A 72,089-nucleotide genomic window follows, 5' to 3' on the forward strand; every position below is an offset into this window, starting at 1 on the left:
GACCGGGAGTGTCGTTGCTCATAAAACCATGTTTGTTTGTTTTGTTTGTTCGTTTTGTTCAAGGTAAAAAAAATGTTGGCATTTTTTACGATCTAAGCTAGCGACGCTAGCTAGGTCCTAAACACCATGTTAAGAACGGCTTTCGGAATATACACCTTCCAACCTCGAAAGTCCTTCTTAACATGGAAGTGTTTATTTCGAAAGCCGTTCTTAACATGGGGAGGTTGTGCGTATTTATACTACGCTGGGTTAAGTCCTAAAAGAATTCTAAAATGTTTTTTGTTTTTTTTTTTAATTGTTAGGACCGTCGATCATCATCAAATTTTCTCATAAAATGTTTAATTTATAAGTTATGGTAAAATTCTTGCAAAACATTTCCCAGACATTCTTTTGTTTTAAATTGATTACTTATTAATTATTAACATTCGGTAGGCTATTGTTTGTTCTGAGTAATTTATTTATAAAATTTACATGAAATAAATCTTGATCAAAACGAATATGAACAATGAAACAACCTCTTCAATTTTCATCAAAGAACGAGAGAGTAGAGGATGTTAAATTCGGTCTTAAAACTTTGTGAAATAGAAAAATATGGTAAAGATATATGAAATATGGTAAAGAAAAAAAAAGGATTGAATCAAATGCGAGATTATTCTATAAGACAATGTAAATAGGTTCACAATCAGATGTGAAAATGACAACGAAATGTAACGTTCGTTCTTTTCTTTAATCATATGACACATGATTTGGAGAGAGAGCGGGAGGGGGAAAGATAATCTCCGCACTGAGGTGTAGATCTATCATAAGTACTGAATATAAATAAATTTTGATTTTTTTTTCTGCATGTTTTTATTTAAAAAATTATAAATGAATTTATAAAAATTAATAAGCATCTGGAAACAAAGTAAATTGAATATTCATTGTTGTTTTTCTTCTTCTGTCATATATGCGTATTATTTCCAAAACTTATTGATCCTGGTGGAGGAGAGGTGGAGTCTGCTTTGCAGTCTCCTTTGCGTCGTTGAGATGACCTGAGGTGAAAAGTCCTCCTTGCCGATATTATTATTATGTGAATGTAGACAAATTGTCAAACATTTATAGCAGTATTCTGTTCTTAATTGCTCGTTCTCAGAACCCTTTTATAAAGCGGCTATAGAACTCTTTTAAATGGAGTGTCCGCATCTTGAAGAAAGTGCAAAAATCACAGCTCCCTCAGTAAAATCGGAAAATCTTCCCCAGCAGTTTACTTGTTCAGGTAAAGTGTTAATGGCCAATGTGGACGATCTTTTTTCGTCGAAAGATCCCACGATGATGAGCTCACTAAGAATCCCCCTTTTATAAATACATTCTCTTAATTTTATAGTCTAGCTTTAATAGTGGGTGGAAATATATTTATTGCAACATAGATAATGTTATAAAATTGAAGAGAAAACATCCACCTAAAACAATTGCAGTGTTATTTTCTTTAAGGTTAATTTTTCATATTCGACGCAAATTAAACGCTTAGATGACTTTAAAAGTTACGAATCGAAAAAAAAATGACAAGTAGTTGAGAGGAGGAGGAGGACTAATATATATATATATATATATATATATATATATATATATATATATATATTAATATGATCCATTTTGGAAATAGAGGATCTATTTTAATACGATTTGGGATTTATTTATAAAATTCTGTATCAAATTTCCTTGATTGAAGTAACACATAAATGTCAGAGGCCGCCGTAGTTATCTCCTTTTTTTTCTGGATGACAAAGGCGATTCTGCTGTTTTGACAAAATTAGAAAACGGTGCAACTGTGAATTTTCCTTCTTTTCTTTGTTCCGCTTTTTTTAAAAGGACATAATTGTCGTCAATAATTGTGATTACCGTTTATATACAATAAATAATATTTAAGTTTTTTTAATTATACAAATTGATTCAGTTGTGTGACAAAGGTTTAGATTTTGAATATTATCCAAACCAAAACTACATAAACTACCATTTTCGGACATTTTTAGGTTGAAGTTTGTTTTCAAAAACGGCTAAAAATAATTCATGTTGAAGATTTGTTTCATGTTTTATTGACAACATTGAGAATTGCTTTTATTTTATTTATTACTTTTTATTTTTTACTTTTTATATATTTATGGAAATTTTTTTAAACGAATTTTTCTCGAAATAATACATTTTAATTACGACCATTACAGGTTTACTTTCCTAAATTAATTTTTAATTAAATTAATTTTTCTTGAGCATTTAAAAATTTCTACTAAATTTAAAATTTTAAAGACTTAAATATTTGTAATATCTCCGTTGAAAATGAACTCTATCAAAATTATAGGAATTAAAATTTTTTTTTCTTCTTTACTGTTTTACTTTATTTCTCTTAAAGCAATTCTATTATTTTCCCAATTGAAGTGCTTGAAAACCGTTTTAAACCGGATAATCATTTTTAATTATCTAAATTTATTTCTTTTTAAACTTTTAATTTCTTGTTTTCAATCTATTATTGTTTTCAATTCTTGGGAAATCATTGAGCATTAATTTTTTAGATCATAAAACATTTTTTTTAAAATAAACATTTTTTTAAAATTATTTGTTTATTCTTTAGACGGGTCTCGGGTTCTGTTTCAATATTAATCTAACGTAAAATGGTCCCTCACACTTGATTCTTTGACCGGTCCTTTATCCGCAATATTATTTCTTTAAAAATTGAACAGTAAGTTTTTCAGCGATTGTTAATTTCCAACGGAGAAAAAGAAAGGATTAGTCAATAAATAACTTACCAAGGGCAAGAAAAGTTATTTTTTTACTTAGTTGTCTATATTGTTTTTGCTTTTATTTACAATTTTTTGGGTGTGTAAATCCAACGTATTCGAGATGGCGTCAGACTTTACTCAAAGTGAAACATCGATGTTGTAGAATAATTTAAAAATTGAAAAGTAAACAAAATACGGCAAATAAAAATATACAGATCGCCGACTTCATAATTTATTTTTTTAAATTTAATTTAATACAGCTAATGTAATTTTCAACCGATCTGAGATCAGTTGGAAATTACATTAGCTGTATTTTTGTGTAATTTTCGATTTTTGAAACTTCGAAGTTTCACTTCGAATAAAATCTGATGCCATCTCGAATACGTTGGGTTTACAAAATTCAAAAGATAGCCATAAAATCTAAATAAAAATTTTATATTACTACAACACAATAAAATTGGCAGGTAAGTAGAAAAGTTACTTTTCTTGCCTTTGGTAACAGTTATTTGTTGACTAAGCCTGTTTTTTTTTTTTTTTCTTTCTTTCTTTTTTTCAGAAAATATTGGTGTTCTTACTCTTCTCTCGCAGATCAGTTGAAATATGCAGCTAGTTGACTTGGGTTCAGTTTTGGATGAAATAGTTTGCTTCATTTGATTCTATTACAACTTAGCTTGTCTTTCAATTGTAGATCTGCCCCTTTTCTTTCTGAAATTTTTCTCTGCTCTTGAGGAAAAATTGACTCTGAAACTTTTTAATCTTTCTTTCTCATCAAATCTTCCTTGGAGTTCATATCTTGAATTCATTGGCCTTTTGGCTTCTTGTAAAATCGGTTCTCTATCACTTTAAACACTTTCTCACATCTAAGGCTATTCTCTATCTCTACAAATCTTATCAGACCATGTATAGAGTATTGTTGTTATATTTGGGCAGGTGAATCGCTGTCCTATTTGAAGGTTCTTGATAAGATGCAGAAAGGTATCAGTAATTTGATTCCCCCCACTGTTTTTTCTCTGCAACCTCTCTCTCTCTCTCTCGCTCTCTCTCTCTCTCTCTCTCTCTTACAGACATGATGTTGCTAGTCTCAGTCTTTTCTATAAATACTATTGTCTGATTTATTCTCTGTTATTCTTGTTCCAGTTTGTTTAACTTGTTGAGCTAGTGGTCTCCATTAATTCATTGTTTTGATATCTCGGAATATTACAGTTTTCTATTCCAAGAACCACAGATTTGTGGAACTCTTTTCCTGCTCTGTTTTCCTCCTACATATAGCTTTGTTATTTTCAAAACTCATGTCAATAGGCATCTCCTGTCTTTTTGATAATTATCTTTCATTCTTATTAGCTTCTGATATTCTTGTCTGGAGCGATTTTCATGAAAAAAAAAATCCTGCCCTCAAAAGTGTTAGATCACATGATTTTATTTTAACCAGTGTAAATGGAACACGCAACCCCGCCTCTGAAATTACTGTGCGCTTTTATCGATTCGTTTTTATTGTGTGTTTCGAAAGAGATTCTAAAAAGGCGGGGGGGGGGGGGGAATCACAAGTTTTAACTGAAACAATTCAATTTAAATCGTATAAATATAACTTTTCTTAATTTACTTTGTAAAAAGCAATTTAAACATTTATTTTAGAATAATATATATTTCGTTAAATAATTTATTTTGTAACAAACAATTTAAAAATTTATTTTGAAATAATATATGATTAGTTGAATATAATTTTGTGCTTCTGTACAATACGAACAAAGAAAAAAAATGTTGGTTCATATAGTGTACAAGTATTTATAACTTAATTTACTTGACAAAATTGTGACATGTATGATAATTATTAAATGTATCGCTTTTTATGTGATCATACTGTTGCCACATAAATTAATCCAAAGGGAATGGCAGCATAGCATCTTAAAGCCAGATGCCTCAACATTTCTATCCCATTTGAATGAATTCCTATGGTGATAATCCAGATCAATTTGTTTTCAAGTCAAGTATTCGATATTGATCCAATACACCAGCACCATTTTTGTCTATTTTCCCAACTGTATTTTCATTAAAATAATTTATGCCAGTTGTAGTAATGATTACTCTAAAATGTTTATTCAGTTTGAAATGAATTAAAGTGTTGAGAAAAACTGAGAACTTGTAACTTTTCTGTATTATTATTATTATTAAAACTTATACCTGTTTCTTTTTATTGTTTTGATGGGAAAAAAATTTGTTTTCAAGCCAAGCCTCATGCCATTTAAACTAAACCTTTAAGATCTGCTGAAGCAACTGCCAAAAGTAATATTCAGTTAATATAGTGTTGCTGATTTCCGTTTTTATAATAAAAAATATTTAGATGATACATTAAACTGAAACGCAAAAAACTGTAAATGATGCATCTCACATGTTGTTCATCAAACAATTCTTAGACATAACGTGTGACATGTGACACGGCTCAATTTATTGTGGTGTTACTCAATCTTGTTTTTTTTTTTACTCGCGTTCACCCCTAACAAGGCATATCGACACTTAGATGGAAGTGGCTACTAGATTAACAAGATGTTGGTTTACATTACATTTAAACTTATGCATATCAGTACTCCAGGGTAGCAGGGAGGGAATTCTAAAGTCTAGCTGTTTGAGGAAAGAAACTATTAAAATAGAAAGCTTTCTGGCATTTAGGGATCTCAACAGTGAAGGGATTAAATTTTGTTGCTAAGCTGGTTTGTCAGGGATATGTACATCGAAGGGGCACAATTGCAATGACGTCATCAGATGACATTCTATTAAACTACTTGTAAAACAGGCTCCGGGATGTAACATTGCGGTGATGGGACAATGGTTGGAGCTTAGTTGACAAAGTGAGGTTTATTATTAGATTGGAGACCCTTTTTTTTTGGGGGGGGGGGGCTATTCAAGAGGGAGATACTAGTCATAGATGCACCAGCCCAGATGTGGCAACAATACTCCATGCATGGATGAATGGTAGCCTTGTAGAGGTACAGGATACTTTCTGGTATGAGTAGTCTTCTAGCTCGATAGAGGGAACCCGCATTCTTTGCAGCAGCCTTCGCAATGTCCTCAATATATGTGTTCCTGTACATATTGCCCGTAAATGTTAGGCCAAGGAGTTTATAGGAAGAATTCTCAGGTAGAGTGTTATTTGTCATGGATATTGGTGGTTGGAGAGGTGTCTTGTAATTGTTAAAAGAGAGCAGCTTAGTTTTAATAGCATTAAATGTCACCATCCATTTGTGGCCCCATTCCACTATGATCTGGAGGTCATTTTCTAAGAATTTTGCCATTGCCTTAGATTAATGTACATCCATTCTTCCTTCATGCATTTTATAGAGCATTGTATCATCAGCAAATATACACATCTTAGACACACTGAGGGAGGTCGTTTATGAATATCAGGAATAATAGTGGTCCAAGAATAGAAAACTCCTGAGGCACTCCCACCTGTTATGCTGCTTGGATGTATGCCCATCAATGACAACCTGGGTGGTCCTATTGTCTAAAAAGGATCTAATTATATTTAGTATACGTTATAAAGTTATACTGTTTAATTTTTATTAGCAGCCCTTCATGCCACTTTGTAAAAGTGCATGGTTCAGAGATGACTGTTAAAATATCTGCAGAAGAACGACATTACCTAAATCCATACTGTTTGTCAGAGAGATTTGCTTTTGCAAGGTGGTGGACTAGTACTTGATTAATTAAGGTCTCAAAGATTTTAATGAAGAGGTTGAGGAGACTGATAGGGTAATAATTGAGAGGGTTAGTTCTTTCACCAGAATTCTTGTACAGTGGTACCACAGAGGCCATCTTACAGCTATTAGGGAAGCAAGATTCAGCAAGGCATTTATTGTAGAGCTTGGAAAGTATGGGGGCTAGCTCAGCTGAGCATTTCTTAATTAGTATAGCAGGGATGAAATCAGGCCCACACACGTTAGAGGTGTCTAAGTTTTTTATGATATTGCAGACATGAGAAGGGGTAATTTTTACTTCATCTAGTGTGGCTTCAGTCCACATAGGGAAATTTGGGAGGGAGTTGTTTCTTGGTTCTAAGGTGGAGTTGGAGGCAAATCGCTGAGTAAGCAGTTCCACCTCCTCGGTTGCCAAGCATGTGACCTTCTGGTTGTTAGATAGTGAGGGAATTACTGATTACCCTTTATTTATTATAGATTTTCTAGAAATCACGAGTTCCTATCTTTTGCGATTCTATGTGTTCTATGATTATTTCAGCATATCTTCTTTTGGCTGTCGCTAATTCTCTCTTACAATGATTTCTAGCATCTATGAATTTTTGCCTATTTGTATTTGACTTATGATGTACAAACCGGCAGAATACATGTTGTCTTTATGCAATGGCAACTGCACAATCTGTAGTGAACTATGGAGGTGAGTGAGGCTTGCTATAATATTTCCGTGCGAGGACATGTGCTTCAATGCCCATTTTTCACCATTCAGTTTTCTCATTGGTACACTGTTCAGCAGGAAGAGAGAAGATATCAGTCCATGGGGCATCTTGGATGTGTTCTCTGATGGTTTCCCAGTCAGCCCTGTTATAGTACCTTGTTGTTTTGAGCAATGGTTCCTCACTTTGAGGTTGGGATTTAAGCGTGATGTCAATTGATACCACTAGTTGGTTTGCGTTTTCAAGTGGACTGTGATCATTAGTGACACAATTCTCAGGTACTGTGGTGAGGAATAAGTCTAGAAGTGAAACCTGCTGGGGTTCATGATCTGGAAAGCAGGTTGGAAACATTACTGTCTGTGTGAAGGAATGGACTATAGAGAAGCTATAAGTAGAGCAACCTGAGAAACCAATTTTTATGGTGGATATTAAAGTCACCAAACACATGTATTTGGGCGTTACTATCTAAGGAAAGTGCTGCATCTATACTATCTGAGACATGATCGATTAGGGTACAGTCCTGACTTAAAGAACAGTAGAGAAAATATAAGTAACTAACACAGTGATGAAAGACTAATTGAAAGCACATAAAAGCCTGATTATCTTATTCAAGATATTGCTAAAGAGTTAAAGGGAGGGTGCTACGAATATAGACTCCAAGCCCGTGCATATATCTATCCAAGTCCTTACGACAGAGAGACAGGTATCCTGTCTTATTAAAGTAGTTAGAGGGGATTGAGGAGTGTAAGTTTGTTTGTAAGAGGTATGACTCTACATCATCTAGATTACTTTTAAACCCATGAATATTTGTGAAAACGAGCCTCAAGGGAGGAGGTAAATTGGTTTTGTTTGGGTGGTTGTCTGGTTTGATTGTGATAATTGTTTGGGTTGTCATTCTATTATGTTTTTTTTAATTTCAGGTTAGGGAAGAGTGTTGAGCAAAGTGAGCCAGTTTTGAAGCCAAGTATACTCACACACACTGGTCAATTAGCTGAGTACTGCCTAGAAAGTTGTGGTCTCGTGAAAGCCCACCAGAGATAGCAGCAGGGTCTTTTTCCACGTGCTACATGGTACTACAATTATCTCGATTATTATACAACTGATGATAGAGTAGCTGCTCTAATTGCTACCAAAGAGCTAAGGATTCTGTACAGTCAGTCGGAAACAGTAGCCAGACAAACTATCAATCAAGTACCCTCAACCTTTCAGACAGGGCCGCCCCAAACCAGCTGAGTGAGCACAAGTGGCATGCAAGCAAATCCAATTTTCTCAGTTTGTGAAAGAAAGAAATTGAGAATAGGGAATAAAGGAACGGAATTCAATGTCTTAGTCAGGAAACAAGGCCAAGCACAGGGTGGCTCTGGTGAGTCCCTGGTATTGTACGTCTGCACCTAACTAATAGACAAAGAAGGAGTGTGAAAGCCGAGGATAGGTAGAGCCAATCTACTCTTTAAGTAATTTAGGTTTGCAAACCAGGGAATTTGTTCAAGCCACCATCTCTAGGAAGGTTGTCGACCATGACTGAGGAGGCCTCCGTCTCCGAGTTTTAATATGAGAGTTTCCTTCTCCTAGATTGATGACTTAGCAAGATCTACAGGTCCATCACACTGACAGGAGTAACCGTGTGCCTGTTTTATACCCCATGTATTTCTGTGCCTCCGCATAGATGAAAATATTAAGTATCTTACTTTAAAGTTTTGCTCTATTCTAAATAAATAAATGTAGGATTAGAGATAGATTCCCTTCTAACATTAAGAAAAAAAACATGTATCTATTAAGTATTGTGAGAGAACCAATCTGTTTTAGTAATTAATTTGTTTGGAAGGTAAATCTGGGAGATAATTTTTGTACATCTACAAAAATTAAAATTTGATTAACTAAATGAAGTATTTCCTTGGCTTGTCTTTGTAGTATGTAAAACGGAAAAAAGCCCATGGATTTGTTTATGCTGTGGCGTTGTAAATTGTAGTCGGTAAGTTATAAAATAATTTTTATATTTTCGTTTAGTTCTTTAAGATTTGTTGATGTAAATGTTTAAAATATAAATTTAAGGAAAAAGTGAAAATTCAATGAATTTTACTTAATGCAGATCAAATTTAATGCAAATCCGATAAATTTGAATTTTCAAATGGGATGTTGTGCCCATGCTTTCTGAAACTTCTTTAAAATGCTTCAAAGAAACTCAAATTTACAGAATATTAATTGATGTGTAATATTTTATTGCTATAATTTCAAAAAATCAAAAGTATCTGAATTTTCACAAAAGAGTAAATTAAACTAAATATAACTCACATTACATACCTTTGTATCTAGCAGTTATGTTTGCAAATTAATTGTGATCTGTTAATTAGTTTAGGAGTGAATCCTATGCATAAAAATATCTAAACATATACACATACCTAACTTTATATATATACCTTATACCTTTACCAGGTCTACAAATGGGGAGCTGATTTTGCTTCCCAAATTAGAGATGGTATCCCAAAATGCCCTTATTTTTTAAGTAGCCTTCCTTGGTTCCACTCCTTATAAAAAGCTGTTTTACCTATACCTTCATTAACCTTCTAGAAATTTATTGTTTTGTTTATTTTTAAAATTGCTTAAAAATGTTTGTTTTATTTTTCTTAATTTCATACTATTGTGACTGTTCTGAATTGCAAATTTTTTTTAATTCATCAAACTTTTTTTTTCTCAGCTATGTAAATGGCCATGCAAAAAAACATCAAGAAGAAAAACCCACTCACACTGTCTGCTTAGACTGTGACAGTTATGCTGCTTTTTGGTATATCCTTTTCTTTATATCATTCTTCTTAAATAAAAGTGTAACAAAAACTATGCAAAGAAGGGTGTAAATTAATTGTAGTAAATGTACACCATAGGGAGGAGGAGGAGGAGAGAAAGAGCTTCTTTTTTTTTTTAATTTCAAAGGGTTTGTCTGTATGCAACACATTATCTTCAGAAATGACTTTCTGTAAAGAAACCTACAGTTTTTAAGGTTCAAACTTGGTACCGTGTACATTGAGTAAGGATATGCATACTTTAGCTAAATTATATAAAAAATTACCTTTTTTATTGACATTGTTTTTCTTTGTTAATTTCTCCTACTTTTTGTCCAAAACATAGTAGAAATATGCAGATCAATATTGATAAGGACAATAGTGGAAAGAAAAACATTTAAATGATAACTCTACATACCAAAGGTACAGACAAAAAAATTTCCTCTGCTTCTATGTTGGTTGTTTATATCTAAACTTAATTCATACTTATTTACACCTCTTTTTACCGGACATAGATTTGTACAATTTTTGTGTAATGATTGATAATATTTGCTAATAATATAGATCTTTTCTGGGAGTTGTTGAGCTGATGATAAGATCTGAATACTTATTCCTCTGATAAGTAGTTAGAACTCTTGGAAGAAAGATAACGGTTTTAATTTCACATATATTACATCTAAAAGATCCCATAAAACATTTTGAAATGGTATATTTTTTCTTCATTACAGATGCTTACCATTTCCATTCTCACTTATTGGAAAAACAAGTTTACATTTATCAAACACTTTCTGGCTTTGGTTATTCTAAACCAATATTTCATTAGAAACTTGGCATTGGCAAAATTACGAATGTTTTATGTTCCTGGTGTCACAGATGGTTCAGCCATGTACAACCTCTTACATCAACTTCATAATGTGCCTGGATATCCTGAGCACTAAGAAACATGGTAGACTGAGGAAGATGGTTTGAAAAGCAATTTAAGTGTATGCAACCTAGTGGATATTAACCCTTTGGACTGGATTCCATGAAGAGAAGATGTGAGACATTACTCTGCCTGGAACCCAGAACACTCACAACTCTTTGAATACTGAAACCAAATAAAGAAAAAGATAACATAACCGCAGATTTTTTCCTTATCTGGCAACATTCAATTAGGCACAAAGATTCTAAGTGTCTCAACCCACGGTTTACATGAGCCTTCTCTAATCTGTCACATGAGTAAACTTAACTAATCAGAAAGATTTACCTTTGTATATGAAGACTCTTGGAGGTCAAACCGTGTCAGTAATACTTCAGTAACCTTATACTTTTGGCAAATCAATGTGGTCCAAAATTTTTGTTTCCTATTCAAATAAAGGAACACTCACCAAAGCGCAACTTGTTTATATATTACACGTCATTGTACTAGATTATTTTGTGGCACAAAAATGGTCTTTTTACAGACCTTATATGTGGTAGTGTCAACGAAAGTGAATAACCTGAATTCATTGCATGTGCAAATTGTATTGCTGTATTATTTGCCCCTTTTTTGATACTTTCATACCATCATGTACACTATATTCTAAAATTAATGTGTAACAGTTTTTTTTTCTCATTTTTATAACATGTGTTTCTCATCACATATTTTGATTTTCTTTGGTTTTTCAGACAGAAATTTCATTTTAATATTTTCCTTTCCAGTTATGTCTGTGATGAATTTGTCATCAATGATACTAAAAGTGGACACCTTGACAAGTTACGCAAACATCTTCAATCATTAAACAGGTAGAGTTTTACAACTTCTTCTTTTCAGATTGGAGCTAGTGTCATCTGCTTCCAAACGACCTGACTATTTGCTTAGGTAAATGACTGAAAATTATGCTATTCTATAAAAACACTTTATTAAAAAAAAAGCATACATATATCATGTTTACTTTAATCAAATTTTTATGACTCTTAATAATTACATGTTTGTATTTTAATTTAATGATTTATTCCAATACTGAAAATATTAAACTTTTATATTAAAAAATAATTTAAAATGAATTATAGTATGGATAGCAACTAAATTATCATTTAATCTTTTCTAATAGTCTAGTATTCTCGATAATTCAGATTTGTTTTACATTTTTTGTTTTTTAGCAGTTTTCACTTCAACAAATATGCAAATATTTTTCTCTCCAATTCTTAATATTTTTTTTTTGAAGCCCTCAAACTCAGTTATGTGAAAAATCCAAAAGAAGTCCTCAAAGTGATTCAATAGAAAATAAAAGGAAGAAAATGAAATTAGTGAGTAAAAATAAGGATTCATTTTTATGAAATTGTTTTAGTTACTTTGCTTTTTACTAATTATGAATATTTAAAAATTGCCATTTCATTGATTAGAATAAGTCACAAATTTGATGCTCAACTTTTTCTGTTGAAATAGCATTTCAATAGGAACCTTGTAATTTATTCAAGTGGTACATAACTAATGTAGTGGACTTTAAAATCACCCAATTGCAAATCTGGCTGGTTTTCTTCAATTATATTTTGATACACCTTACGAATATTTTGACCCATAATTTCTATTAGCAAGGGGTAAATAGAAATTTGTGTTCAATGAATCATATACAATAAATGTTACGTTTCAACGTTAAATAACCATTAAAGAATTGTTGATATACAGCTAAATAAACAAAATATTATGAGTTTAATCCATGTATAATTAAATATTATAATGATTACAAAATAATTTTAAAATCATAAATCCACATAAAAAATGGTAGATCACTGTTTTTATGAAATATTCAGTAATTAATAGATATTCAATTGGCAAAATAGATACTTGAATGCAATGTGGATGCAACATATTGTTCATCTGTATATCTTTGAAAATATCCTCCTCCTTTCAAGCAATGAATGGAATAATAGGTTAATCTAGATTCTCAAGATTTGCTTTCTGTGAAAATTCCAATGAGACTGACCTTATCATTACAATGCAGTTACATACTATATGGATAGGCTCGTCATTGTGGTTGAGTTGAGCCTGCTTTTTCTAATGACTTGGCTGCATCACAAGTTAATACATTCTAGCTTGGACTATTCGTTGCATCCTCAGTAACAACGTCGATGACCTATTCCCACTTCCACTGTTGGATTTTATAAATTGTTAGTTCAAAGATCTTTTATCGGTTTGACCTCACAGTGGCTAGCCAGGTTTTCAGCCAGATTCTGTTTCTTTTCCATAAAAGGGTCAATGGTGTCTCTTACACAGATTCCAAATGGACAATGCTTTTACCTTGCATGAACAGTAACACGTTTTTCAATAACATTTATTGTCATGTAAAGTTTTCATGTTAGTTTTATTTTGATGTTACTAATGTATGATGTTAACTTGTGATATTTTAAAAGTTGGACCTAAATAGCATTTAAGCTAACATATCAGACTTTAATTTTGATTAGCCAATTTTTATTTGTTATAGTTGTACCATGTTGTTGACATTATAATAATACAGTTTATCTTAAAAAGATGTACTTCCATTATATAATATGGAAGCATTTATTTCAATTATGACTGACAAATCAAAATCACTTTGTTTTTATTTTTGAAGAATATGAAAAGAATTGTCTTTCTTATTTCTGTAAAAGTTTTTAAATTTTACAAATAAATAAAAATTATAAACTAAAATGGTTTCCCTGCATTCCTGACAGAGTAGATACAAAATGATAATAAATGAGTGTTTATTTAAGCAGAAATTATTTTCTTTGGTTTTATACCATGATACAAATAATTTTCATATTCATGACTTTTTAAAATCCTTTTTTTACACATTATTTCATAAGGAAGAGTGCAATGTAATTATTTCTTTTGTCTTGTATATAACAATAAGTGAAGGAGTAATAAATTATAAAGTAAAATTTTAGTTTTTCTTAATTTTGTTACTATTGCAAATGTGAAATTTACTTTTTTTATTCTATTCTTAAAAAAGGTTCATTAAGTGTGTGTGTGTGTGTGTGTGTGTAATATATATATATATATGGATTTTAAAAATATCTTTATTTATTTTTAAGGAAAAAAATCTGAATCCAAGGTCAGGATTACGGAATTTAGGCAATACATGTTTTATGAATGCAGTATTACAGTCGCTCAGGTATTTTTATTTTGCTTTTTCCTCTTCATTTTAAGATTATAAATGAATGTTGATACGTACCAAATTTTTATACTAAAGTTGATTTAATCAACATTTGTTTATCTTGCCAGATAAAATAAGTATATTCTTGGATGAGAAAACCTATTATATGTTTAATAAAACAATAAAAAAATATACATTAAAAACTGAAATAAATATAATTAATATTAACATTGGCATCTAACATAATTTCATTATAAAAAAAAGAGAATATCATCACTAATAGTAATGCTATTTAATCTGCAGCTGGAGAAGGAAAGAGACATCACCACTCACTGTAAAAATACTGCATGCATATATATATATATATATGTATATATATATATATATATATATATATATATATTACTACTAGTGATGATATTCTTTTTTTATAATGAATGTTAATATTAATTATATTTATATACTAGCTGTACCCTGCCACGCGTTGCTGTGGCTCAAATTGGCGCAATGGAAAAAGTTCTAAAATGAGAAAAAGCATGTTTCTTATAGGTTTAAATTTCCATTTTGCATGGGTACACAGTTTTTGTTGTTCCATTTTCTTAGCTGATATAGAGATTTTCCGGTTTGGTGACTCTTGAATATGTAACATAAATTGTCCATGTGAAAAAACAGTCAGTGTGTAACTGTAAGACCCACAATTGTAAAGATTGTTCCCTGTGCTTTGTTGATGGTTATTGCAAATGACAATAAAATTGGAAAGTGCAATTTGCTAAAGTGTAATGATGTATCCGGTGGAATCATAGGAATGCATGGAATGAAGATATATTCATCTGTGAAAGGTCCTGTTTCTATGATATTGTTTGTTATTTTTTTTTTTTACTGCAAGCTATGTGCCATTGCAAAGCTTGGATTGGTTTATATTTCACAACATGATAATTAGTACACCAAATTTCAGTTACAATACATGCGGTGGCATCCCTGGCAAATATAACTGTTGGATAATTAACCACTTTATCTGCTTTCACAACAGTGTCGATGGATTTGTATTTGACTATAGCGTTAAGTTCATGGGCATCTTTGTATTGACCTGCAAGAATAGCTCATTCACTCAGTCAAATGGAATTCTTATATTCTGAATATCTGCAAAAACCTTTTAAACTAACTATTCTTTTGATGAAATAAAATTACAGAAATTACAGAAGTTAAAAGTCAAAGAATTTTGCCCTTAACTCTGATCAGCTGGCACTTTTTCGCACCCAATTTCCCACAAGTGATGCAAAAGTTTTTGTGCGGATCGAACAGTCTGCAACTGTACATGCATATTTTGAGTTAAGTTTAATGTCTTCATATGGAACAAAAAAGTAGAGTATTTGAGGCAAGCATTTATTTCATCTGCTGGTGTTGATTGAAGAATAACAGGTAACATTTGTCTGAAATCTCCTGCAAGCAATATTACTGCATTCCCAAATGGTCTGACATTGCCACACAAATCTTGCAAGGATCGACCAAGAGCCTCAAGTGATTTTTTGCGTACCATTGTGCATTCATCCTAAACAATAAGTTTGCATTTCTGCAATATTTTTCCCCATATTGGATGTTTTGGAGATGTCGAAGATGAGATTTTTGAAAAGTTGAATGTTTTAAAGTAGAATAAATAATTCTTCTACTTGGCAGCAAGGTCGCAGGTATTCCTCATGCAGCAAGGGCTAAGGCTATGTCATTTTGTTACCAAATGGCTGCCAAAATCAATTTAATTAGAAAGGTTTTACCAGTTACTTCTGGTGCTGTTCAAGGTAGCAGTAATTTCCAAATAACTTCTATTCTCACAGTCAGTAAATTAGGTGACTAAAATAGGATTTATCCATGTTTTGACAATGCCTTATTCACTGTAATTAATTTAGGAGACTAAAATAGGATGAGGGATTAGAGATGGACAGATAGAGAGGAAGATATATAGATAGAAAAGAGACAGTGAGAGGAAAATAGAGAAAGAGAAGGAGATAGAGAGATAAAGGGATTGATAGATAAACAGAGAGAGAGGTGGAGTGTTAGAAACAGAGAGGGATGAAACAGAGGAAAGGAGAGAGATAGAGGGAGTTAGAGAGAGAAAGGGGCTCAAAGAGAGATGGAGAGGGTGATATAGAGAGAAAGATAGATTGAGAGAGGGAAAGAGAGAGATATTGAGAGAGGGGGAGAGAAACAGAAGGTGAACTACACTTCATCGTTTTTTTCCTCGTTCAGTAGAGAAGAAATCTTTCGAGACTGAGGCAATTTTAATGTTTTGTTATTATCCAGAGTACCCCTTTTTTTTTGGGGGGGGGGGGCTAGATTTTCCTCGCATTAGAAACCGACCGGGTTATCTGTACTTTCACTTAACAAATTAATAAAAGAAAAACATATTGTAAAATTTGAATTTAACAGGAAAATACTATTTTAAAAAATAGCACGGTAACATAAGTGCATAAGTGCCACTTTAGGTACTCCTTGGGCGTTGAGTTTCATGGCGACCAGCATAATTATCTAATGGTCGCTCCCTTAGCCCCCCCCCCTCCCAGTCAAGGCTAATGCATGCGCATGTAACATTTTTTTATTTACTGACGTTGGCTTAGTAACTAAACGATTTATTGATAATTTTGTAACCCTTAAACGCATGCCGGAAGATTTAAATTGGTTCATTATTGTTGTAATGAAAAAAAAAAGTTTCATTCAACACAAAACCAAAAACACATATTAATGATAAATGATTTATTATTCTATTCATTGAAATTTACTAATTTTTAAATTAAAAATTAAAAAAAAAAGTTAATAAAAAAATAGTTGCTTATGTGCGCATAAACAACTTGTTTTTTTTTTAGATTAGGTCCACCTTATAATCACCCCCCCCTCCCCAACCTCCTCATCTTAAGAACAGCTTCCGGAATAAACACCACTTTTGGAGGGGGGGGGCTATTTGCAAAATTTAACTGATATTTGTTGTCAGCATACCCACCCGAAAATACTATTAAAAAAAAAGGAGGGGTTCAGTGCCCGTGGCAGAGAAGTAGATTTATTTATCAATAAAAGTTGCGGAGAAGTAAATTTATTTATCAATAAAAGTCGTCATTTAAAAAAGAAAATTGTGGAGGTGGACCTAAATGTTTTGTTTTCGCACTATTCAACAATTTGTTCATCTGCGCATGTAAATTAAAAAATATTTGTAAAAGTGAGAAGTTATTAGTAAATGATTTAGTTTTTTTTTTAAATTTATTTTTTTTTTTTACATTAGATCCACCTCCACAAATGTTAAGAACGGCTTTCAGAATAAACACCCCCAACCTCTCCATGTTAACAACAGATTTCGGAATAAACACCATTGGGGGGGGATATTTAAAAAAAAAGTCGATAAAAGTCGTCATTTAAAAAGAAATTTAAAATCAAATGTTTGTAAAAAGTGAGAAATTATTAATAAATGTTTAGTAACATTTTTCGGTGCTAATGCAGAGAGTGATCTGCTGCGCTATTTTTTAAATCGTGTTTTTTTTTTTAATCAATTGCAAGGTTAAAGTACAGAATAGGTACAAAACACCCTCCCCCATGTTAAGAATGGCTTTTTAAATAATAACGTTATTATTTCAGCATGGATCACTCTCTGCATGAGTACCCATTTTTCTTTTAATATTCATAAAAAGTAAAACTTTTTTCAAAATAAATAAATAAATAAATAAATGTTTGTAAATGTGACATATAATCGTTTAGTTACGGCAACGTCAGTAAATAAAATATGTTACGCGCGGGGTGAGGTGGGAGACTAAGGGAGCGACTATTATTTTTTTCTACTGGTCGCCATGGAACTCAACGCCCAAGGAGTACCAAAATTTAATTTTTTTGTCAAATAAATAAATTTCAAGCAATTTTTGCAATAAATAATAGATAGCAACTTCGTTAATTTTACGACTCGCCCCAGCATATTATAAACACCCTAACTTCCCCATGTTAAGAACGGCTTTCGAGGTTTATGGAAGGGCGTTTTTTTTTTTGTTTTTTTTTAACATGGGGGGGTTAGGGTGTTTATAATACGCTGAGGCATGTCGTAAAAATGAAACAGTTTAGAAAAAGTTAAAACAAACTTTTTTATGTAAACAATGCCGTGAAAATAAACTAAACAATTAAAACGTAATGTTTCATAAGTACATAAATGAATTTAAAGTTTTAAAATATGGGATTATTATTATTTTTTTGTGTGTGTGGGCTAATGCAGAGAGTGATCCGCGCTATTTTTTTAAAATCGTTTTCCACGTTTAATTAAAGTTTTATGATATGTTTTTATTCAATTGTAAGGTTAAAGTACAGAATAGGTACAAAACACCCTCCCTTCCCCATGTTAAGAATGGCTTTTTAAATAATAACATTATTTCAGCACGGATCACTCTCTGCATGAGTAAGTTTTTTTGTTTTTTTTTTACTTATCGAGTTAACAGAAAATGAAATCTTTCGTCAATTCGTGGCTGTGAAATGAACCGGAAGTTCAGTTTTATCAACAGAACAGATTCGCAGTAAAAAAAATATATTTATTTTATTTAATATTTTAATTTTAATAAATCGCGAGGTAAATTTATTTCAATAACATAAAAACATACCTCGACTCTAAAGATGGGTTGTCTGAAAATTTCAAATAAATTGGTAACTTAGAAATAGGGTTTTATTTGTTTAGAACGAACCAACTTTACATTTTTATATATATAGATATATATATAGATATATATATATATATATATATATATATATATATATATATATATATATATATATATATATATATATATAAATATATTCACTTAAAAAGGGATGAATGGTAGTTGGCAAAAATAGTGTGATGCCATAAAGGATGAGTAGTAGTTGGCAAAAGCTATGAATATATTAGCAGCAACAAACATAAGTGTGATTGTTCCTATTAACTTACCTCCCTACAAGGGCAGAGTTAGACAACAAGGTTGGTTTTTAATCTGGAGAAAATCCAGCTTCCTTAAAGGGGCATTCTGGATAGGAACAAAAATGAAAATTGTCTCAATCTAAAAGGTTTTCTCCTTGACTGATCAAATTCAGAAAAGTTGGTGTAGTATCAGAACAGATACTACACTTTGCTCCTATTTATATAGTTTATTGATTGTAAATTTTACAATTTAAAGTTTAAACAATCAAAGTAAAAATTAACAAACAAAAAACTTGGGCATGAAGCCCTATAAGAAATTTGGAGGAGGAGAAAAGAATGCATGGATTGAGCAAACTCTCAGAGGTTCTCTAGTACCAAAAACAAAACAGGAACAGGATCTCATTTGTACCACCAGTCAAGAGTTTTTTAAAGTCTTAAGTTATTCTAGCAGGATGGGTTCTGAAGAACCCAGTACCGCATGTGCCATGCTTTATGGCGTGAGCACGAATTCAAACCTGGCTCCTTGAAGGATGCATAAACTATAATGCACCCACCTCTTATCAAAGTCCGCTCGAGGCAACCTCCTCCAATCGCATCTGATTTTTATTTTAAGCAAATGTTTAAAGTAAACAATCAGATCCCAGATCTTGAACAAATGTCCCTTGTAGACCTTTTTGAGGCGGGTGATCCAAATCACCATTCTTGTCACTGCTAGGATGGCTAGAAAAACCATTCTTTTCTCCCCGGACAGTGGCAAATCCATGGTGTCAATGAAATGTGGGTGCTCGACATCGATGCAAGCCGTTAACGCTTTGACATACTCCATGAGTCCCTGAAGTATGTTGCAATAGAAAAAGTTGTGCTCAACCATTTCAATTTCATAGTCATTGCAGCACAGACACCAGGGAACGATTCTTTCATTTTCTTTGTCAAGTTGGCAAAGAGGGTCAGTGTGTTCTGCTCAGGGAAAATTCCGAATTGTTAAGAAAGTCCCATCCTGCCGCTCAATTCCATTGTGAGTGGATCTCCTCCGACCATCCCAGCCGCTCTCTGGGGGGATCCAAAGCGGTACCCACCACTAATGCCCAATAAAGTTTCTTCCTAGGTTGCGAGAGGACACTACTTGCTTTAAGCACAGTTTGGCATTCGGCAAAGAATTTTAATTTCCCCCTCGGCCTACAATGGCCTTCAACTAAAGAGTCTAATGTTTAATGTTGGGGAAAACACTTCCGACCACAGGAACCCATGGAACATCCTCCTCTAGCAAACAACCTGGGAAAGGCAATCTCTCAGCATGTTTAGGATATTTGAGATCAGGCAGTCCCAGGTCTCCCTCACTTGGACTTTGAATACAGACCTCCCTGTGAACTTTCCCTTCTCCCACAAAAGCAAGGAGAGGAGCTTGTGAAAACTTGGAGGTGTTTTATTGGAAGGGGCAGTACAGACAACCAGTAAAGGATGAGCAGGAAGATGTAAATAGCACACGCATCTGCTCAACCCTTCAAGGACAATCTCCTTCAAATCCAAGTCTCCACTGACAATTTGATCTTAGTCTGTACTTCTGATCAAGTTTTATCCAGCTGTGGACCTGGTCCAAACCAGACTCCGAGAACGTGGACGGTCCATCAGTCCAGCTGAATATGCCCGGAAGCATAGTTGCACTGCTCCAGGTGCCCAACCGTAGGCCGACAGACTTGCTGCGGTTAAAGACAGCCCCTGTTACTTTTTTGTATCAAGGGAGCCCCTTGGTCACTGCTTTGATCTCTCTGTGGCCTGACACGCACATGATGAATTATGTCATGACCAGTCAGAATTTAAATGTGGGTAAATTTTGTCCCTTTCATCATGGTGGTAACAAATTAAATGCGATCTCCAACCACAGGATTACAAATATAATATTGTCTAGTCTTAGACTCCTCAAATTTATTCAGGCATTTACTGGTCGCTCAAAAACACACATCAGTTTCAGCTCCAGAGTACACAAAATGTGCAAGCCACTAAGTCCAAATGGCAACACAATTTTCACATGAATATGTTTTCAGCTGAAAATCCTCATTGCTGGAAAGGTTTGGTTTGTTGATATCTGAAAAACTGAATCACTTTCAAGACACACAAAAAAAAAAAAAGAAAAATTAGCAAGTCATTTTGTTGGTGATTGTTTTCTTATCAAAAATAATTATTCTTAAATATTCCAACAAACAAAATGGATATTTACATTTTTCTGTTGTAAGACACACATTTCTCAATTGGTTTAGTTTTTTCAACTTCATTTTTCTTCTAAGATTTCTGGGCAAAGTTTAGGTTGGCAATATTGATTCCAAGTTCTAATAATTTGTGACTGACACCAGCATGAATTAGTCAGGAAATGCCAAGGAGAGCCTTGCTTTTATTGACAAATTACTTGCTCTTCTCTACTACTGCGATTATCATATCTACCTAAATGACTTCTCTCTGTATTATCTTCCTCTTTACGTTTAATAATCACTCTATCCTTACTACTCCTTTCCTCTTCCACGGAGAGTGTTGGTCTCCACTCACTTTCCTAAATTGATAATCTTTTTCTCTTTCTTTTTCGTTTTTTTCTTTTTTTTTTTTACTGAAATAACTTTTTCTATTTATCAGAGATGTTAATTTAACTGCAAGAATTTATCTTTCAATAATTCATCAATCATGCTTAGATTTGACCTGTGTAACCTACTTTTGTTTTACTAGTTAGTTTTATTTGGGGGGGGGTTCAACTTGTTGCCTAGGAATCAAAACTGTTTCTTTTATTCAGGAGAAATGACTCGTGAGAATTTACCAGCAAGGTTATTTGATTTTGCCAGGGATTCATAATATTGCTAGACATAGATTACTGTTTTCAGACAGTTTTTTATATATATTAAAATATTCAAATTATATCATTGTGTTATTAAGAATATCAAAGTGAGAAAATACTTCTGCCAATTTTTTTTTTTTAACTTGCAATCAGAAATGCTTGTTTCTATATGTCAACAGAAAAGAATATATCCTTATGCCTGTTCTCTTGTTTATGAAGAATAGCAAAAGAAGAAATATTCTTTGACAAAAATAAATTTCATAAATGACTATATAAAAAAATCTTAATAAAATTATGACTAGAAATTTGACTTAAATTTTATAAAATTGCTTTAAAGATATTTATGACTATACAAGAAATTGCTTGCTAATAAAAAAATTATTAAATACTGCTTTACAACAAATGAATGTTATTTATAAAGATAATTTTTACAAGAAATTTTGGTACTTGTACATGACATTAAAAAATGAAAATATCGAAAAAATGTTATATTGCATGTATCCGTTATGGAACAAAGTTCTCAAAAAAAAAAATTTCACTTAATTTCATCAAGTATTTTTTTTTTGTTTTTTTTACAGCGAAAAAAACAATTTGTTATAATACCGAGCAAAGGTTCGATTTTTAGGAAGAAAAGCTAGTATTAAAGATGGGGAGGGAATATCAGCGCTTTAACTGGAGTTATCTCCCCGTGGCGTGTTTAACAAATTCTATAATGGCTGACTTCAATGCTCTCTCATAAGAACGTGTTTTTCCGCTGTAAAAAAAAAAAAACTACTTGATCAAATTAAATTAAATTTTTTTTCAGAGATCTTCAGTCCAAAACGGATACATACAATATAACCTTTTTTTGATATTTTCATTTTTTAATGTCTTGATTAAACTGTACAAGTGCCGAAATTTCTAATTAAAAAGATGCATTTATACAAAAATGTACTTTATCAATTACAATACGTGAACATATTTATTAGTCTCACTTGAATATGGTTACTTTAGATGTAAATTCTGCTAAAAATTAATTCTGCTTATTTTGTTTAAAAAAAGCTATCTCATATTTTATATTATTATTTTATCTAAAAAGAATTGGTCAGGCATAATTTTTTGTCCATTTTTGTTCTATTGTCAAAATATTAAAAATGTTTTAATCATAATTTAAAAATAAATTTTATTATTTGTATATTTTTTACAGTAATATTGAAGAGTTCTCTTGCTATATAAAACGTCTTCCATCTTTAGAAGATCAAGTTTATAAAATGAGAAAATGTCAATATGCGAAACGAACAAAGAATGGAGAAGATGTGTAAGTAAATCTCAATTTGTAAAAGTCGACAAAAAAGTCTGAAATATTTTCACATTAAAAATATTTGAAAGAAGAAAAAAAAAAGAACTAAAATTTTGTTGATTCATTTTGTTTTCATCTTATGTCTGTCTGAGCAGAGATGTTATTGAACACCAATAACCAGTTTCTCAAGACTTTTAGATACCTACTTTCATCTCTGTGATGACACAATTTGCATGCTTAAATATAAGATTCATTGCTAATAATAATTGCAATAATAAGGTTCATTGCTAAACAAATGCATCTTTTGGTCTGGCAGCAAATTTGAAATGACAGTTTTGTTGGTCTGGCAGTTACACTTAAGTTTGAAATAAATTTCATCGCTAATTGCACTGAATGAATGAACATATCTTGAAAATATGCTCTCTTGTATTTAAAAGCCAAATTTTAAAAAGAAAATTATTTCAAGCAATTTATTTGGAGTTAAAAATAAAGTTAAATGTAACAAGCTAGATACATCTTTTCAAATTTTCATAGTTGCTAGACTATATGAATGAATTAACATCCATGAACAATGTAGAATATTTATAATATTAATTTATTCAATTCCACCTTATATATATAAGGACCCATATGGATGCCTGACAACTGACTTTTTAAAAAAATAATTTTTCTAACTTAACATGCTATCTTGTTTGACTAACCAAAGCTTTTTTTATCCCTCACTTTCACCCTTACCTTGACATTCAATTTCAATAATTTTAATTTGGAAAAGAAAATCATTAATCTCAAACCAAAAAAATAAAAACTTCCAATTTGTTGTAATTCAACAAAAAAAAATTTTTTTTTATTCCAAACACGGCACATTGTCACAAAGCAGGGAGTTGAGCAGTGAGATGTTTGTTCACATTACATTTAAATTTCTGCATGTTTGTACAGTCAGGGAAGCAGCAAACAGGGAGGAAATTTAAAAGACTAGCAGTTTGAGTAGCAATACACATGGACGATAAAACGTTTTGGATAATTACAGATTTCAAGAGGGTTCTGCTAAAATCATTATATTTAAAAACTAAAGTATCTTAAGTCCTCAAAATACCACCGTTTTGTTCGAAAATGAATACTTTCAAATAAATTAATGAATAATAATATACATTATATATCTTAAGACTTTTCAGCAAATAAAGTGCTAAAAATGTTAACATTATAAAATGGCGTTTTCAGTAAGATTTTTTTTTTTTTTTTTTTTTTTTCGTGTTAAAAAAAGACTTCAACATGACGAGTTTGGAAAATTTTGAAAAAAAATTTCTTTGGACACCCACTGTTAAATAAATCAATCTTTTTACTACATTTATCCGTTAAAAATAAAATGTAACCGGCTTTGTCTTGTGGTACCGAGCAATTTAAAATCATGATACCTGGAAAAAATCGTTCTAGTTTTAAAAAGTATCTAAAAACGATCTGTAGGAGCAGCAGCAGCAGCTTTAATATCTGATATTACTTTACTGTAAACAAACTTTTTTTGTTTTGTTTTTTATTCCAGAACGAATTAAAAATTAAAAAAAAAAATGAAAATAAAAAAAAAATGTTCTTACATATTTAATTGGAGCTCATATTATTAGAATATAATTAGCTTAACTAAAGCTCGGTTATCAGAATATATAATTTTAAAGCAATCCGGCGTTATTTTTGGTCAAATTTAAAAAATATAGTTGAAAAACAAATATGTAACGTGTGCACATTTATGCATTACAGTAGTTTTTAATGGTGAATTAAAATGTTTTGTTTTAAAAAAGAAAAAAAAAATGTGAAATATGATTTTTTTGCTTCACATGTGCGCGCAGTACCCCCCCCCCCCCAACACACACACACACAATATATTTTTTTGTCTTTTTTTTTTTTACAATTTTTTTCAGCGGATTATAATCAAATAGACACTAATCTACCCAATTATATATATGAAAAAAAAAAAAAATACAAAATCAATATTTCAATATTTGTTGGAAGTGCTCAGTTTCTAGTTAAGTTCCTATTTACTTGCCTCCTCATGAAGACAGTTCGACACAAGGTCAGTTTTTAATGCAAGGAAAATCCAGCTCCCCAAAAAGGATCAATCTGGATAAAAACAAGCATAAAAATTGTCTGTCATGAAGGATTTCTCCTTCACTGAAAGAGAACAGAAAAGGCAAAGTGTAGCATCAGAATACTACACTGATCTTGGCTCGAAGTCCAGGTGGAGAAATAATAAAAAAACGTCCTAAACTGGAAAGTTTAACAAAATAATGTGTCACTTGGACAAGAAATGTTAATTGAAAATAAAAATCAAATTTATCAAAAATTTGTGAACGATTTGTTAGCTTTAGCAAAAAATATTTTTTGATATTTAAATAAGTTTTCCAAACATTACGTTTTCTGTTAGTGACATCACTTGTTTTAAATGGTAAGCATGACTTTTTCTAATCAAATTGTTCTTTTTTTTTCTCTCAAAATAAACGGACAGCAACATAGCATTTTTGCAAAACCCAATATACCTTTACCTATCTTCCTAAGTAAAATCAAACATTTGATATTTTCGTTAGGTATGAAGATGTTATCAGCACCGAGTGTAGTAAGCTTAAAAAAAATTAACAAAATTCATATCTACTTGCCTCCTCCCCATGATTGCAAGGTAGTCTTTAATGTTAGGAAATCCAACTTCCGAAAAAATGACACTCTAGATTGAGACAAAAATTTGAATTGCCTCAGTCTGGAGGGATTATATAAAAAAAAAAATTAAGTTGATCCTTTATTTTTTCACAATAAACTTTGAAAAATTTTACAAAATGATTGTTAAACTTGGGGTAATAATAAAATGAAAGCATTTTAATTTTTTGTGAACATAACGCAATCTTTGCATACACTATAGCAAAATTAAGTTAGCATTGACTATTCAACAAGCGATTTATTGAACTCAACAAAAGTAATTACCATACCATTAAAAATGATCAAATATTTACATAAGAAAAATTCTGAAACTATTATCTATATATTTAATTATGTATGCTGCTATACCTTATCAATTTTAAAATATTTTTAGTTGGTCAATTGGATCTTCAGTTCTAGTAATAGTAAAAACACAAATCAAATGGCACTAAAACTGATCATATGGATTTAAATAATCTGTGAAATCTCAAGAATATTCAATCAAATCTAACTGCAGATTTTAAGTGAAGTGTAAAAATGAAAAAAAAGATTTTTCTATCTCTCGTTCGTCAATTTTGAGCATTTTTTTTTAATTTTTAACTTGGAATATCTCTACTATTATATAAAAGGAACTTTGTGTGAATTCATTCCCTATGGACTCGAAAACAGCTGGGCCAATTATTTTTTAAATTTAAAATGAAGGTACTTGATGTGTATTGGAGTATTCTTACATAGGTTTTGTATCAGAATGCATCTGATAAGTATTGAAAATCAATAATCGAAAAAATCCAGTAAGTGAAAGAAACCGCAATTTTGACCAAAGTTAACACTTTGTATAACCTAACATCACAAGTACATTTGAGAAGTTTTATCACCACACAAGCAGAAAATCAACTATAAAATCAACTATAGATTTTTTTATAAGACAGGGTGTGTTCGAAAAGGAATGTCTCTTCTTAGAGCACAATTGAACCATGATACTTAAGTTTTGTACACTTGCTAAGACAGGAGTGCGTTTAAAATGAATGTTTCTGTTTAAAGCACAATTGAACCATGATACTTGACTTTTGCATTTTAAATTTCAAGTCAAATCATTATTTACAGATAATTTTATAAAATCAACAGTAGATTGTCTCCAGTGCAATGTAGACTACAATATATTGTGGATTAAATCATTGCAAGGGGGCATGTGCAGCTTCCTTCCATTACACTAATTAGGACAGGCAATCAATTTGATTAAAAAATTGGGTGATTTCACCAATTTCAATGGCAATAAAAGTATGGGAGGGTATAACATTCATTTGTTGATCCTCATTCAATCCCGAACAATGTCAGGCCTTCCTTCTAGTTTTAACTCATAATTCAAGTATTGACAAATTTTTGTTACTATAAGATTAGTATTAGTGGTGGGACGATTAATCGGAATCGTTAATCGTAAGAATCGTGTATTTTGTGAGGTATCGGAATCAGAATAACATCGTTAAAAAATACCTTAATTTTCCGATTCCTTCATTACGATTCTTTTAGTCTGATTTTGAAAAAAAGAAAAAAATTTCCTGATATTTCTAACAGCAAGAGAGAAATGTAGCATGTTATAAAAAGAAACCAAAGAAATTCATTACTAACAGGGCAATGCTTAGTGCCTCCTCCCTTACAAGGTTCATTCATTCAAATCTATTGTAATCAAAACTACAAAAGAGTTAACTTGAAAAGAAGTATGCAGGGATCTACATTGCGAGTAAAAATAAAAAAACGCTTATCTTTTTGGCGACTGTTTTTTTTACTAACAAATCTTCTAATACTGAATGAAAATGCTTTTTCAACTTATATTTTCTTAAAATAAAATGAGCAAAGTCAAATTATTTAAACAGTAAAAGGTTTAATAGAACAATATACTTTTTTTTCTTTTTTTAAAAGAAGGCTTTTGAAAGAAATATCTCTAAAATGAAATTGATCACGTATTATTTCGCAAAGTTTTGACAGTAGTCGGCTTCTTTTGAAGTTTAAAAAAAATCGACCCCATACCTATCTCTTCCAAACCTAAAGTTATTAAATAACCCCTTCGTTAATTCAAGGGTAATTAATTCAATTCAGTCAAGTTTTTTTTTTTTAATTTCATTGAAATAAAATCCATTTTTTAAATTTTTTTCTCCAGAAAGATAAAACCCTGAATTTGATTATATTAAAAGCAGAATAATATAATCTTTTTTCTAGAATTTTAAATTGAAAATTAAAAGTGTTTTGCGCAGTTTTTTGCCGAACGAAAAAGAAATTTATATATATATTTTAAAAGGTTTTGTAATCAATTAATTTTTATGTCTAAATAATATTTACGATTAATTAAATAATTTCATTTTAAAAAGTATTTATGAATAGAATTTTACTTAAGACTTATAGTTTAGCAATATTGAACCGCATCAACCATGTGTGAATTGAACACAGTCAACCAAAAAAAAATTCAAAAGAAAATGCATATTTGCATTTCATTATGTAAACTTTTATACATTGGTTTCAAAAATTAAATTCTATAAGTTTTTTTTGTTAACTACCGGTTGGTACAATTTACCGCCCCATCCCTTTATATTTTTTTCTTTTTGTCTTTTTTAGCGGATTATTTTCAATTAATTATCCAACTAGCTTTAAAACAAAATTTAATAGTAAATTATTTGTTTACAGATAAACTGAATTTTCTAATATGGCCCAAAGTCCAAAAAAAGTCTTGCATGGAAACTTTTTGAAGTTGATGAAGATGATGAGTTGAAAGCCATTTGCAAAGTCTGTCAAATTAAAATATCGCGAGGAATAAAGCCATCTAACATGACCACAACCAACATGTTAAAACATTTAACTATGAAGCATCCAAATAAACTGGAGGAGCAAAATAAAAAAGAAAAGGAACAAAAAATTACCAACTAGTCACTCAGAGCAGTTTTATTAGTGAGGGTCGAAATCGCAGTGTCTTTTTTTTTTTTTTTTTTTTTTTTTTTTGCCTACGTCACCATCTAGGTGTCACCAATTTTTTTAACCCTCCTTAACTTCAAAGAGTAAATACAATATATACAACTAAAAAAATAATTTTTAAAAATGCTGATTCTATTCATGAAAAATTCTTTTAACTAGAAATTAAAACTTAGGTAAAGATAGCTGACTGACAGCAACAGAGCACTGGTTAACTACTGAACCACGTGGAAAGGTGTGGGGGGGGGGGGAGGAAAAAAAGGAAATTAAATGATGATAATAAATTATGACAACCGTCTTTGAAAGGCACTAAACTCCTAAAATTTACTTCTTTAAAATTTTAGGCGGCACTACCCAGCGATTTTAAAGCACTCTCTCTCTCTCTCTCTCTCTCCAAAAAAAAAAAAAAAAAAAGATTTAATTTTTAAGTTTGGGAAAGATATATTTATTATAACCGAATTCCTGTATGAAGACTGGGGTTTGTATTACTGTACACATAGATTCGAAAAAGTTGTCAAAAAACAAATATATAACTAATAAATGTTATCAGAGGCAAAATAAGTTACTTTTCTACCTAATTGGATATAATTTTCGTGTTTTTATTCAATGTAACATGTTTACTCAGCTCGAAAAGCATACAGTGTTTACCGATGTATTGGAAAATTCAAAATGGCGCCGACTCTCTCTTTAACACGATAAGTTCGGGATAAGGTGTTATAAATAATAAACTAGACAAAATACCGTTAGAAATTTGCTCAATATATGTTACCATGACATAAGTTGACAAATATTCAGTGTTTTTTTAATGGTTTTTTTAATCTAGTTTATTATTTATAACACCTTTTCCCAAACTTACCGTGTTAAAGAGAGAGTCGGGCGCCATTTTGAATTTTCCAATACATCGGTAAACACTGCATGTTTTTCGAACTAAATAAACATGTTACATTGAATAAAAACACAAAAAATATATTCAGTTTGGTAGAAAAGTAACTTATCTTGCCTTTGATAACATTTATTTGTTATATATTTGTTTTTTGACAACTTTTTCGAATCTATGTGTACAGTAATACAAACCCGAAGACTGGATCTACTTTATTGGACGTTAATTTGTGAGATAAGTAATTTTTCAATGTTTAATATGTTTTTAAAGTTTCAATTATCAATTAAATTTTTTTAATTGCGTTTATTTTTCAATTTATTTTAAAAAAACAGGGTTTTAAATGTATTTTTCAAGGTAACAAGCTTCGAAAGAAGTCTAATAAAAAAAAATCACTTAATTTTTAATTTCGACAACCCTGAGAATTTAATTATTAAAAAAATATTGAAATGTGACATTTTTTTATTTAACATTTCTATTAGTTCAATTAATTTTCTTTCAATAATTCATTTCACTCAACAAACTTCACCATTTTTTTAATTTTTTCTTTTGTTATCTTTTTCTGTAATTTTGGTAATTATGTTTGCTCAATTTTATCTAGTATTTCATTTGTTTTTTATAGTGGTATCATTTTTATATGTGTTCCTTTGATATACCCTATTTCAAAATTAGTTTGGCTAAACTTATTCTTCACGTTAGAAACAACGTGTAAAAGCAATGAAAAAGTAAGAAAAAATAATAGGTGTTAACTACTCCTTGTGAATTATGGAGGTCTGAAGAACTGCCATCACAAATACAACTATCAATAGCCAAACAAAAAATCGTTTTTGAAATTCCTTTTAATTGTAACTTTTCGCTATACCTACCTTTTGGTATAAAACACAAAAACTTTCGATTAATGGTATTTCTCATATATGGTCGTTAACTTTGGAAAGGTTATTTTGTATCTACGGCGCCATGTCACATGGTATATTGTTTTTTTTTCATTACGCACGTTCATTTATAAATTATTAAATTAAATATTTATCTTTTTTATATTTAATTAGTATATATTTTCTTTCTCTTCCGCTATATTTTTTTTATTTAATTCATTAACTCTGTTAACTATGAGGACCAAAATAATGAATCGTGTGTATTTATTCTCTAATTTTCTTGTTTTTGTTCTGTTATATAAATTCTATTTTATTTGTTTTTGCTCTGAAGGATAAATTCTATTTTCTTTGAGTTTTTTTTTCTGTATTCCAATTAAGTAAAATAAATTTTCTCTAAAATAAATTTTGCTAAGTTTTCCATTTAGTTTACTATATAATAATTTTATTTAAACCAAAACACGACGGTGTAGACATAAAATATCTCTTCCTAAGTTAGGGAACATATTTGGGAACTACCGACCATAAGTATAAAACTACCTGGTATATTTCAAAACAATAATTCCGTAGGAATCGGAATCGGAATCGTACTTGGTATCGGAATCGTTAATCAATATTTTCCTGGAATCGGAATCGTATAAAAATTAGGAATCGTCCCAACACTAATTAGTATAAAAATTGAAGTAGGAAGCAGATCAGAAAGTCATGTTTAGAATATACAGGTTGCTCCTTGGAATGCTAATTTTATTCTCTTTCCATCCATGTATATGTTTTAATGATTGGTTCACAAATAAGGAAAGTATGCCATTAGGTGTTAAATTTATGTTCAATAAAAAAAGACATCAGCTTTTAATGCTAGTCCTTTAATCTGCATCGTTAATGAAAATGTGATGAAATGAAAAACTTTTTTTTTCTTATTTTCATTTAACACAGGCTTTTAGTTGAAGAACTACGTAAAATATTGATTGCATTATGGCAGGGAACGAAGACTGCCATTTCTCCCGACTCTCTGTTTTCTGTTATTTGGCAAGTTGTACCAAGATTTAGGTAAGAGAATCTCATTTTCATTTGACTTGTCACATTCTGAATTCTTGTATTTCTCTAATTGTTTAATCTGCTTCATCCACTTTTCTCGTATTCTTTTCAGGGGTTACCAGCAACAAGATGCCCATGAGTTCATGCGTTATTTATTAGACCGTTTGCACACAGAGCTGCTCACACTTCTCCCATATCCAAATGATAATAGTCCATTTCTAGGCGCTAAAGGGAAGAGTACAATTGTAACTGCTATTTTTGGTGGTTTACTTCAAAATGAAGTAAACTGTTTGATATGTAAGATGGAGTCAAGAAAACATGATCCGTTTCTTGGTGAGTCATTTTTATATTTGGACAATTTATAATGGTTTAAAAAGATCTTTTTATAATCATGAAATATGCAAATTATTTGATTGTTTTTTATTTATTAATTTTGAATTAAGCCATTGAAAAAAATCTAATTAAAGAAAATATATTTATATTCTAAAGAAATTGTGTGTATTTACAAACATCGTTTAAGAATTAAAGCAAAAATTTTTGAATCTCACCAATAATAAATTTTTAATTTATTTTTATACATTACATGTTTCTTTAAATACTTCTTTAAATGGATTTACATAGAATCTTACATGCTACTTTAAATAATGATACTAGCAAAATATCTTAAACACGTTTGTTTTTAATTTAACTACTTTAGTACGTACTAGCAGATAATAGATTTTTGAAAATTGTCTAAAAAGTGAAACATTTTCACATTTCTGGAACGCAGTCTTTTATTATAGGCAAGAATTCAAACCCATCACACCTTTACTTGCTATGAGGCAAATTGAAAACGATCAAAATTAGTAAAAAATTTTAGAATCAACTTAATCATGTATAATTTAATTATTGTTTACATTGCATTAAAATCAAGAGTAGAAAAAAAAAAACTGAGAAGAGAAGGCATTCTACTCCCTCATTTTATATATAATTTTAATACTTTTATACATATTGGATGTTTTGCATAAAGTTCAGAATGCATTAAAATTCCAATCCATTCCAAACAAAACATCATACCAGATAATGTATCATGCCATTTTGTTTTGCAATACAGAAACAACTTATCCTTTCTTTCCTGTCTTAAAGATGCACTAAGATCATTCACAATAAGTAAGACACTTCCATGATCAATCAATTTGATGCCACAGAAATAAAAGAACATCCATGGTCATACTGCTCTTTATGCAGGTGGATCAGACGTGGGCAGCAGTCCCTCAACATACACACCTATAAAGAAATCAAACTGCCAAATAATGCTTTCATCCACACAGTGGAATAGCAAGTTATAAAAATGCCACTAGAGTTTGAGGAAATACATATTTTCCTCAGACACTTTTCCTCACATTAATACAATTGATAGAAAAATGTTGGAAATGTACCACTGTCTGATGGACACTGATTCCCCAGTAATAGAGGCAGTCACAGGAATTCAGAGGGCTGACATTTTTGTCAACAAATTTTACTCCATAGAAATTAGAAAATTAATATCAAACAATACATGAAAAGAAAATGGCAAATAATATTGGATACATTGTCAATCAATTATTTGAACATCAACCAACAGTTAGAAGAGAAAATGTAAAAATACTACCTCATCAAAGACATAACATTGTATTAAACAGTCAGAAATGATATACATATCTAGCATGCACATAATTGCTCAAAGTGGAAGCTACACTTCAGTGCATCTACTGTGATCAGATGCTGACTATCAAACATATTTTAATCGACAATACAAAATACTGTAAACGATTCTATCGGACATCAAAACCCAGCATATGGTTTAAAAATGTGCCTACATCACAATTAATAGACAACCTACAAAATAAATCCCTTCTAGCTCCAATGAAAAAAATCAAAGATATAATTAAAGAAATTTCCAGAAATTCTCAAATGACTATTTGATAAATATAACATATGGCACAAAATGACTTATAAGTTTGATGTACCATAAAACAATCACAATCCTGTTTTTTCTCTCACTTTTAATTACGTAATGTTTATATTACATCATACTTTTATATTTCTACACATATTACATTTTTTCTATTCTCAATATTTTCAGACTTATCTTTAGATATTCCTATTCAATATTGTTCAAAAGCTTTAAAATCTAAAGAAAGTGAAGGCAGATGTAAACTAAATGGTAAGTAATGGGATCAGATGTTTTTAACCTCTTATGCAATGAAAATACAACTGCAACATTTTGAACCTCAGATACATTTTTGTCTCAATATTTGCAATGAAGACATCTCATTATTTCCTTTTTATGAGATACTTATCCTCAGCAATAAGTTGATCAAAGTTGAATACATAAGAAACATCTACACAAATAATTGACAATGATCCTGTTTAAATAAAATAAAACAACATTGGGCCACAAACCTGATAAGCATTGTCTGACACATTGTATAAATATCAATGAATAATAATTGTAGTAATAATACAAATATAAGATATCAATGTTGATGAAGATTATAGTTTGAAAAAACAAATTAAATATTCAAACATCTTTTGATGTTTAAGAAAGAACTAATAGATTGTTATGATAAAATATCAACAAAAATATTGTGCAATGCATCTGCTAAGTTGAATGTAGTTCCTTCTCTCTAAACACAAACATATATCATCTGCAAATAGTAACTCTAAACTCTACATCTTTCAAAGATTGGTAAGATTGCTTTTTAATGTAAAGATGTGTCATGACTTTGCAGAATAAATAAGATACAAAGAAAAGAGGTTGAAAAATGCCTTTCATCATAATTGTTTTCCTGAAACTCTGTAATCATTTAAATAGATTGGCAAAAAGTCCAATTTTTTCTTTGAGAATAAAAAAAAAATATCCCTCCTGACTGTTCATATTGTATATATACAAGGTGCAGGTTTTCAATTTATGTTTAAACCAAAAAAAAAATGAGATGACTCTAAAACTGAAAGTTATTATGCCAATTGATGTTTCAACAAGATTCTACATCTGCATACAGTCAGGAAGACTCAAAATGTTTCAGACTTTTTCTACTATGTCTGACCAGACACATGACCTCCGCCTCAAACTTCATTTCTGCATTGTTTTTTGCCTGCAGCAACAATTCTATGTCCAAACGTAATCTATGGAATGCACTTCATTTTAAAAAATTGTTTTATGTTGTGTGAAAACTAAATTTCTTTTTTGTCAATTGAATTTGGAGAATTTGTTTTATATCAGAAGTATTATTTTTAGATTTGCATTAAATTCCTTTAACATAATTAAAAGTTACTGAAAACTAAAACATTATAATCAATTAGAAATTTAGTGAAAGCTTTTTTTAATGTTGAGTTTTTATTTTATTGTAGATTGTTTAAGTAGTTTTACAGACATTGAAGAACTGGAAGAATCTGAACTTTATATGTGCAACAACTGTAAGAAGAAACAGCGTTCTACAAAAAAATTTTGGATTAGACGTTTACCCAATGTGAGTTTGGGGTTTTCCTTTACTTCTCACACAATACATAATTTTATTACAATCATTCAATATAATAATTGCAAGCATTAATCAAATTAGATTAATATCAACATTTTATGATAATCTTTCACATAAAACTGTCAATATTCATATCAGTAATTCTAATTTTGAAATCTGAATAAAGAATTATTATCATTCAGCCACGGTAGTGGTTGAATATATGCTTAAGTCCGAAATTGAATGAATCGAGACACATTCAAACCCCCACCACTAATTCCGTTCGCAACCAAATTTCAAACAGGTTATATAGTTGGATAGAACACCTCATTAGCTACATTTTGAAAAAAAAATTTCGAAAATTGGTTCAGTAGAAAAAAAAGTTACAACAAAATATGTGGGTTCACAAACAGGAGAGTAAGTACATAAGTGACTAACGCTTTTTTTATTTTGCATAACTTTTTTTGTATATAAATATTTTTTACTGCTATTTTGCCAATATGACATGTTAGCGTAACGGTTAGAGTACCGGGGGTTGGTGGAAAGATTTTAGGTTCAATCCCGTGTATCGTTTTTTTTATATAATTAAAAAACCGAACTTTTTTTTTAATAACTAATTTTTTTTTAACTCTCCTTATGATTTTATAGCAAAAAATGGTGAATTTATCGATTAAAAATATTAGTGAATTCTATGATATACATATTCTTTGAATGAACTCATATTTTTCGTTATCACATTTGATGAAAATGTAGTCCCATTTTGGCAATGCGCCTGACGAATGATGCTTTTGAACCCGCGACCAGCACTGCGATGTCATCAGCAGCAGCCTGGGCATAAATATTCCTATTTTTAAACATATTTTTAAAAGATGATTCAGCATACAGTTCCATAGTAAAGGTGATAAAATCCCACTTTGGGGGTTTCATTTAACTACTTCCCTTTTAACAGTTGCCCTCAGTAGTTCTACTTGAACTGTTCTGTGCCTCACCATATACTCAATTCATCGGATGAGTACTGGTGGCACATTGAGTTCTCGTAGCGACTTGAACATACTACTGAAGGGTATGTTGTCAAAAGCTCCAACGATATCTAAAAAGACACCGAGTGGCATCTTCTTTTTTGTTAGTTTACGCTCTATACAGATCACAAATTCATGAACCGCAGTTTCGGTAGAGACCCTGGCTCGGAACTACTGTGATTGAATGATAAATATTGCATAAATGTGTGTTTGAGAGCTAATTTTTTTTGACAATCATTAATAAATATTATAAATTTATATATTAATACAATAGCAATGCCTGGAAAAATCATGGATTATATGGAAAAATGCGCGCATGAAAAGTAATATTCTTAAGATTTTATTAAACCTGGAAAAGTAAAGAACAAGAAATTCAACCTGGAAAAGTAAAGAACAAGATATTCTAGTAAATTAAAAAATAAGAATTTTTTAGACTTAAAATATTGCAGCTAAAAATAAAATTTGAATATTGATAAATATTTTATTTATTATTTGCATATGTTGTTGTTTATTGTTGAGTTAGAAAGAATTAAATGATCCTAATTATGATATAATAAAATTATTAATTTTTATGTAAATTATAAAATTATTAATTCCATCTACTAACTAACTAACTAATGAATTAATTTTATTCAAACAATTTTCACTACATAAATATATGCAAATAATAGGGGGGAAATAAGTTCAATCCAGCGACTGACACCCTTTCTAACTCAACAATAAACAACAACATATGCAAATAATAAATAAAATATTTATCAATATTCAAATTTTATTTTTAGCTGCAATATTTTAAGTTTAAAAAATTCTTATTTTTTACTTTACTAGAATATCTTGTTCTTTACTTTTCCAGGTTGAATTTCTTGTCCTTTACTTTTCTAGGTTTAATAAAATCTTAAGAATATTACTTTTCATGCGCGCATTTTTCCATATAATATAATTATTAGTATTGATATACATCAGTAAAATTCAAGGCTTAATTGCATACTTACATATATGTGATTAGCTGTATCTATCTACCTGACGTTGCCCAGATAAGTCAATTTATTTTTGTTTGTTTGCTCATTCTTAAACTGAAGGTAACTTCAATTAAAAATGAATATGCTTATTTTAATTTTTAGGTGATCATTAAAAAATGTTTTATATTATTATATTATTGTCTGAGCCATACAAAGTAATTTTTTAATAACTTATAACTATAACTTATTGAAAATAAAACTTATAACTAATGTTAGATAAGTTTGAAATAATTTAAGTTTCACTTAAAAAACAATTTTATACTATGAAATTATTTTTTTCTTTTTTTTTATATTTTTCAGGTATTATGTTTACATTTGAAGAGATTTCGATGGAACTCTGTTTTTCGATCAAAAATTGAAACTTTTGTAGAATTCCCAATTTGTGGACTTGATATGAACAAATATGTTTTAAACAATTTAGTGAGTTTATTTTATGTTATATTCTCTGAAATAAAGATTTGTCTAGCAATTATAACAGTAGGCATCTGAGTAAAATATTCTTTTTCAAAAATTATAATTATGATACTGTTCACTTTCAAAAGTTTTTTTCATTTTTACATTTTCCCTTTCTTGCAAATACAAACTCTGTAAATTATTAAAATTGTTTAGAAATTTTTTTTTTACATTTCATGTATAATACATTGGTATTTTAGGAGCAAAGAAATAAAAATTTTGATTTTTTTTTTTATTAATGTCTTCTTTTTTACTTTTTGAATTTTGAATTATTTTAAAGATGTGTAATGCAAATGTGATTGTACTCAACATTGTAGAGCTAACCACATTTGTATTCTATGCATTTCTTATGCTAATTTAGTCTAGTGGTTTCTTTTTTCTTTTTCATGAATCCATCGCATTTGTAGCCATCTGTCTGACTAAATGTGATAAATATGTATGCTTTATTGCAGCATGAAACGCGTGGCAGTTTTTCTGGTAGCAATCTTTATGATTTGGCAGCTGTTATTGTTCATCATGGTTCTGGGTAAGACAATACAAACTTTATTTTTTTTTATGATCAAATTCTTCACTTCCATCAGTACTAGACTAGTATCGTAACAAATGTTGACCTTTGTGTTTGAAAAAGAAGTCTTGTTTCCTGACATCTTGACATTTTTCAAGAATGTCTTGTACAAAATTTGGTTAACTTCTTAGCATCACTCAAAATTGACAGAAGAAAAAATTGGACTTTTTGCCAATCTATTTAAATGATTACAGAGTTTCAGGAAAACAATTATGATGAAAGGCATTTTTCAACCTCTTTTCTTTGTATCTTATTTATTCTGCAAAGTCATGACATTGCAATTCTGTCAAACATGTGAACAAACATGATAGTTTTAGCAAATATCGAAATCATTCTATGCATTTCTTATGGAACAAAATTATGGAACAAAAAAACAAAACACAGAAACCAGAGAGATGAAGTAAGTTCAGTTTTGTTATTAGAATAGCATGCATTTAGATAAGTTTTCTGTCTGCTAATTCTATCAATCTTTTTTACAAGGGTGTCACCACTTATCAAGACTCGAAAGCAACTTGAGAATAGGGATTAATGAGTGTACGTTGATCACCAGGACAACAGCGTAGTAATCGTTAGTGGCTGAAATTGGATATAATTTAATTATTTAAGGGAACGGCTCAACAAGAACTTGTTTACATTGTAATTGAAGATGACCATATTGTAGTCCGCTGGAAAGCGGAACAGTTCCACAGGCAGACATTTCTAGAAAAGAAACTTTGTTCATAGGATTTACACTTATATTTAAGCACAGATAGAAAATGGAGGAAATTATTGATAGTGGTTGTTGCTAGACAAGTGTTTTATGTAAAGGTTTGGCTAGGGGGGACCATTGATTGAAGCTCAGACGAGCACTTGCCATGAAAATAATGATAGAGCAGAAACAGGCTTGCAATGTCTCTTCGGTGGGAAAGAGGTTGCAGGAAAGAAGAAAAGGACATCTCCTACTTGGTTTCAAAGTTCTGAACTTTGTCAAGGCAGTATAGGTGCTATAAGCAGCTCCTGCCCAGATGTGGCAACAGTACTCAATTTTAGAACGTATCTGGCACTTATACAGGTAGAAGATTTCATCAGCAGTTAGATAACTTCTTGTGGGGAAAATTGGCTTACCGTGCAAACGTCCTCATGTGTGTCTGTCCTGTGAGTCATGCGTATCAAGAAAGAAAGAAGCAGTCCATCATGGCGGCCGTGACGTTTTGTAGTGAACAAAGTCTCACAAGATCGCGTGCCTTATAAAAACGGGTCACTTGTCGGTGGGAGGGGATCGAGAAATCATTTGATGTTTGAGAAGCGGCAAAATCAATTGGGAGAATTTGTGTGAGCAGTGATTTTTACCTGTTGATCGACCACAAGCTATTTCGGCCCATTTTTTTGCAACGGACAAGTTTGATCTGAGATTGATACCGGAGTTCGACAGCTCTTCTACCAGACCCTTGGTAGTTGAGTGGTGGGAAAAAGCTGAGCTTGTGTGTCGGCTTTGCAAAATAAAGGCTCCCATGCTTGTCATTCCATTGAAGCTGACCAAGGGGGCATACTTCGTTTATCAACAGCTCAGGGATAAACCAACTCTGGAGGAGGTTAAGGAGGCACTATACGCAGCCTTTGCTACAGATAGCTCACCAAATGGCGGCTTGGGCTGGATGAGACGGTGGATGTCTACCTGGCAGATTTAAAGAGATTAGCTGCGCCATTTGGTGGAGTGACAACGCATATTAAGTTGTGCCTTTCTCACAGGACTCCTGGATGACATCGTCAAGGCTCAGCGAGATTGGGCTTCAGGAATTGTTGGCTAGAGCCCACAATATTTTAAAAGAAAAAGATGCGAAGCCGGTGCTAGCAGCTGCAGAAGAATCTACTCCATTAGAAGATGGTATAAGCTGTGATAAATATGGCGGGCCAAACCATTTTTCTAGGGACTGCCGAAGCCAAAGCAGTGTAAAGGACACGTCTGCTCAGGAAGACGCATGCGTTGCTATCGGTGCAGTAAGCTAGGTCACATAGCAAGGAGTTGTCCAGGAAACGGACAAGGGGAATAAACTATAGCACCAGTATTCTCCCCAGATCATTGACGAATAGAGTGGTACCCACAGTGAGAGTGTGCGTGAACGGGTGTGAATGCTTTGCGCTCGTAGACACAGGGTGCACGCAGACTCTCATGTGCAAGATATGCTGTGATGCATGGGACAAGAGGATTCCAGTACTGACAGTCGGTAGGGGCATGCTAGCCTCTTGTGGAGTTAGTGTCCTTCATACACGTGTCGGTGATGGGCCTACAGTAACCGTACGAGCCCTGGTTGTGAGCGGTGACCTTCTTGGTTATGACCTGCTGTTAGGAATGGATGTTATCAAAGAATTGGGTGGGGTCCGTATTGATGGTGAGGATAGAGCACATTTCTCTAACACCTGCCTTGCTCTGGGTGCATCCATGAAACTGGAACAGCCTAACTTTCATGCAGAATTCGACCAGCGTACAAGGTCCTGGACAGTTTCTTGGAAATGATTGGATGAGCAGCCACCCAAGAAGTTGTACAATAGGGTTCTGGAATATAAAATTCCCCTTGGAGCTCGTGGAGAATACGATAAGGAACTACAGACTTGGATAAAAAATGGATGGCTAGTTCTCTATCCAGAGAAGGAATTGGACCCCCCAAAGTGTCTGATCCCGTTAATGGCAGTTATCCAGCATAATAAACAGAAGGTGAGGTCGGTACTCGACTATCAGGAACTAAACGAGCACATAAATCCTTTTACAGCCCGCGTGGATGTATGTATCGAGAAGTTGAGGGAATGGCGGCAAGCAGGATCTAATGTATCTGTGCTGGATCTTCATAAAGCATACCTTCAAGTGCATGTACATCAGTCTCTACGGCCCTATCAAACGGTGCTTATCAAGAGAAAAGGTATTGCTTAACCCGCATAGGATTTGGACTTAATGTGGCACCATTAATTATGCAAAGGATTGTTGACGCTATATTGACTAAGGATGAGCGCATTCAGTGGGCAACATCTGCATATATTGACGATGTGTATGCGGATGAAGAAATTGTGCCTGCAACGCGCATAAAAGAACATCTTCACAACTTTGGCCTTCTCAGCAAGGAACCAGAAAGGCTACGAGACGGTGCAAGAGTGCTCGGTTTGCAGGTCTGGGAAGAAGATAATGTCCTGTGTTGGAAACGAGGCAATGAAATTCCAGGTATGCCCTGTGTTTTCACGCAACGGAACATATTTTCATTGTGCGGAAGTTCGTTGGACACCTTCCTGTGGGTGCCTGGCTTCGCATTGCAGTGGCATTCATCAAATGGAGAGCCTCTGACGTCACCACCGGATGGGAGACAAAATTTATGACGCCCCTCTCAATACAATGGTCAGATGGTGTGTTGACAACCAGAACCGTAGTGTATGGGTTGATGCAAGCTCTCTTGCCATTGGCATGTCATTAGTCCATGATGGAGCCGTAGTGGAAGACACTTGCTGGTTACAGCCAGAAAAGGACTCCCAACACATAAACCTGGCAGAACTCTATGCAGTGATCAAGGAAATAAACTTGGCAATCCTTTGGAATACAAACAACCACCCTGCAACTATTCACAGATTCTGTTTGCGTCCATAAGTGGATTTCAGACACTCTTACCAGACGGGCTAGAGTGCGAACCAAAGCAACGAGCGAGATGCTCATCCATCGGCGGCTCGACATGATCATGAGCCTGGTGAATGAATATGCACTATCAATGGAGGTGTCCCTCGTCAGATCCAGCATAAACAAGGCAGATTGTTTAACAAGGGTATCTCAAAGATGGCTTGATGCCATAAAAAGAACTGTTGAACCTACGCAACCTCTCTATGCCACATCTATGATCCCTGGTCAATCTAATCGGATTAAGGAAATCCACCAACAAAGCGGGCATCCTGGTGTCAAGCGGACCCTATATTTTGCTAAGTTGGTTGAACCAGGAGTGCGAAGGGCAAACGTCATGGAAGTGGTCAAAAACTGAGTGGAATGCTAGTCCATTGACCCGCCACCCGTTCGCTGGGAAAAGGCAAAGTTGGAAGTTAGGAGCCATTGGAGCCGGCTAGCGATAGACATTACTCACCACAATGGCAAGGATTTCCTGACTCTCATTGATTGCAGTCCATAAAGGTTTGCCATATGGCGTATGCTGCGTCAACAAGATACAGGAAAATAGGAAAATGTATAAATTCACACGGTGATGAATGTGGTCGAAAGAGGACTTATGGAATAGGGGATAAAATTTGAACTACTTCCTCTGTAGGTTATGTCGATGATGATTTTTTTTTTCTTACAAGGAAGTTACCACTCGGAGATAAGGGTTATTGTGTGTACAGTAATCAGTGGGATAATATCATCATAATCGTTAGTAATGGTGATCTGATAGTGTCTTACTTAAGGGGGCGGTTCATCAGGAATTTGTTTATGTTGGACTTGAAGACATCCAAGTTGTAGTCAGGTGGTAAACAGGCAAACGGAAGAGAGTTCCACAGGCGTGCACTTCTAAGAAAGAAGCTTTGTTCATGGAATCTACGTTTTGATTTAGGCACAGAATAAAGAGTGGGGAAAATTACTAACAGTGGTTTCAGCTTGAGATTGGAGCTCAGACAAGCACTTCCCATAGAAATAACGATAAAACAACGACAGACTCACAACGTTCCTTCTGTGGGAGAGAAGTTGCAGGGAAGAGAAAAGGGCATCCCCCCACTAGGCTACGAAGTCTATTTTGTACTCTGTCAAGGCAGGATAGGCTGTTTTTAGCAGCTCCTGCCCAGATGATGTTGATGTAATGTTTTAATATTGCAGTGTCTAAAATGTCGTTCTATAGTTAAATAAGGTAATGGCTAATAGTGTAAACATAATGAATTTGTATGTGCAATCTGCTGTTGTAAACCTACAGTATTTTGGTCCTGAGGGGAAAAACTGTGCCTCTTTTATTATATAGAGGGATAAATTTCTATACAGCATTAAATGATCCAAAGAAGGTTGATATGCTGGTTAAACCAACCAACCAACCAACCAACCTCTTCACAAACTCTCTTTTTCCTTCTCTCTCTTCACATACTCTCTCCCTCTTCATGTACGCCTCGTCTTCATACTCTTTCTTTTTATATTTTCTCTCCTCATAATCTCTCTCTTTTCATTACTATCTTGCTCTTTTCATACTCTTTACCTATTTTCAATCATTTTGTTTTAGCTAGCAAACTCATCTCCTGTGTTGAAACTGAGACAATTAAAACCTCATCTTTGGACCCAAAATAACACTTTCTCTGAAAATAAGCAGACAAGAAATGCCGACCACATACTTGTTCCCAGTTCAGACCAGCAATGTCATTACAACAGTTTTGCAGATCATAATCTCATAATGTGGACATAGAGCTATTGACAAAGCAACTAGTGAGAATTTATGTGACACTTATGGGATCTAAGATTCGATTCCAAGATGTATCCACACTAAAGTAGTACCGCATTTGGTGCCTCAAATCTGCATAAGGTCCTGGGCTATCACGACACGGCGCAACTTATTCATAATGGTGTTGTGACTAGAAGGTTGATTGTTTAGTACCAAGTGACATAAAATATGATACTGAGTGACTCTCCAGGCAACACTAATGTTGTCTGGATTGATCCTGGATATCATTTACAAAATAGCCACACTATAATTATCTGTAATAAAAAATGTGATCTTGAGAGGTTGCCATACCGCATCAACAAAGTTTCCATAAGGTTAAGAGCTTCCATGTTCAGGTTGTAATAATATTCTCAGACTCTAAAATGCTTGACACAGGTATGCCACAGGGCAGCATACTGTCAGTTATTTTGTTTAAAATCCAAATTAATAACATTTAAAAAACCATAAACTCTAGAATAGATTGTTTATCAGATGTAAATGACTTTCACATTTGTTTTCATTCAAAATATATCAGCACAATAGGAAGACAATTACAATTAACTTTAAATATTAAGGATAATTGTAATTTAATTAATAAATGGTTCATTTAATTAAATTCTCTAAAGCAAAAATGAAAAGTATTCATTTTTATCAACACAATATGCACTATAATGAACCTGTGTGGAAATTTATGAATCAAACTATGTTCTAGCTTACCTTAAAATTATTCCTCAAGTCTAATGGGATTTCTTTTAGTTGTTTTGATTTGATCACATTTGTATAATTCTTTTTCAGTGCTGGTTCTGGTCATTATACTTCATATGCCATTCACAAAGGTAAGACAAAATGTTATGATTATTGTACAGGAAATGTTTGTTTAAAATCTATTTTTAGCAAATATTTTGGCTAAATTCATATTAAAAACGAATTTATACATAGTTTTATATATCATCAATATTGTATGCTACCAATCTCTTTAGATTGGGGGGATGGGTATGGATATTGTCTGATTTTTTTTTTCTTTAAGGTAGAAAAGTTCATATAACTTAAGATCGATGAGATTTCTTGGGGTTGTAGATGTAGAACAGTTGATGTAGTCAGTTGGCAGGAGAAAGTTAAGGAAAACATGAAAGAAAGTGATAAGGATGAATTTGAGAGAAAGAAGGATAAATAAAAAAACTTGACCAGAAATAAGTTAGTTTGGAAGTCAGTTTCTAAAAACCATCCAACACATGCCAACATGTAAAATGGATGTGATGATGATGATGATGAATATCATGGTTTCCCAGTATTGTCCAGGAACATGGACATCAAAATAGAAAAGTTGTGTGGAACACCTTTCTTTTAAAACTTCTTTCTGTATCCCCATCTCCTGAAAAAAAAGTTATTGATGAATTGCTGCATGGAAGTGATATATTTTGTAAATTTTTTATTTTAACTTCCAGTCAGAATAATCGACTTTTGAGGGAACACAGGTTTTCAAGTTTAGTTCCTTGTTTATTGGTTCCAAAACAGTGAATGGTACATTTCTTTTAGGCCTGAAAATTTTCCTTGACTTCAAACTTAATGCAGCCTTAAATTCTTTCTGAAAATATTTTAAGAAACTTTCTGCTACCATGTTCATGCTAGATCAATAAACATGAATTTTATTTCTCCTATGGACCTGCTGTGGTGTAGTGGATACGGTACTTGGTAAAATTCAATTGTAACATGACACACATCTAGAGGTTGACAGTGTGGACGACACTTAGAATACAATTGCAAATTACTTAGGACTTCTACCCCATCATGGCTGACAGAATGATAGCATACTACTCCTGTAGATTAAATAAAGGGTTCCATGTGAAATTTCATGCAGATTCTTAAGTTGGACAAAGTCCATCTAAAGAAGGTTGTAGCTACATCAACCAAAACATTGTGAAAATAAAATTCAAGATGAGAGCAGTAGTTCGAAGCCTCCAAATAATATGAATAAATTTTATTCCAAAAATAATTCATAGGTAGTTCCCATAAATCAAATAATCTAATCCATTCCAAATAAATGTGAACCATTTTGTAAATCTATAATATAAAGCTGAATGTGTGTGTGTGTGTGTGTGTGTGTGTGTGTGTGTGTGTGTGTGTGTGTGTGTGTGTGTGTGTGTGTGTCTGGTCACGAATAGGCTCCTATATGGTTGACTATTTTAAAAAACTGATTACATGTAATGATAGAAGATGTATCGAGACACAGCAATGAGTATGTTTGATCTGGCAGAACAGTGGTTCATTAAAATTGTGGGGTCTGCGTTCACGCCTGGTCCACAAAGTATGGAAATAAAAAATTTAAAAAACATTTTTTTTTTTTTTTTACAAAGGCATCACCACATTATCAAGGCCCAGAGGCCACTCAAGGATAAGGGTTAAAGAGTGTACAGTAGAAATTGGTCAATATAGTAATCATTAGTAATGAAAATTTGGTAAATTTAATAACTTATATGGAACGGCTCATCAAGAACTTATTTACTTTAGACTTGAACACAACCATATTGTAGTCAGCCGGAAAGCAGGAAAACGGAAGACAATTCCACAGGAGTGCAGTTCTAAGAAAGAAGCTTTGTTCATGGAATCTACGTTTAGGTTTAGGCACAGATAAAGAGTGGGGGAAATTATTGATAGTGTTTACAGCTAGACGAGTGTTTCTTGTGAAAGTTTGGCGAGGGGGGACCATAGATTGAAGCTCAGTTGAACACTTTCCATGAAAATAACGATACATCAGAGACAAACTCGCAACATCTCTTCTGTGAGATAGAGGTAACAAGGAGGAGAAAAGGACATCTCCTACGAGGCTACGAAGTCTATTTTGAACTCTATCAAGGCAGGACAAGTCCTTTCTAGCAGCTCCTGCCCAGATGTGGCAACAGTATTCCATCCTTGGACGTACCTGGCTCTTATATAGGTAGAGAATAGCATCAGCAGTGAGATATCTATTGGATCGATAGAAAGATCCCACCATTTTTCCAGCGGCCTTGGCAACAGATTTGATATACATGTTCCATTTAAGATCAGGAGTAATGGTCAAGCCCAGAAGCTTGTCAAAACTTGAGGCCTCCTGAAGACGAGAGCCATTCATTTCAATTGATGACAAATGTGAATTAGAATGTTGATGATGTAAAGAGAGAAGCTTGGTTTTAGATGCATTAAAAGTAACCAGCCACTCCTTTCCCCATTGTACTACGTGCTCAAGATCAGAGGAGAGAGAATTGGAGAGAACTTGGTCGTTTACTGTCTTAGATGTGGTACCATAAATGGTAGTGTCGTCAGCATAAATGTCTACAAATGATGTAAGGATATGATTTGGAAGATCATTAATACTTTCATAAGTATATTTTAACTTAAATAGGGATGGTATAATAAAATTGTGAGGTCTGCGTTCGCGCCTGGCCTCCATAGAATGGAAATAGGCACAAACTTTAATAAAGACTTTTCATATCTATCTGTGTAAGTATACTTTGATAATTATGTTTCAGTTTGAAGAAATATGGTATAATAAAATTATGGGGTGTTCGTTCACGCCTGACCTCCATAGAATGGAAATATGTCACAAAGTTTAAACAACGTTTTTTTAATATAGATCCACAGAATATTGTGATAAGTGTTTCAGTGTGAACAGGTATGGTATAATAAATTATGGGGTTTATCTATTTTATTTTTACTTCCATCATATTTTGCTTTGGTTTTGATACCCCCAAATTCGAAGCTATCTGTTTACAAGCCTTCCTTTTCATAACCTATCATACTTTCATAAATCCAAGTCGATTTTCTGTAGGCTGTTTTTGAACCCAGTAAACGACGGGTACTTTTGCTAGTTAAATATAAATTTTGCATCCAATTAGCATGTAACCTTATTCCTCTTTAGAAACAGTTTTTCCATTTATAATTGAAATATCACTTTTCGTGCCAGAACTTTTTCATTGTTAATATTTACATAAATTTCTGATTATCTTCAATTTCATGTTCACTTTCATTATATTTACATTATTTTTTATGGTCTACCTTTTTCTTTTTTTCCCGTTTGCTTCTGCAAAGAAAACTTTCATTATGAAAGAATATTTGCTTTTACTAACAATACAAGATTGAAAACAATTTTCATATTTTGCTGTTGTATTTGAGCATTTACTTTTCAACAATTATCTTTTTCTTTCATTTGTGTATTTGTGATTTTATTGAATTTTCTATAATCAAATGTAAACATCTGTAAATAATGTAAGTTTTTGAACAAAAAATGAAGACGTTTGAACATGTCGTGAAGACGTTTGAACATGTCGGGTTTAGTTTATGCAGCAAAAACGTTCATAATTTGAATTTTCAGCATAAATGACAAATTTATGTTGTCCCATTTTACTATATTTTAAGATTTGGAGCAAGATGAAATAGCAACAAAATATTTGTTTTTCTTGAACGGAAATTTCACCAATTTTTCTAGTACAAAATTTCCATATTTACTATTTTCCTTTAGGATTAATTTTTATAAAAGCGTTTTTTTTTTTGTTGTTTATTTTACTTTTTTTTTTTTTTTTTGTCCGTCCACTTTTCACATGTATAGATTGATATATCCTCCAAAGTGTGATGGAAATGTCACCTTCTGTTCAGTATTTAAATTTGCCTCTACTGTGAAAAAAAGACTCAAATTTCTTTACTTGAATTTCTATTGTATCAACACTTCATTTAATAAATTGTTGTATTAAAATACACTCTAATCTTTTATCATATTGAGTTCTTGGCTTTTGTTATAATCTTTTATTTTCCACAAAAAAAATGTTATTTTGAAACACTTTGTCATAAAAGTATTTTCTTTTCCCAATAATAAGTAAGTTTGTAATAAAGCTTGTAAATAAGTTTGTAATAAAACAACCCTCAATTGTTTTTATTTAAAGAAAACAATTGAGGATTTTTTTTTTTTTTTTTTTTTTTTTTACATGGGTGTCACCACTTATCAAGGCCCAGAGGCCACTCGAGGATAAGGGTTAATAGGTATACATTAGTCATTGTGATTTTAGCATAGTAAACAGTGGGAATTTTGTAACTTGGATTACTTAGGGGGACGATTCAATTAGAACTTGTTCACATTGGACTTTTTCTCTTTTTTTTTTTTTTTTCATAGGTATCAACACATTATCAAGGCCAAGAGGCCACTCAAGGATAAGGGTTAATAGGTATACATTAGTCATTGTGATTTTAGCATAGTAAACAGTGGGAATTTTGTAACTTGGATTACTTAGGGGGACGATTCAATTAGAACTTGTTCACATTGGACTTTTTTTTTTTTTTTTTTTTTTTTTTCATAGGTATCAACACATTATCAAGGCCAAGAGGCCACTCAAGGATAAGGGTTAAAGAGTGTACAGTAGAAATTGGACAATATAATAATCATTAGTAATGAAAATTTGTTAAATTTGATAACTTATATGGAACGGCTCATCAAGAACTTATTTACGTTAGACTTGAAGACAACCATATTGTAGTCAGCCGGAAAGCAGGAAAACGGAAGACAATTTTATTACAAACTTATTTACATATGAAAACCATGCAGAGATTTTGGAAAAGCAAATGTTTTTATGACAAAACAGCATCAATGTTGGGTAAATATTTTTGAATGAAAATAAAAAATCTAATAAAAATCCTTGAAAGTTACACGTTTTATTTCTTATTTGCTTGTTTGATTACTTTGAAGAACTAAGATGCTTTTCTGAAGAAAATTAGTTTTTTTGTGATGTTTGATTTAGTATTAATGAATTACTTATTAGTTAGATCATAGGAATATGATTTACATAAAGTAATAATACGTATTGTATACAATTCATTGTAAATTATTTACTATTTTACCAGTAGCAAAAAAAGGATTTCAAAGATACATAGCTTTTTTCCATGGTATTGAATGTAAATCAGTCTAATTGAACTTTGCCATTTCCTGGTCCATTTCAGTAACCATTAGACCAATCGCCTTCTCCTCCCCAATGTATTGACTTATTCAAAATCATTTCAGATTGCTAAATTCATAAAAATATTATAAGCTGTAAATCTTTGTTATTGTAGGAAAATTCAAAAATTGAAATATTGATTTTCCAGTGAAACAAATGTTATCTACTATCTTAGTAGATAACATTTAGTATAATACAAATATCCAAAAATTATGAAAAACGATAAAGTAGAAAATTAATTATTAAAGAAAATTGTTTTTGAAAAGAATTAGTGAAAATGAAGTTTTGCTAAATTGGCCAAAGATTTTCAGTTTTCAGAAAATATTTACCCTATTTTGTTACAATTAGAACTTTCTGGTTTCGTGTTTTACAAAACTCAGTTTTCACTAATTGTCTTCGAAAACAATTTTCATTAATAATTAATTTTCTACATTATCGTTTTTTGTAATTTTTTGATATGTTCATTACTGTGACAGGCCAATTCAGTAGACACCATTGGTTTCACTTGAAATTCAATATTTCAATTTTTGAAGTTTGCTACAATAATGGAGAAGAATCTAATCTTGTTTATTGTTAGTTATTGTTTTTATGTTATTATGCGATTTTTTAAGTTATTTTTTCCATTTTATAATTTTTGTGTGCTTGCAGGTATTTGGTATCACTTTAATGACAGCACAGTATCTGTTTGTAATGAAGAAACTGTAACCCACTGCAAAGCCTACATCTTGTTTTATGTTCGACGGGAATTCAAACTTCCTGATAATATAAGTGTAAACAACAAAGTTGAGAGTTAAATCTGAAATTTACTGTTGAACTTATTGTTGATTAGAACCGGATTAATCTGATCTCTTGCCAAAAAACAAAATGTTTTGAAAGTATTTACATAGCAACAAGTGAGAAGACAGATTTGATTCTTAGAAAGGAGAAAAGTTATTTTCTTGAATTTTTAAAAAAATTTTTTTCATTGTGGACAGTTAACAGCAGTGAAAAATGAAATTCCTATCAACTGCCAAGATGACAACAAATATCAAAAGTACAAAATAAAAATGCTGTAAAAACTACGGTTGCATTCTTTCATTATCTGTATTTTCTTCTTTTTGGTTATTGAATTTATTCATGTATTATTTTTGATTTTCATAAAGAAAAGAAAATTATTTCTATTTTCATATTTCATACAATCATTTTTATTCTCATAAGATTTTTATTTTCATATTATTTCATATTTTATATAATTATAGTTTTTTTCATAAAAATTAAAATTATTTTTTTCATACTAGCTATACTAGATATATCCGGCTATGCATTGCAGTTTGTTTAAATGAAAAAAAAAAAAAAACTAAATGTGTTTGTTATTAGAAGGAAATAGTGTGGTAAAGTGTTTTTTTTTTTGTTTTTTTTTCATTATAAAAAAAAATCCTTATTTTCGCACCTGCTTTTTTGACAGAAAATAGTTTATTCAAATTTAAATAACGATAATGTTTGTCAACATTTTGGTTCTTCTTCGGTATTGTATCAAAATTCAGAAATAAAAAAAATAATGTTCAAGTGTAAGCAATAGTATCTTTTAAAAAGCCATGTCGCATTCACGTAAAAACTATTAGGTATAAGTTAATAAATACAGAAAATAGTTTATTTATTGACATATTTATTTATTTGCGAACTGTTATCCTCATATCTTGTAGTTGTTTCATGACGTTGATGAGAATAAGTCGCCAATAATAAATAAATAAATCTACAAATTACTAACGTCAAGAATTCCAGTAAATGAAGAAGCTAAGAAAATAGTTGTGAGGATAACCGTCCGGAAATAAATGAATTACAAAAGTCAAAGAATTACTCAGTTGAAAAATTCAAATAATTCAAACATAGTTGAATTACTTGAATGTTTTGAATGAAGAGAGAGAGATTTTACGGCACATGTCACGTGATCAAAGCAAAGGTAGTTGATATCATTTTTTTTTTCATTAAAACTGTAAATCTATATAAAACAGTAGATGTATGTGTGTGTGTAAATATTTAACCGATAAACTTTTAAATTACTGGTCACATAACTGAAATTAACAGAAAATACTAAGGATGGTTTATAATGGTTTGGATTGATGAATAACGTGTACAGACATATATCGGCAAGTTGAAATTTCAATTTGCAAACATGTTTTTACTTCTTTCTGTGCATGCTCACATAAAATTCGCTTTTTCAAGTCTTAATATTAAAATTTATTATCTTTCTCTTTCAACAACAGATAATAAATTTTAATATTAAGACTTGAAAAAGCGAATTTTATGTGAGCATGCATAGAAAGAAGTAAAAACATGTTTGCAAGTTGAAACACTAAATGTTTTGGTTTCGATTCTAGCTGATGGCACCAAGTCATTTCTTTTTTTTTTTTTTTTTTTTTTTTTTTTTTTTTTTTTTTTTTTAAACTTTTGCAGTCAAGATATATTTACACGTATTTGACAGTAAGACAAATCAAAATATTTATTTACAGGCTGGGAAAATAAAACTTTTATTTTTAATTTATCACAGATTTTTTACAATTTTTTTTGCCGGAAACCCCTGATGAATGAAGAGAAAAGTCAACGAAAAAATTCATTGACTTAGAATGTTCCACAACAAATTCTAACTTGAACTTACCTCAGGTTCCTGCATTTCTTTTCTTCTTTTTTTCCAAGTAATATGTAAATACTGCTTGGGATTCTGAAATTGAAAATATTCATAATCCAGCCTAACTTTAATAATATTATTGTTTTTTTTTTAATTAAATTATTACTCCTATTTCCTTTAGATAATTTTTTTTTTTCTAAATAGGTTTCCTTTTCTTTAAATAAATTCTCCTTCTTTTTTTTTTTTTTTTGTAAAGAAATAAGATGAAGACAGTCCCTACATATTTTTTTCTTTTTTTTTCATTCATCCATTAGATAAACGAATATGAATTTCACTCAAATTCTAAAGTTTTCAATGCATGTGTTGTGTTTTTTAGAAAATTTTCCTTACATATTTACTGAATTCAAATATTTTTAAGAAAATTATGACAACACAAAATAAAGGTTTATTTTAATATAAAGCAGAAACTTTTGTAACTAATAAAATATAAATAATCCTTAAATTTTGAGAAAACCAATATTAATTTTAATGGCAGATTTTAACTAATTGGTCTCTCTGACTAAAATACAAATTTTTCAGTGTTTTTTTTTATTTATTTATTTATTTATTTATTTTTTACATAACTTATAGTTCACATTCGAAATGTCTACTTTTATAAGTTTTTCTGGTATGCTGACAACGAATATTACAGTTAAATTTGAGGCTGATCATTAATTTACCAGATATGAAAACATGTGTTATCCAACGTAAAAGCTAATGTAATCCCTGGCAGCCATTTTTTTCACAATCAAGGAATTAGTAATGCACATGTGCAACAACTTTCGGAATAAACACCCCCAATATGCCCATGTTAAGAACGGATTTTGGAATTAACACCTCAAACCTCCCTATGTTAAGAACAGCTTTCAGAATAAACACCACATTTTTTCCATTGGGGAGATATTTGCTTCGTCGTCTACTTCAATTACACGTATGCGCATTAGTAACTACTCGGTTGTGAAAACAAAATGGCTACCAAGGATTACATTAGCTTTTATGCTGGATATAATGTTTTCATATCTGGTAAATGACTTATCAGCCCCAAATTTATTTTCAGCATATCCAAAAACCTATCAATGTCGACATTTACAACCCAAAAACTGCTACGAGACTGAAATCAACCAATGAAAGACGGACACAAAAGCATAAACAGAAGTTCTCTTGCCCATTATTTTTAAATGAACTTCAATAAAATTTAAATTTGCCCAAAAACAATAAATTAGAAGTTCCAAGCGACAGTTTACAAATCATTAACATATTGTAAGTATAATTCTTTTTTTACATTGTATTCGGAAATCATCCTACACTAAAACTTTACCTTATTAATTATGATATTATAAGTTAACCTTAGACTAATAAAAAAAAAAAGAGAGAGCTAGGTCTAACAAAATTTTATAGTCTGCAATAAGTAGTTCATCAATCAAATAAAATGCTGCTGTCCTTGGAAATCGAACATTTGATGTGGTCCTGAATTCTTTCTTTCCATATAAAATGTGAACTGAAAATCCAGCACTTCTGCAATACTGCATGGTAACCACGTTTCTGGTTTTCAGTTTGGAGAATATTATTATTTATTTGATGATCAGTCTGCAGTACTTTTCTCAAATCACCTCCTTTTCATTGGCACTGGTTCAATGTTATTGAACCAGTGCCTCAATTGCATAAATTACCATGCGGCTAAACAGTAAATTCGATTGGTAAACTAATGACTAAGGTTTTCCAAATGTTGGATGGCTTTGTGAAAGACCAATTTTGGCCCCTATAAATGATGCTGTTGATATGATCAATTATAATCTTTTGCGAGAGTCATCAATCCATTGATTATATTATTAATGAGGATCAAGCAGCAAAATTACTTATAGAATTCACTACAATAACCCGGAATTCCACACCATAATCTGATATTGAAGTTTTATAATTAAGAAATCTCAATCCACCTAAATTGTGTAATAGCACACGGTTAGCAATAAATTCTTTGAAAACTATTTTTCTGAAAGCCATTATAATAACTGGAAATTTTAAAGGTGAAACTTAATTCTACGGATTCCCCTTATTCCTTCTGACATACCATTTTAGTTCAAGCATTTACAATTCTCAATAAAAATTAATTTTCCCAAATCTAAATAAAACTCAAGGAAAAAGCCTAAAAGTTGTTAGACTTAATCTTCAGATACTTTGCTTTTCTCATGGCCAGATGTATGTTGGTTGCTCACGCATTGGAAGTCCTGAAAACTCTACATTTACACGTGTTAGAGGTCACACCAAAAATGTTGTTTATGTAGAGGCTCTTCAAATTAATGCTACAGGTACATTATCCAATGTTTAGTAAGCACTGCTTGAAACTAAACTGGCGAGATCTTTATAAAATAAAATGTACCCACTGCTCCTACCTCATGTGGATGTGCAAAAAGAAGCCAGTATGAATTAATGGTTCGTTCCATCAATAAGATGATTACGTATGAGGACAGAATATTCAAATACAACTTGGCAATGCCGGGTACTTCAGCTAGTACATAAATAAATGCAGAATGTAAAAAAGGTAGCTGAATATTTTGTTTTATTTTTAACAATCTATTTTAGTGAGCCAAATGGAGAAATGGACACAAATCACACAAAAGAGAAAAATTTGCATTGATAGAGCGAGCAAGAGAGAGAGAGAGATGGGAGGGATAAATATAGAGAGTGAATGAAGAAAAAACATTTTTTATGTAGGGTTGATAACATAGAATGTAATTAATTTCCGTGTCGCAGCTATGCAACAAAAAAACAGAAAGTTGTGAGTTAAATAATATAGAAAAAATAGTTGTTGAAGAAACGAAATAATATGTATGTCAAAGATGCCATGTTTAAAATTCAGTAACTGTTTATGTAATGAAGAATCGAATAACGAAATTGGAGAATTTCCAGAGCTAAGCCAATCAGAATCGGCAGACTTCAGAAAGGGAGATATTATTAATTATGAATAGGTAAATGCAAAGAATATGTTATGTTTATGTATCTAATAACCAGTTGATGGCGGTGCAATCCCAGTATAGTAGGAAAATTTAGAATTGGTCCCAGTGGTAGTTGGTAGTGATGGGAGTACTTAATATTGAGAGATAAAAATTAGAACTCCTTCTTCTGGAGATCTTGCGATTATGACGGTGTTGTTCATTGGATGCAATGTAGCAATTTATTATCACAACTGAATGTGTCTAATGGTGTTCGAAAGCTGTGCTAAGATAGTGGCTAACAGCCTAGATGAAATCAATTTGTATGTGGCATCTGTTCTTGCAAACCTACAGTACTTTGGTCCAGGGGGGAATTTCAACAGTCATTTTATTATATAGGAGATTATCTAATATTTCAAATAATAATTCTTATTCTCATAATAAAAATAAAAAGCAATTATTCTGTGTTCCAAGGGAACATAAATATTAAAGTGTTTTATTTTATGATAAGAATAAATAAATGGTGTTTGTCCAGAACACCCTGCCACATGAACAAAACAAAAACAAAAAACTGTATGATGCACATATTCATGACAGCTTGATAGTGTGGAATTTATTAGGCTAGAAATTTTTTCTTTCATCTTGTCTAAGAGAAAGAAGTGCACCAGCCTAAATATGGCAACAATACTTAATGCACAGATGAATGGTAACTTTAGATAGAATGCCAGTTTTCCAGCATGCTGAAGGAACTCTATTTTCTTTGCAGTAGACTTGGCAACATCTCTGTACTTATTCCAACATATGCTGTTTGAGAATGTCAGGCCAGGGAATTAGTCTCTTGGGAAGCCATGATAATTGGTAATATGAAGGGTTTCATAGAACTGTTAAAGCTTGATAGCATTAAATATGACTGAACATTTTTTACCCCTCTCTACTACAGATTTTTTTCAAAACTTCAGCCATTTGCATGTGTGGATATTTGTTGTACCCTCTTGCTGATAATAATAGATTGCCTCATCTATTAGTTAAGAATATTTTACTAAGAAAACAACTAATATGAGATATCGAAATGGCAGGGAACATGGAACGAGAGTAGTTTACTCCAGGTAACAGGTTCAGCATCAACATTCCATGGAGAGTATAATAGCTGAAACAAATAAAAAGAATCTGAAACATAAGTAAATATAAATAATCTGAGGATGCAGTGTGTGTCCGAATAATCTTAGGATGTAACAGCTGCTGCTATTCCAACAGACTAATTGTGGTTACTTTAATTATATTATGGGGGAGGGGGTTAAATCAGATTAAAATGATTGTTGATGGACAACAAATATAGCTATGACTCATATTGTATCTATTAGCATTAAGTGAGCCAAAATTTAGTGTAAAATAATTTCAAAATACAAAATTTTAAGATTTGACCCCCCAAAAATTAAGAGTTCGTCTGCAAGGTGTTATTTTATTTGTTAATTTTTAGCATGTGACTAGACAGACACTTGAAATGAGATCATCAATTTCATGGTGGAAGACATATCTTAAATAAGGAAGCAACAGTTAAGGAATGGATCCTGTTCAAATATATTTTTTATTTGATCTTAAATTAAACACTTTTTATCTTTCTTGTAGATATGTTCAAGAAAAGAGACTCCAACATGGATGTTGGCATGGTGAGACTCAACCAAACCCGACAGCAATCTGATTATATTTCTACCATTACCGCTTGTCTGATCATAAAATCTACAGAAATATCAGGAAATAATGATTTGCTTGATAAAATTTTTGCTTTTGATATTTCTAACTTTAAATTAAATTTGGAGATAAAAATGAAAGCAACCATTTTTTTCTTATTCTTCTTATTTTGTGAGGGTAATATAGCATTGTACTTGTCTTTAAGTCATCATTAGCACCATCAAAACATTTTAAATTTAATGCCATATTTTTTAAAAATTTAGTCCCATGTGAAAAGAACTTATGTTTTTGTCATTAATCTGATATTCCATTATTCCATTATTTATTTCACAAATTTTGCATGCACAGAAAATGGAGTTAATCATATTTTTCAGAAAAAAGTGATTTGATCCCAGGAATGAAAATTCCCCACAATAACAATCATTGAAGATTTACTTTCTTAGTATTTGCTAACAATCTACTGAAAGTTCGAATTTGCATGACTATGGTTTTTCCCCCAAGGAGGATTGACAAAATGCTGACCCTCCCCTTCTTTCTTGACAGAAAAATGCATTTGTTTCATAAAAATCTAGAAGTTTATCATCCCAAATCCAACAAAATTGTGATTAATGATTGCTTACTTCTGGTGATCACATGATTTAAGTGTTGAAAAAGTTTTTTGCTTTCACTCTCAGTCACTTACAAATAAAAAGTTGCACGGAAAGTAACAAAAAAGAAGCAACTAATTGAAATTTTGAGATTTTAAAATGATTTTCCTAATCAATAATGAAATTATTTGCTGAATCATTATAAAGTGTTGTTGCATCCAACATCCAACAAATCAATCATTTTGACAAACAGGTAAATGTGATTGAAAAAACCTGAACCCGAATTACATTTCATGCAGTGCATTCCACTCTGTCTGATATCAACCCATCTTGATAACTGATCAAATTTGAACAAGCATAGATATTATTAGGATGCTTTTCATGTGTGTATTTAGTGAACAAAATACTGTTTCCAATTGAAGTGTGACAGACGAAAAATCACATTTTTTTAAAAAGTAACTTCAAAATACAAATTATTGACACGGCTGACACAGATCAATTTTCATAAAGATGGAAGGTTTATTTTTTTAATAAACAAAAAACAACTTAAAAACAAAAAACTTTTTACTCTTTGGTTTTTCAGTTTTTTGTTTCATGATAATTGAGGATTTGAGAATCTTCTGATGTCACAAAATTACGCATGCACAGTAATGAAGTTTTATAGATTGAAACAAAAATATGGATGAAACAACAGAATCAAATAATTTTGCTGTTGGGTCATATGGGATTTTACCCTGTTGTAACAGTTACATATGTTGTAGAGTATCCAACAGGTGCCGGGATGGAAGGAACAGAATAACTGCTGGTTTCCAGTGCAGGCACCTCTTGGAATCTTCTGCCATGAATTCTATGTCAAATCGCTGATTGTCAAAGAAACTACAACTACCTGTAAATGATAGAGGAATATTTTCAATCTTTGATTCCTCCGTCATGAATGGTGTGACTCTTTGCCACACATGAACATTCATTATAGAGTCTAGCTGTAAAACAGTGTTTTGAGATCCATGATATAGTGCTGAGTGCATGAGGACCAAAGACACCACAGAGGGTCATCTCAGAAAGCTACTATCCATTAATCTCCTAGATCCACCTTTAGCCATCAATATCAACAAAGAGGTATATCTACCAATCTGTCATTGTTCTCTATGTAAATTGTAAAGACAATGAGGGTGGTCAATTGGTAGAAGTTGAAAATTATTGCTTCTGTCTTATTTTGTGTTGTCGGGAGCAACTGTGACTCATTGTTGTTCTCCAACATCTCAATCTGAAGTCTCTCTTTGAGGCATACCACTTGTCACCTGAAGGGAGAGCTAATTTTCAATGTAATTCTTCTTACTTGTCTGCGTGAATGATTTAGTTGTGTCAATGGGCAGCTGAAAATCTGAAGAGCAACCATCAAAGGGGACGAAGCTGAGTTCTCAGGTTCACAGACAGATTTATGATTTGTCATCTCATGTTTGGGATTACTGTACAGAGACTGTTATAGTTGAGGATGTGGTAGAGGCCAAGGAAGAAACCGGCTCAACCTAACCAGAATGAATGTTTTTTTAATTATTGGACGATCTTTGGTCTGTCCAGAGGCAGGAAGTGTAAGAAAGTTCAATAAGTCAAATCAAATTTGACATGTAGATATAGAGAAAGAGAAATAAAAATACAGCATGTAATATGATTAGCAAAGTTACCATCTTGGAAGCAAGAAGCAAAGCTCTGTTTTAAAGATGTAGTGATACACTTGATCGCAGTAATACAATTTGCATGAATACTAAATAAAAGATGTTTGTGTTGATTAATGACTAACAATTTATATTTTATCACAATTGATATAAGATTCAATTCCATTCAGAGAAAGATCTTGTATATAAGCTGAAGAAGAAGACGGTTTCTACTTAAGAGTACTCTCCTCTGGGGAAGCAAATATATATCAACTTCATAAAAAATATGCTGCACTCATATATGAGAATTAGAATACAATATTAAAATTAGAATTCAAAGAAAAATGACTAAATGAAAGGAATAACAAATATCAATTATAAAAATGGTTTGAATCCTTTCTACTCACATTGACACAATGACATTTGTATAAAGATCCTCATGGATGAGAAGGCAGCTTTTATGAATGCACTCTCATGAAAGTCACTGTTTAATGAAACTTGTGATTGTGTAAAAAAAAATGCAAATAAGTTTGTTTTTTTTTTATTGCAAATCTAGTTTTTCTAAAAATTCCACAGTATTTTCCGAAAACTTTCTTCTCATTTGTAGACCGTGGCTGATTTTATTTTTGCTTCGTTTTGTGAATTAACAACTGAAGGTACTTCTCTCAGAGAAATCCTCATATTCATATCCCAATATACAACAAAATTAATAGTTTGATTCTCATTTTTCTTAATTCATATTTCATTTGTTGTATTCAAATCTATAAAAACACACTTTCTTAAATAAAATTCAATTTTCAAGTATTTTTAGATGCATTCTGAAATCTATGAAAATCTTTTCTTAGTTTATTCTTAAGTTGTTTTTTTATATATCTATTTCAACCAATTAAGGAAAAGTTTTCTATGCTTTCCCATATATATATATATATATATATATATATATATATATATATATATATATATACACTTGTGCCCGATATTATTCATACCCCCTCTTGAAAATTGAGTTTATTAGGTGTAACTTTGTAAGAATTTATTGTTTACGTCCATATTGATACATATTCTTAATAAACCTCTTCTGATCATTTTCGTCATTTTAAAATCTCGGGATACTTGTAATAAAAGAAATATACAGCTATTTATAAAATCTGCAATGTTCAAAAATAATCATACCCCCTTATTTTTTCAGTATTAATCGAGTTTCTGACTGTTTGTTTCCTGTTTGATTCTTATTTTGAATGCTTTTATACAACCTTTGATTAATTTCATTTCGTTTTTTGCATTTTTCAGAAATTAAAATGATATCAACTGAAAACCAAAAATAGAATAAAAATTATTAGAATGGGGAAGAAAAAAGAGCTTAGTAATGATCTTAGGGCTAAAATTGTGAATTCACATAAGGATGGTTTAGGTTACAAGTCAATTTCCAAGAAATTTGAGGTCCCTACAGCAACAGTACAGAGCATCATCAAAAAATTCCAGAGCCACCACACAACAAACAACTTGATTGGTAGAGGAAGGAAAAGGAAACTGTCTGCTAGAGCCACCAGGAATATTGTAAGAAGTGTTAATGCAAATCCAACCACCACTACTAAGGACATTTTAGAAAATCTGGAGTCTTCTGGCATAAAAATATCAAGGCAAACATTGCAAAGGACTCTGCATGAAAATGGTCTGAAAGGAAGAAGACCAAGAAGGACTCCATTGCACACCGGAAAACGCCTTGCAGCACGTCTAAAGTTTGCTAGGACCCATGTGAATTCTCCAGAGTCCGTTTTCTCAAGTATTTTGTGGACTGACGAAACAAAAATTGAATTGTTTGGCCATATGGATGCTTCTTACGTTTGGAGGAAGAAAGGAGAAGCTTACAACCCAAAGAACACCATACCCACGGTGAAACATGGTGGTGGTAGCCTAATGTTTTGGGGCTCCTTTTCGGCTAGTGGTCCAGGTAGTTTGGTCAAGATAGATGGAACCATGAAGAAGGAGCAATATTTGGAGATACTCCAGAAAAACATTAGACAGGATGCGGAGAAGCTCCATTTAGGACCAAACTGGGTCCTTCAACAGGATAATGATCCAAAACATACTGCCAAAATAGTCAAGAAATGGTTTGAGGATAATCACATTAATGTTTTGGAATGGCCTAGCCAGAGTCCTGACCTGATCCCTATCGAAAACCTCTGGCACATATTGAAAACTGAGGTTAAAAAGCGGAAACCTAGAAATTTGAGGGATTAAGAGAACTACTGCATTGAAGAATGGTCAAAAATCAGTGTTGATGCTTGTAAAAACCTTGTTGATAAATATCCAAAACGGTTACAGGCAGTTATTAAGAATAAAGGGCATGCTATTGACTATTAGTAAGAGAGGTATGAATAATTTTGAACTAGTGCCATTATTGTTTTTCTTAGTATAATGCTTCAAACTTGCATAATTTATTTATTTGTTGAGTTTAAATTAAATGCTTATGCTTGATTTATTGTTTGAAATCCCTTTAATATTGTCTATCTTCTGGTTTGAGCAATATTCTTATAGAAATCTCAAAGATCCGAGGGGTATGAATAATATCGGGCACAAGTGTATATATATATATATATATATAATTTCAAAATCCTAATTAAATTCACGAAAAAATGACCAACAACCATTTTGAAATTGAAATTACTAAAAAGAAAAACAAAAACGTCTTATTTAAAAAAACAAAAAAACAATAACATTTCTCAAACAAATGCCATTTGGTCAACCTCACACAAACTACTGGTATTACTGCATGTCTGTTGTCATTTGTTCTCTGAGTTTGACGGTTGGACTTGATCGAATGACTTCTCTCCATTTGATTCGATCCATTGCCAATGATGATGTTTCAGGTCCTGCTTGATGTTATCACTCCACCTCTTCCTAGGTCGGCTGCTCAAACAGGCTTTAGGGACATCGAAGTTAATGGTTTTATGGGCCATTTGTCGACTACCATGCATTGGATGTGGCTAAACTATCTCAGTCTATTCTAGTGTAGGATCTCATCTACTAAATTGAAGTCAAGCCTGAATCTCAGCTCATTGTGAGCTGTTCTATCAGCAAGCTTTGAGAAGCATATCCATTGTATCAGATCACTGTGAGTTAATCTAATAATATCTTCAATAGTAACAAGCCAAGTCTCCCTCACATATAGAAGAACACTTCTGACACAAATGTTGTAAGCAAGAACTGTGTAACACGTTGCCTCTGCAATTCCTCCATGCAGAATGGATTCTGGCAATTGTAGCAAAACCACCACCTTTCTCACCAAACACATCACCAAGATAGCAAAACATCTTAACTCGCTCAAGGTTTTCTTTTTGCAGCTCTATTTACTCAATTTGACTGGTGGGAACGGGCAGCAATTCCAAACACCTCCTGAAGTTCTGATTGTCTTTCGGTCTATCCTTAATATCAGAGCATACTTTATGTATCCATGTCTTGCAGGAGGAGCAATCGATGGAATTGTTACTAACAATCTTTTTAAATAGACCTAAAGGATACTTGCATTTTGCAACCAGTTTTGGGGCATTGTACTGACTTGGTTTTGCCCACGTTTACTCTGAGAGCCTTAGGTTCAATCTGTGATTTCCATATACTCACCTTGTAGAGGAGGCTATCCATTGATTCAGCAATGATTACAAGGTTGTCTACATAAAAGCAGTTCCTATGGGCAACCTGTGCAAAACTCCTCAAAGCTTCCATAAGAATGACAAAGAGAAGCACTCCAACCTTTACATCAAATTCAGGCCATTCACTCAGAAGATTTTGCATTCGCACACAGTCTGAAGTTATTCTTCCACACAAGAACAAATCTGGAGACACAATCAAATTCTTTCTTCAAACAAAAGTAAAAAGGAGCGTTTTCTTTTTGATCAGACACTTCTCCATAGATAACATCTATGGTGCCACAGCCATGCATAAATCTGAACTGCATTGAAATAGAGATTTAAGATCTGATCAGGGTTTCAAGAATCCTTTCAATAATCTTCACAACTTGCTCAGTCAGTTTGACTCCACAGTAATTTCCTCATTCTAAAAGAGTTATTATTGTGGAAAAATTAATTTACTAATAAGTTACCAAAAAATATGCTTAATATTTTTCATTTATTTTGTAAATTTCTGGTATAGAACTAATTAAATTGTATTACATTCTTTTCTTAACTTCTATTGATGTTTGATTTTTTTAAAATTCATGTAACATAACTTCCCTTGTTCAGAGATCAGATGTTTTCTATTACACAAACTCACGTTAAGCAGTCTCCAAATTCCACTTTGTGCAGTCTTGTCCAATTATAACCCTTTCTCCCTTGCAGGGGTCGCGCGCGCACGGTGGAAAATGACGCGCACTAACCCTAAGGACGGTTGGCTATATTTTCGCTCCTTCAAGCCTCGGACCCCGCACAAGCATCCGTCTCTCTCCCTCTCTCTCTGCTGAGTCTCTCCGAATTGGACGTTGGTATCTGGCCGTCTAGTGTTGTAACGCCCAATCGGGAATTCTTGGTAATTTCTGTCGTGGTCGTCTTCTCGTCGATGGCCGTCTCTCTCTCTGTCTGTGATGGCTGGAAAGTCAAGTTTGGTTATGCTGAAATCGAAGGCAGTCTTCACAAGTATAAATGGAAACAATCAACAATGATGAGGATGGTTTAGGCTGTTCATTTAGTAATTTGGTATACATTAAGGCTTGGCTCGTCCCTTATACGTTCTTCAGGCTTGGAATGCAACCCCCACAGTGTATTTAAACAAAAACTCCAAGTCGGCAGTCTTGTTAGTTCTCTTCGTCTCACTTAGAAGAGGCTGGCGGCATGCATGGCTCCCAACTGCTCTGTTCGACAGACTGTCCGATTCTCCTCTGCTGGCTATCTCCGCAGTAGTTTTATTAAAACGTCATCCTCCCCTTCCTTCTGTAGTCGACCCAATCTCTCTATTCGACGGGTAATCATAATTCTTTCTCTCTCTCTCTCTATTTCCTTCCTAACCGACCCCCTCTCGATTCAATTCCGAGAATTAGTTATCTCTCTCGGCAATTAACCAATTTGTTCCCTTAAAATTAGAATGACTAATTCAATTGTTTTCGGGTTTGTACTTTCTCTATTATCACATCCAACTTGTTGATTTAAGTGAATCATGTTATCATTACACTCGGACCGTTGACTTTACTTGTCGACCCTTCCCAGACCTCCCTGCGTTTCCTCGCCAACCCGACATCTGGCTTATCTTTAGTCTGGCCCTTTTGAACTCCAATAATTTACTTGTCAACCGATGACAATTCATGGGTTTCTCACGAGATGGGACTGAGACCTCTTGCCCAGCTCCATCCCACTCACCCTCAACCTAGGAAGCAGGGTTATCCGGTGTCGCCTGGCTTCGTTACATACGACACCCCGTTTTTCGTGTCATTGTCATCAATTACACGCCCGTCCCCTGCCTCTAGCTTCTGCTCCGAACCAGTGTGGGTCGTATATGTACTTATGTATGTAGGTAGGCGTGTGGGTTGCATTCCATTCCCCCGTTTCTTTTTTCCACAGTTGAGAACCCGACGAGGGGAAAAAAAAATCTTTCTTCTCTTTCAGCATGCAAAAGAAGATAATTAATAAAATAGGACGAACCAAACAAAATAAAATAGAAAGAGAAAAAAAAAAATGTTCTTGGATTAACGGTCCATCTGATATGCATAAAATTGTTCGTCTCGAAAATTTTGCAAATTTCTTTTTCATCTCATTTCGTCTGCATTTTTTTGTTCAAAACAATTAAAAAACAAAGAGTTCATAGCGACTCAACAGTTAGCATGCAATTGATAAGGTAGGGTCGTTGAGTCCATTTTCCCTTCCTCTTCCTAAGTGTCATAAGGACAACATTGATAAGTTCAATTCATAGATTCGTTCCCTTCTTTGTCTCACGAAATCGTTCTTTAATCCGAAGCATGCAAGCAAAAAAAAAAAAAAATATAACAACCAAAACAAAAAAAAAATAATTTTTTCCTTGAATTACTCAATAGTTAGCGTGCGGTAACGGAAGGATCTTCTCCTCTTTTTTTTTCAGTGAGGTACCCAAAATCCAATAAAGAAAAAGAGAAAAAAAAACACACACACACAAGGAATCCTCTGGTGGTCCCCTCTCCCTCTCTTCACATAAGAAGCCATGTACAGTTTATGTCCAAAATCACCTGGGGATATAGATTTCCCTGTCTCTCTTACTTCCTTTCTGTCCTGGGTCGCTGGACGATTTTCGAGGGTCTCACTGCCGGCTTGGGTTCCTCCTCAACGCGGATCTGGTTTACCAGGTCCTCGGCTTGATTCTCTGATAGCCACAACTCAGGCTCTTCTTCCACGCCCCGAGAAAGGGCGCTCATTGGTATCCCCGCTCCGCTCTGGTGCGCTGTCGTCGGCGGGTTACCATCACGTAATCTCCTCCATCTTCCCCATGGATATCTTATCAAAACGGCTAAAACTATCACTACCATTAGAATACTCATGATCGGCCAAGCTATTTTTCCAACCACTTCTGGCCTCCCCCCTGACTCTTCCCTACCGACTCGGCTTAATTTAACCCTCAATTTCTCTAGACTGATTTTTTCGATCGGTCCCAACACTTCGGGCATCTTCTGTAAGGTAATATTGGGGAATTCCCTTATTATTGGTTCCCATAGCTCCACCCAACCGCTGGAGTTGGTTTCTATTAGCTTCTTAAGGGACCCCCTGTCTTCGAATCTCTCTTCTGCCTGATAGTACGGGGGCAAGGAAATCGAGGCCCGTGCGCGGCACAACCCATGGGTAGCTCTATAACAGACAATGGCGCAGCGACTCTCACTGTTCTCGGGGGCTTCCCGTCACAAACTTGGGTTAACTCTATTCCCTCTTGGGTTACCACTGCCCAAATCCCGTCGGACACCCCCACTGCGGAAGGTAATGTCACCTTCGTTAAGATTTCTACCTCGCAACTCTCTTTGATCCCTGGTTCGTTTTTTCTAAACAGCTCTAGTACGCACAACCGGTATCGACTCACTACATAAATGGGGCTGGTTGACCCACACGTTCCAAGGGCGTCAGCCCTGCATCAGCCGGCTTCCTCACCGGTCAGCAACATGAATCTTGTTCTCGCCATGTTTAACGCGATAAAGTCCGTTTCCATCTTATATCTAGCCACTGCCCCTAGCTTCTGGTCCGCTCTGGGGTAGGGCATGGCTAGGTTCATGACTTGGTATATCTCGAAAGTACTGTCGTGGTCCAACAAAGGGATCGACACTAGTACAACGAGTCTATCCTCTTCCAACAGTGTAACGCAGCCCAGGACATTATAGTATCTCCATAACCGCTCGGTGGGGTCTACCGGCAGTCTCAAGTGAGGGGGCAACTTCGACTGTATCTCCAACAGCACTTCTCTTAACCTCCCTGGAGCCACTATACTCGGCGACAAGTGTCCCAAGGACAACATATCCAGCTGCGCCCGCACGTGTTCTAATTGTATCATTACCTGTCGCCCTGTCTGATGGACCCTGTTCGTTATGGCCAACAATTGCAGGTACCTCTGCACAAAACCATCCAACTCTCGTAATTCCGTGGATATCAGCTGGGTTATATTCGCTACCTCTTCCTTGAATCCTCGAATTTGGGAAAACAGCCTCCCTCTGCTGGCCCTGTTCTTGGCCAGTTCTAACCTGGTAACATTTAGGATCGATACGCTCTCTTCGGCTACGTGTGCCAACACCCCCTGGTCCTTCTCGACCTGTTCCAATCTCCTCCGAATGATCCTTACATCACTCTCAGATACCGTCCCAAACAATACGTGGAGGGCCTTTCCCACTATCGGCAGCACCGATCTCTTCGATTTCGTTCGGAGCAACTCTACCTTCTTTCGGTAGAACCGCGTATCCTCCCACTGAGCCTCCATTACGATGGTCTCCCTCCTCAGGGAGGCCAGTAACTGCACGTACTCGCTACGACCCCTATATTCTTGGATTATTTGGCTCTCGATCTTGGCCAATTTGGCCGCTTGTTCACTCAACCGCTCGATCACCACTCTATACGGCTGCAGGTCTATCACTAGCGTGACCAACCACCTTGATCTGGTGATCACTACTTCACTGGTCTTTTTAAACACGGTATTCCGGCTCTGCTCCCACATACTTGCTACCGCTAAGGCCGCCAATAGTACCACTACTTTTCGTCCATACATTCCTGAAATGATACAAGTAGAGAACCGGTCTGAGCTCTCTGTGTTAGACTCTTTCCAACAGGTTCCAAACACTCTGTCATTACTCGAAAGTCTTTAAAACCACTCTGAATGTCAAATTCCTTTTAACCTGTTTCAATCCTTCTGTCATTACTCAACAGTTTAAAGGCTTTAAAATCACTCTGGCTGTTAAATTCCTTCCAACCCGTTCCAATCAGTCTGTCCTTACTCGACAGTTTAAATGCTTTAAAATCACTCTGACTGTTAAACTCTTTCCAACCTGTTCCAATCATTTTTGTTCCTACTCGACAGTTTAAAGGCTTTAAAATCACTCTCAACATCAGACTATTCCCGCTTCCTCGGCACATCCGAGAGTCGCGAGCGCCACGCCCTCCAGGCCCCTCACATGCACGGGGGCCCTTCCGCACACATGATGGCCCGGCGGTGCACTGCCGCTTCCCCAAGGTGGCTAATCAACAGAAAAAAAAATAATAATTATAGCTTTCCTTCTCTTCACTACCATTCTTCTTCCTTCTATTCTGATCCCCCAGGGTGGTCTACTCCTCTTAGCCTTAACTTCAGGGGCAATTCCTTCTCGACGCCCAATGTTTCCTTCTCCCTTTCCCACTTCTCCCGGAGCCGAGCAAGGGGGACTTCATCCTCTTCTTCCTACTCGCTCGGTGCATCCCCCGGGCTTAATCCCTGATTCTCACCGATCCGACCTCCTCTGTCCGTGGGAGCCGTCTTAGCTCCCTCCCTCGAGGAGGTCGTCGCCTCCTTTACAAGCCTGTCACCAGCTGGAGGGGGAAACTGACATCCCGCTCCTCCCCACTCCGATTCACTATCGGATTCCACTCCCTCTGGGTCCACGAGAGTGGTCCGTCTCATTTTCCTCCTCTTCGCTCTTATGGGCTCTGGCTCTTCCCATCCTTCCAATTCTGCCAGCTTTAGATCATTGACATGCACTCGTTTCGTTTTCCCCGCCACCTGGTCCCAGATGACAAAGGATACCGGTCCCGTCTGCTGTACGATCCGGTAAAAGGGGGCCCATCTCTGGTCTAACTTCCCTTCTCTTAGGGGCAACCTGTAGTATACCGGGTCCCCCACTTGTAAGCCAACTTCCTTCCTTCCCTTATTTACTCGTTCATTCCTTTATTTCTGGGCCCTCTGGACCCTCCTCCTAACTTGGGTAAAAATCTGGTGCTGCTTTTCTAAAATCAACTTATGGTGATCTTCCCCCAGGTATTTGCGGCGTGGTTTCAGCAAGTTATCGATAAGCAACACCACGTCCCTTCCAAACAGCAAGTAATAAGGGTCGGCCTTCGTGGTTCCATTCATAGTGAATCTTACCGCCGCCAGTGCTTGGGGAAGATATAAATCCCAATTCTCCCTGTTGCCCTCAGCTAGTTTGGCCAGCACATCAGCCAGGGTCCGGTGGAACCGCTCGACCTTGGCGTTACTTTGGGGCCGATACACAGAGGTAGTCACGTGCTGGACGTTCAGACCTCGCAACGTCTCGGCCATGATCTGGTTCACATTCTCTGGTCCGTTATCCGTGACCAGCTGTTCTGGGGCTCCATATCGGGGAAATATCTCGGATAGTATTATATGGGACACAGTTTGTGCCCGTTTATCTGGTATGGCGAATGCCTCCGGCCAGTTCGTCAACCAGTCCACGAAGCTAAGTATGTAGAGATTACCCGTGGTGGTTTCTCCATATGGCCCTGAGATATCCATGCTCACCTTTTGAAACGGAAAACTCGGCACGTCTGTTTCCATCAGAGGGGCCGATCTTCCACTCCTACTCTGGAGTAGGCAGGTGCGGCAGCTCTCCAGGTGGGCTATCACGTCCTGGTACAGCCTCGGCCAGTAATAATTCCGGCCTATCAATTCGTATGTCTTCTCGATCCCCATGTGCCCAGTTCCTTCGTGGCACTGGGTCAATATTTCCCTTCTCAACCCCTCCGGCACGACCAGCTTGGCGCTCACTCGGCCCTCCCTCTGGGAGAGATAACACAGCACCCCCTCTTGTATTACAAATCTGGTCGCTGTACCCTTCTCTACGCTAGCTCGGAGACTAGCTATTTCTTGATCCTCTTGAGCTTTCTCGATGAGGCTCCGCCAGTGGGGATCCCTGATCGTTTCTGGTTCCTCCTCATCTTCCCCACTCAGGCCGCTGGCCCTTTCGATGAGAATTTATGACGTTTATCTGATACACCTTATCGTCCACGCCCGGTTCCAACTTGACCGACTCGGTCTCCAACTTCTCCGGTATCCGGGACAGCAGATCCACGCAGGTGTTGTCCCTACCGGCCAGGTATTCTATCTTACACTGATAGCCGCTAAGCTTCAAGGCCCACTGTTGTATTTTTTTGTTCGTCCAGTCGGCCTCCAACAAGTGTTTGAGTGGTTTATGGTCCGTCTTGATAGTAAAGACAGCTCCATTCAGATAGTAGTCTAGTTTCTGCACCGCATATATGATTGCAAATGCCTCTTTCTCTATCACCGGCCATCTCTGCTGGGTCTCTGACAATCTATGTGACAGGAAATACACGGCCACCTCCTCGGGTATCCCTGGTATTGGGCCGTCCCTCTCGGGGCAAGGCTGGGTCAACACCGCCCCCACGCACCTATCACTGGCATCGGTGTACAACACCATAGACCTGCTCAGGTCAGGGTAGGTCAGGTCAGGGTAGGTCAGTTGTTCTTTAAGGGCCTCAAAGGCCTTTTGGCAGTCTTCCGTCCATTTGAATCGGGCGTATTTCTTTGTTAGTGCTACCAAAGGTCCCGCTAATCGGCTGAATGCGGGCACGAATCGTCGGTAATAACCTATTGCACCTATGAATCCGCGGACCTGCCTCACCGTTTTGGGTTCTGGCATGGCTCGAATGACCTCGACCTTGTCCATGGCCAGGCGAATCCCGTCCCCAACCCCAAGTACTTCGTCTTATCCTTCAAGAACTGACACTTGGGTAGCTTCAGCTTCAACCCGTGTTCCCTTAGTCTATCAAACACCCTCTGCAGGTGTTCGAAGTTCTCCTCCTCATTTTTCGAAAATACCAGTATGTCGTCCAGGTAGGCCATGGCGAAATCTTCCAGGCCTCGCAATACTATTGACATCAACTGGGTGAATACCCCTGGCGCATTCGACAACCCAAAGGGCATCACTCTAAACTGAAACAGCCCCGCATGACAGGCAAAGGCCGTCTTCTCTTGATCCTTCTGCTCTAGTGCCACCTGCCAATATCCAGACCTCAGATCCAGGGTCGAAAAAAAGGTGGACCTCCCCAGTAAGGCTAGTATGTCGTCTATAAGCGGCAAGGGTACCGCCAATGGTTTAGTGACGGCGTTCAGTCTTCGGAAGTCAACGCAAAACCGGTGACCTCCGTCCTTCTTCTCAACAATAACTATGGGGAAACTCCACGGGGAGCTGGACCTTTCTATTATCCCTGCCTCCAACATATCCGCCACTGCCTCCTCGGCCAATTTTCTCTTGTGTATCGGGGTTCTATACGGTCTCATCCTTATGGGCGGGTGGTCCCCTGTGTCAATTCCCATCTCCACCGTCTTGGTCTGTCCCAACTCTCTATCAGTCAAGGCTATCACGTCTCGGTTATCCTCTAACAGTTGTTTAGTCCTTATTCTGCATGGTCCGGGAACCACAATGTCCTCATCTCCCAATCGTTCAGCTCTCGGCCTCCCTTCCTTCCTGGGGATCTCCTCTTACCGTACCCTTTCTGTCCTCTTCACTGGGCGGCAATATGCTAACTCTTCTCCCTTAGCTATTCGGATCGTCTTTCCCGATGTGTTGAGCATCAACACCGGTATCGTCCCCGACGCTTGGACAACCGATTCGCTCACCGTCACTCCCTCTTCATTATCCATGTATTTCTCTACGGGCGATATCTGGACTAATCCCCTTTTTATTTCCTTCCCCGTTTCAATCCTACCGGCGCAAGACATCGCCATCCTGGGCGAAATCCTCATGTCGGCGCTCGCCAAAATGGGCAACTCGTCGTGTTCTTCGCCTCCCAAGGGAATTTCCGTTTCACCTATCGTCAGTACAGCAGGGTCGAAACTGGGTCTGGCTCCCTTGGCTCGGAGCCAATCCTCCCCCAAGATCAATTCGCTGCACAGCCCGTGCGTTACATACAAGGGAAACTTGTCCTCTCCCCCTGCTACTCGTAAGGGCAACCATGCCACTCCGTCCACCCGCAGTTCGCTCCCATCTGCCTGGCTGATCGCTATGTCCGACGGTTCTAGTCTGCCCCTTCTCGCTAGTCCTTGATACGTTTCTTCCCCCAACAGTGAGATCGATGCCCCAGCATCTATCAGTGCCTTCACTCGCACACCTCCCACAATCGCTCCGCATGTGAGTTCCTTTTTTTCAGTGAGCAGGGAGAACACCTGGGCTCTCCCTCTCTCTATTTGTGGGGTCCTTATTCTGTATCCCGCTACTGAGGACATGGGGGCGGGCAGCAACAAACCCCCTTGTGACCCATCCGTCCTCGGATCGCCGTGGTGCTCCCGACGGTCCCTAACAGTTGTCTCCCTGGGTGGGCGCACGCCGCCCCGGCGCCGCCTCCCCGAGGGGCACCCCTTTCTTAGGTGGCCCTCCTCTCCACATTGCCAACATCGACGCCGCCGGCAATTGACGGAGAAGTGGTTCTTCCCCCCACACGTCCAACACGCTACTGATTTCGACTTTACTGGGGCCACCCTGCCAGTTACCTTCGGCGGGGCGGCCCTCTGGCGTTTCCCTGGTTCCTTCCCTCATATCTGGGTGGTACGCGATGATTGGGTGTAGTGACCCCCAACCTCCTGTCTCCAGCTATTCTGCACCCCCTGCTCTCGTGTTCGAACTGCCCACATTTGTCGCAGTTCAGTCCAACCGGATCAGGTGGTCTCCCCCATCTTGTGAGACACTCCGCCGCCCGATGCCCCTCACTCTGGCAGGTCCAACAAATCAGTCCGTATCTGCCGGGAGTGGGTTTGTAAAACCCATGCGCGAGGTGCCATTCTTCTCTGTTTGGATCGGCCTCCGCCTCCCAGTCTTCTTCCCCTT

The 72,089-nt window shown here is 34.1% G+C and overlaps 1 protein-coding gene across 1 annotated transcript; it reads left to right on the forward strand.

Annotated features, from left to right (window-relative positions):
* Nucleotides 1-950: 950 nt before the first annotated feature.
* LOC145276851 (ubiquitin carboxyl-terminal hydrolase 3-like) lies at nucleotides 951-50,393 on the forward strand. The gene is made up of 15 exons (XM_080128217.1): nucleotides 951-1,255; nucleotides 9,064-9,124; nucleotides 9,848-9,934; nucleotides 11,610-11,693; nucleotides 12,116-12,197; nucleotides 13,962-14,041; nucleotides 22,937-23,047; nucleotides 31,343-31,456; nucleotides 31,557-31,777; nucleotides 33,549-33,629; nucleotides 34,817-34,935; nucleotides 37,262-37,381; nucleotides 37,867-37,940; nucleotides 44,171-44,211; nucleotides 49,981-50,393. Exons 1-15 carry the CDS (start codon nucleotides 1,168-1,170, stop codon nucleotides 50,124-50,126), a joined length of 1,509 nt encoding a protein of 502 aa, XP_079984343.1. The 5' UTR covers nucleotides 951-1,167; the 3' UTR covers nucleotides 50,127-50,393.
* The last annotated feature ends 21,696 nt before the right edge of the window (nucleotides 50,394-72,089 follow it).

Source organism: Euprymna scolopes, chromosome 5 (assembly GCF_053919585.1).
Source record: "Euprymna scolopes isolate OS-2025 chromosome 5, ASM5391958v1, whole genome shotgun sequence".
NCBI classification, from domain to species: Eukaryota; Metazoa; Mollusca; class Cephalopoda; order Sepiida; family Sepiolidae; genus Euprymna; species Euprymna scolopes.

What these genes read in the sequence shown, in the direction of transcription:
- LOC145276851 (XM_080128217.1), top strand. Translation starts at nt 1,168, where the DNA reads ATGGAGTGTCCGCATCTTGAAGAAAGTGCAAAAATCACAGCTCCCTCA. An exon ending in GGCGTTGTAAATTGTAGTCG is followed by an intron (nt 9,125 to 9,847) that starts GTAAGTTATAAA and finishes TTTTTTTCTCAG; the next exon opens with CTATGTAAATGGCCATGCAA. An exon ending in AATATGTTTTAAACAATTTA is followed by an intron (nt 37,382 to 37,866) that starts GTGAGTTTATTT and finishes GCTTTATTGCAG; the next exon opens with CATGAAACGCGTGGCAGTTT.